The sequence below is a fragment of the Podarcis filfolensis genome (genome assembly GCF_964270895.1).
Source record: "Podarcis filfolensis genome assembly, chromosome: 9".
Taxonomy (NCBI): domain Eukaryota; kingdom Metazoa; phylum Chordata; class Lepidosauria; order Squamata; family Lacertidae; genus Podarcis; species Podarcis filfolensis.
In genome coordinates, this window is record NC_139610.1 from 18,405,804 (window position 1) to 18,477,406 (window position 71,603).

The 71,603-nt window shown below is 41.3% G+C and overlaps 3 protein-coding genes across 7 annotated transcripts in view; 1 reads left to right on the forward strand and 2 right to left on the reverse strand.

Moving 5' to 3' along the window:
- The first annotated feature begins 342 nt into the window (after window positions 1-342).
- SGCB (sarcoglycan beta) lies at window positions 343-13,369 on the forward strand. The gene is made up of 6 exons (XM_083630752.1): window positions 343-1,007; window positions 3,387-3,596; window positions 6,194-6,379; window positions 6,849-7,040; window positions 7,783-7,914; window positions 10,414-13,369. Exons 1-6 carry the CDS (start codon window positions 969-971, stop codon window positions 10,615-10,617), a joined length of 963 nt encoding a protein of 320 aa, XP_083486878.1. The 5' UTR covers window positions 343-968; the 3' UTR covers window positions 10,618-13,369.
- A 3,604-nt stretch (window positions 13,370-16,973) lies between these two features.
- On the reverse strand, window positions 16,974-37,230 carry DCUN1D4 (defective in cullin neddylation 1 domain containing 4). Of its 3 annotated transcripts, XR_014552003.1 has the most exons (12): window positions 36,937-37,230; window positions 29,256-29,326; window positions 28,577-28,616; window positions 26,329-26,443; window positions 25,263-25,354; window positions 24,557-24,627; window positions 23,018-23,109; window positions 22,490-22,598; window positions 21,407-21,511; window positions 20,570-20,672; window positions 19,830-20,439; window positions 16,974-18,184 (listed from the first exon to the last, which is right to left on the reverse strand). XR_014552003.1 is itself a non-coding variant. In XM_083630769.1 (11 exons), the coding sequence occupies exons 1-11, from the start codon at window positions 36,959-36,961 to the stop codon at window positions 20,384-20,386; spliced, it is 879 nt and encodes a 292-aa protein (XP_083486895.1). In that variant the 5' UTR covers window positions 36,962-37,230; the 3' UTR covers window positions 16,974-20,383. The 3 variants fall into 3 exon arrangements, 2 of the variants coding, with proteins under 2 accessions (XP_083486895.1, XP_083486896.1); XM_083630769.1 differs by having other exon boundaries at window positions 16,974-20,439; XM_083630770.1 differs by lacking the exon at window positions 36,937-37,230 and adding an exon at window positions 36,325-36,418 and having other exon boundaries at window positions 16,974-20,439.
- Window positions 37,231-40,254: 3,024 nt separating this feature from the next.
- Window positions 40,255-71,603, reverse strand: part of CWH43 (cell wall biogenesis 43 C-terminal homolog) — a 41,383-nt gene continuing 10,034 nt past the window's right edge. For 2 of the 3 annotated variants that reach the window (XM_083630395.1, XM_083630394.1), the window contains exons 4-18: window positions 63,525-63,716; window positions 60,063-60,183; window positions 59,725-59,879; window positions 58,547-58,748; window positions 56,985-57,073; window positions 54,315-54,569; window positions 53,541-53,666; window positions 51,945-52,024; window positions 49,853-49,958; window positions 49,150-49,285; window positions 48,150-48,299; window positions 45,356-45,500; window positions 43,806-43,867; window positions 41,595-41,750; window positions 40,255-40,461 (exon numbers count right to left, since the gene is read on the reverse strand). In XM_083630395.1, the coding sequence (XP_083486521.1) occupies window positions 40,371-40,461; window positions 41,595-41,750; window positions 43,806-43,867; window positions 45,356-45,500; window positions 48,150-48,299; window positions 49,150-49,285; window positions 49,853-49,958; window positions 51,945-52,024; window positions 53,541-53,666; window positions 54,315-54,569; window positions 56,985-57,073; window positions 58,547-58,748; window positions 59,725-59,879; window positions 60,063-60,183; window positions 63,525-63,678 (2,028 nt within the window). In that variant the 5' untranslated portion in view covers window positions 63,679-63,716 and the 3' untranslated portion in view covers window positions 40,255-40,370. Of the gene's footprint in view, window positions 40,462-41,594; window positions 41,751-43,805; window positions 43,868-45,355; window positions 45,501-48,149; window positions 48,300-49,149; window positions 49,286-49,852; window positions 49,959-51,944; window positions 52,025-53,540; window positions 53,667-54,314; window positions 54,570-56,984; window positions 57,074-58,546; window positions 58,749-59,724; window positions 59,880-60,062; window positions 60,184-63,524; window positions 63,717-71,603 lie in introns of those variants that run through there. The other variant, XR_014551958.1, reaches the window with a different exon arrangement.

A 71,603-nucleotide genomic window follows, 5' to 3' on the forward strand; every position in this document is an offset into this window, starting at 1 on the left:
GTGCTGCAATTGGATGACGAAGGCTTTTGGGCAAAACCGAGATTCAGCGGGTTAGGGCTCAGAGAGCTAATATTGTGGGGCGACATGAAATGTAGAGTTTAAACTGCTAAACCATCCAGGGGCCCTTATCCCAGTGTTCGAGTTAATTGGGTTTTCAGCGAAATCTTGACCCCACAGAGAAGGGCTGCGAGGCTAAAATTGTGAGAAACCGTAAAACGTAGTGTTTTCACCACCAAACATTGCAGGGAGCCTTTTCTGGATGTATGGCGCGGTTTTAAACTGAATCGGACGAAGTCAGATTTTTGGTGAAATCCTGACCCCCGGTGGTTACGGCGCTGAGGCTTCGTTTTCTGGGGTGCTGAGCAATGTAGTGTTTTCGCTGCCAAAAGTTGCAGGGAGACTTTACTGGGTGTTTGGCACAGTTTTGGAGTGAATCGGACGAAATCGGATTATTGGCGAAATCTTGACCAAGGTGGTTAGGGCGCAGAGGACTCAATTTTCTCGGGTGCTGGGAAACGTAGTGTTTTCACCGCCAAACGTTGCAGGGAGTCTTTTCTGGGTGTAAATAATAAAATTATCATTATGGAACTGAACGTCTCTATTTTCATGGGAGAAATGTTGGGAGTTATCCGACCCCCGAGCCCTCTGAAGGCAATCTTGTATAGCAAAGTTTATTTAATTTTTTTTAATGTTTTATGATGTTTTTATACATGTGGGAGGCCGCCCTGAGTGGCTGAGGCAACCCCATAAGATGCGTGGGATAGGATTATCCTTAGGGAGTGGGACGTCCCTCTTTTCCTCAGAGAAATGTCGGAGGCTCTGCCTTTCTCCTGCCCTCCCTCGGCCGCCTCGTCCCTTTTAAGGAGCGGGCATGGCGGGTGCGGCTCCCGCGCCCCTTTCCTCCTCCGCCAAAGGCGCCCCGCCAAGCCTCGCTCTCCCTTCCGCGGAAGGAACGAGAAGAGCCCAAGATGGCGGTCGCCTCAGCGGCAGCGATCACCTCCGAGCAGGTCAGTCCCCGGCGCCGTTGCCTGGCTCCGGCTACGGGCGGGAAAAGGAGGGAAACGCGCGCGCGCTGCTTCATTTTACCGTCCCCAGATGTCAACGGGGCGGGGAAGAAAGAGGCGGCTTCGGCTTGAGGAGGCCGGCGCCGAACCGGCCCCTTCGCCTCAGGGCGCGTCGCGGAATTCGCCTCCGATAATGAACGTCCTCCCGGGATATTTTTGATCGGGAACTGGGCCAATGAAACCGGCGACGGGGGTTAAACCGTGCCTTGTAAAAGCTCCGAAATTATCGGAGCATTTGCTAACCGGGGTATCCTGGTCGCATTATTATTATTCTTTTGAAATATGGCAACCCGAACGCGGCGCCCGGGCTTCTGCCGTAGCCGAGCCGCCTCAGGGAAGCAGCGGAGTCGGGCGCGCCAACCTACGCGGCCCCTTCCCTTTTCCCCTCAGGACATTCGTTGCTCTTTCTTATTTTATTATTTTTATTAATAGCTCATTATTCGTGGCATTTGTCGCCTGGACACGTATCATGTCTGCCTTTCGCCCGGCTTTCTGAAATTAGAACCAGCCCCCTAGTGCGCGTGAGGCGACTCGCGAGGCCCGTTTGACAGGCTCGGGAGGGCGGCGGCGGCGGCGGCCCAAGTGAATGGGCGCCGTAGCAAAAATAGCCGCCTGCGGGCGGAGAAAGAGATAGGGAGCGTCTTGCGCCTGCGCGTAGAGGATCCGACCGAGTGTCGCTTCACCCTCGAGCAAACGCGAAGGAGGCTTGAGGGCGGAGCGACCAATGGCGTGCCGAGAAGCTGTTGGACTACACCTCCCATCTGCCCCAGCCTGCACGGCCATAGGTCAGGGATTATGGGAGTTGTAGTCCACGACAGGACTTTCCTTAGCCTTGGAGGACTAGGAGGGGGGCAAAGCATATATAAGGATTTAAGGGAGACTTCCGGGGAATACGATCAGAGACTTTCAAAGTGGAGTATATAAATTCAATAGATAATAATAAAATAATAATAATAATCTTCTCTGAAAACGTGATGGCACAGAACCAAGTACAGTGGTGCCTTGGATTGTATACGTCTTAGTTTGCATACAAGCACGTCAAACCCGGAAGTGCGTGTCCCGGTTTGCAACCTTTTTTTCGATTACAACCTTTTTTTTTTAAATTACAAACAATTTTTGGGGGGAGGCCCCATTGGCAAAAGCTCGCCTTGGGTTACAACCTGTTTTGGTTTACAAACTGGACCTCCGGAACGGGTTATGGTTGTAAACTAAGGTACCACTGTACAGCAAAGCGCACAACTTTTTGCTTTAAAGACTTTGCTCTCTGGTCCAGGAGCAATTCGGTGTTGTGCAAATCTTGCTTGTGCTTTTAGTATGTGTCTCCCTCTCCCTGCCAAAAAACAAACAAACAAAGGTTTGACCGAGGGCTCCTTCAGATGACCTCTTTATAGAGCACTCATCCAATTTTCTTGCACAAAGCTTGCATGGTATCTGCTCTTTATTGGTCATTCGTCCTGATTTGTTCACAGGGAGGTTATTTGCCTTCCAATCAATCAATCAAATTGTTAACACATTTTTAGTGCATCACTTTCCTAACGGCAAAAAGGCCATTTTTAAAAGAAAGTGGATTTGTTGCAACATAGCCCTTTGGTCCACTTTTATTTCAGAAACCTAAATTTCTGGTGTGCGACTGAATCCCTCTGGCAAAATAGTGACAGCCTGGAGGCTCCTGGCACCATACAATTGGGCTCTCAGCCCCTTCCAGTTCTCAGCTACTATCTCAAACTCCCTCTTACACTTGCTTGAATGTTTGGAACTGAATTGCCTTTATGTATACAGCGGATGTTCGTAGTAGCTAGGAGTTATGCTTAGCTGTTTATGTAGTCATTTTATATGAACAACCTGGCTCTATTACAGAGAAATTACTGGGTGAAGAGCTACACTGCATATACAGGTACATGCAACAAAAAAAGTGTACTCATATTCCTCCCCTGCCCCCATAGGAGTAGCATCCAACATAGGAATGTCACTATAGAATGTTGTATCATTTTAATGTTGTTAGCCGCTCTGAGCCCAGCTTCGGCTGGGGAGGGCGGGATATAAATAAACTATTATTATTATTATTATTATTATTATTGCTGAAGCAGTCCTCTGCTGCAGCTAAATGTAACTGCTTTTGCAGCAAATTCAAACACGGTACTGTATAGCTACATTCTCAAGACTTTGCAAATAATATTTTCTTTACAAGTTGGGCTCTTTTAAACAGTTCCTACTGTGAAAATCCTATCGTGGCAGAAATGAAAATTCATATCATCTTGTTATGAATAGGATATGTTGGACTCAATATATCGTTTGGGGAACTTATTTTTAAATTATTTTTAGCAAAGTTCTAATGGTCCCGTGAAGAAATCGATGCGTGAGAAAGCTGTGGAGCGGAGGAATATTAACAAAGAACACAACAGTAACTTCAAGGCTGGATATATTCCAATTGATGAAGATCGTCTGCACAAAACTGGCTTGCGAGGCAGAAAAGGCAACTTGGCCATTTGTGTGATAGTCCTCCTGTTTATTTTGGCTGTCATCAATTTGATTGTAAGTAGAACAAGCTAATCAAAATACTGTGATCGTGCTTATATTGTTAAGTTAGACCACTAGACGAACACTGTGAATATATTTGCAGAAGTGGAGCTCTATTGACTTAAATAGGGCCTAACCAACTAGATGCAAGGAACCAAAGCTGTTCTTCAATGCTTCTATTTATCTTTGGCATGGCTTGGTCACTGAATTTGAGAACGAGCAAACTAGCAGGTCACTGGTTGTTTGGATGGGCAGCTTACATCCAGCTGCAGGTTAGGAAGAGGCTGCAGAGTGTGGTGTATGGGGGGGTCAAGAGACCTGGAAAGGAAGAAGATAAAGGAGCCCTAGGTTCTGAAAGAGAAATCATGTGATGGATTGCTGCTGATTTGACACTAGTATGGCATGTATACGTGTTAGTTTACTTGCCACTTGCTGTTAAATCTGTTAATTTGCAAGCTTTTTAATGAAATATACCGTATTTTTTGCTCTATAAGATGCACCCGACCATAAGACGCACCTAGTTTTAGAGGAGAACAAGAAAAAAAATGTTCTCTCCCTCTCTGCTCAGCGCCTCTCCAGCAAAGCGGGAGGAGAAATGGAAGCGGCAGGAGAAGTGGAGCCCCTTCCATTTCTCCTCCCGCTTCGCTGGAGAGGCGCTGCGCAGAGAGGGAAAGCCGCGCAGCTGCTCTCCAGCGAAGCGAAGCCAAGAGAGCAGGAGGGATCGATCCCTCTTGCTCTCCTGGCTTCAGCGAAAGCTGCGCAGCCTGCATTCGCTCCATAAGATGCGCACACATTTCCCCTTACTTTTTAGGGGAGGAAAGGGGCGTCTTGCAGAGCGAAAAATACGGTACTATATTACTAAAGGCATAATCACCAATGCTCCCTCATCTGGAAGGAAGCTAACTGAAACCTTCAAAACTTTCTACGACTAAGGGAAATAGGAGCACAAAACTTGTGTGTATTTGGTTTTTGGTGTATACATGGTTAATTATGTCTCAACAGAATTCTAAAGGTGTATTTTTTTCTCCTTTTTAGTGCTAAGACAGCTCTAAATATTGCTGCTTTTCAGTGAAATTATCTTCATTACCTCTATGCAGGATTTCTAACCAAACTTGGAACTGTACATGGAGATTATAAACATTGGGTGCCATTTATACCTATTAAAACCAAGAGGACGAATGGCAACATGGTAATGTGTATCTGTTTGGACCCAGCTGTCCATAGTACGCTTGAAAAAAAGGATTCCTAAAAATAAATACATGGAAAGGTCTTAGTTAATTAGGTCAAAGAAATGCTCCACAACTGGTAATAAATTCTATTTTGCTTCTTAGTAAACATTCTGTATTGCAGCCTAAGATGTACTGTGAATTCAAGATAAAAATGTACTTATCCACTCCACATATATCGCAGAATTTTCTTACGATCTGTAGAGATTAACCAATTTTCTGCTTTTCATCCTTTCAATGGATTGCTAATTATTCAGTGTCAGACTAAGAATTATCAACCCATTTTTATTGTATATAGCCAAAGGCCTTTACAGTGGACACAGAATAAAAGGAAACTTTCGTCTAAAATCATACATGCAACCTGTAGTAGTTTACAACATAAAAAGAAATTTACAACATTCAGACTTAAGATTGGAGTGCATTCCCATAGCTGGAACAGAGCTTCTTGGCTGCCAGCACAAATTTGGCTACCTGGTATGTAATATAGAGATGTTTATCTGCTAGGAATTCAGCTGTCACTTCCTGTGCGATTGACCTGGAAGCCAGTTAAGAATTGGTGATAGAAATTTTCCTCTGGGTGTTATATACAGGGGGCAAATCAGCAGATGGCATGTGACGTCCTCTACCTGATTGCATCCATATATACATTTGTGATCCATATGGAACATTCCCCGATATATCCCCTCTAAATATGCTGAGGGCATCTGTTGGAATCTTAGTTCTACAAAGGCCCTGCATAGTTGTGGGAAGGTCAGAGTCTCAAAGTAGCAGGGCCTTGAGTGATTGGTCTTAATTTCGGGGTACCAAGTGGAGTAGCGGGCAACAATGATGGATGCTCTGTCTTGGTTGGCATCCTGATCAAAAATCCAATTTCTAAGGTCACGCGGGCTAAGAGTTAAGACTGGGCTGCTCTTTTTTTCCTATCCTAAACTAAAGAAGTACAAGTATTGTTTTTAAATAAAAATTATTTACAGCCTGATCATATATACTTATAAAGAGCATTGAGTTCAATTAGGATTGGTGCCTTAATTTTGGTTGCCGAATTTCCTTTCACACACATGCATGAAGATGCCTTCCTTTTAAGTTAGAGCTACGCAGTTTGTGAGCCACCAAATTGAACACAATCCACCAGTTAAATATTGTGGCCTGCCAGGAATCTGACAACCAGAATTTTATTTTGTTTTGTTTTCAGTCCCAGGTAAACCAGAAATTGATTGAGCATCTAGTGGGTTGGCATACATGACTGGTGGGCTGTTTCCAGCTTTGTGAAAGTTTTGTGGGCCTGTTTTCAAGTAACATGTTCTTCTCAAAGGTATCTGATCCAAGCACTGGCATGACAATTTCAGAATTTACTTACATTTTTAAAAATTATATTTACTCTTTTAGATCACGCTTATCATCTGGACTGTAATTCGCATTGGACCCAGCGGCTGTGACAGCATGGAGTTTCATGATAGCGGCTTATTGCGATTTAAACAAGACTCTGACATGGGAATTATACATCCATTGTATAAGAGCACAGTTGGAGGTCGACGTAATGAGGATTTGGTGATTGTTGGAGAGAACCAGCCAGTAAGTATATCTTCTATTGTGTACTGCGTTCAACATCTGAGCTTCTACTTCGGATATCCTTCTCTGATGAAGTATGACGTATACCAGAAGCAGGACTTTCGTAGTAGAATTACATACATACTCTCCCTTCGCCAGGGAGGCCCACCTAGCTCCAACACTGTTATGTTTTCAGACCCTAGGTTAAAAGCCTGGCTTGTTTTATTTGTGATTGGTGGAAAATGTTCTCAGGGTGGTAATTTGTGTTGCTGGCTGCTGTTGCTTTCTCTGTTGTGGTAGTAATTTTTGTATTGCTGAGCCTGTAAATTGTTGCTTTGTTTTTATTTGTTGCAAGCTACTTATTCATTGATTAAAAAAAGATAGTTAGTCTTAAATTGTTTGGTGACAGGAAGCCACAGTGCTACCAAGCACTGTCAAAGTAGCAGATTGCCTTTGTTACATTTAACACAACATATCTCATTTGTTTCTGCAGATTGTGTTTCAGCAAGGGGAAACAAAACTTAGTGTTGCAAAGAATGGAACCTCAATTACAAGTGATATTGGTATGGAATTTGTTGACCCACGGACTCAGAATACTTTGTTTAGCACTGACTATAATACTCACGAGTTTCATTTGCCAACTGGAGTAAAAATTTTGAATGTTCAAAAAGCATCTACGGAGAGGGTATGATCTCTGTTTACTTTTCTCTGCAAGTTACATGATGCATGCTGTAAATCTTAAGCTCAAACCTTTATTTGCATTATAGCTAACATTCCATATAAAAAGATGAAGCATATGACTAAGTTATTTATTTTAAGCATTTTAAAATGGCCTGTGTTTGTACATGTTCAGTAGAGACTATAGAAGCCTAAGGTCTACTAGTATATTATAAACCAGAGATAGGGAACTGGTTCTGGTCAGTGGCCTGATTCAGTAGTGACCAACCCTCTATGGCCACTTTGAAAAGTGGGTGGAGCCACCCACCCATCAATCACCTGCTGTCATATGATGTCAGATCATTGAAAATTCAGTATTCTTCCTTTGCAACAACAGCTTAAAAGTCCAGTGTGTATGTGGTGTTGAGAGGGAAAGTACATATGTGCTTTGCCCGCAACCACTCCTCACACCCCGAGGGAACACAGTCCTCAGAGAAGTGGTGGTAAGAAGATCCCCTACTCCTGCGATACATATAATTGCTGTCTAAATGAGGCCCCAAACACAGATTGCAGTTAACTGTTATCAGTCGATAACATTGAGATGCTGTCAGTCTCTGCAGAATCGCAGTCTCCATCCAACAAATGTTTTAACGGTTGAGTGGCAGTGTTTAAAATGCAAGACCAATTTTGTAGGAAGGTGACTTTTTGTGTATAAAACAAAACTATTTTTTAGAAAATGCTTTGCACGGCTATTCTCTTTTTTTCCTCAGATTACCAGCAATGCTACCAGTGATCTGAATATAAAGGTTGATGGACGTGCCATTGTCCGTGGAAATGAAGGTGTTTTCATCATGGGCAAAACCATCGAGTTTCATATGGGGGGCAATATGGAACTGAAAGCAGTGAGTAATTCCAGGATATTCAGTTTGTATAAATGGATTCAGTGAGCTATATATATGGCTGCAACCAAGTTAAAGAAATCAGATTTGATTTGGTTCATCTACTCATCTATAGATTTAAAATGGCATATTTTTTAAAAGCCTTATATTATAGCTCACTGTTACGGGTCTCAAATTTGACCTATAGGTATACATACACCTTCTAGGTTAAAACACATAACTGCTTTGTCAGCTTAATACAGTTACTTCTGGCAAGTTAAACACGACTATTAGATACAGCTATGTGCACATACTCCATATCCCATGTTTTAAAACAAAAACTTGTATTGGAATATTCCTATTCCAAAACTAAAACAAAACAGCTCTTTCTCTTTCTTTTAGAAATATTTGCCTGGAAAGAAAAAAAGGAGGAAAATGTGTTGTTTTTTAGGCTAACATTTTGTTCCCGGCCGCGGAACAAAATTTAATTTACACATGAGAAACCTCATAAAACAGTCTCTCTAGGTGTTATGCAGAAAAGCAAATGCATAACAACAAACAATGCTACAATAATTACAACTCTCTTCCTTTCCATAAAGGACCTTGTTTGACCAAAACAAGTTATGCAGAGTTGCCCGTTGCCAACAATAGCTGGCAAGACGCAGCACACCCTGAATTGCTGCCCTTTTGCTAAGATACAGAGGAGACAGTGCATGGCAAGCTCAACCTTGCATGGCTCTTCAAAGCTACTCCCAGTCTCCACTAAGCAGATATTGCAGCAACCACCATTCAAGGAAGTGCGGATCTCTTTTAAAGAGAAGAAATGTTCTGTCTCATGTCTGGCAACAGCAGCATAGAGAAAGAGCCTAGTAAAGAGAGAGGCAGGTGCACAGCCTCAGAAAAGAGGTTGGTTGGGTGCGGAAACCTGATGAATAAGGACCGTAAGTTAGATACGGGAACAAAAATTTTAAGGATTCGTTGGATTGGTTATAGTTGCAGCTCTAGTTATTCAAAATATGTCTATCCTACCTGTCCAATATTACAGGTGGCTTAGAATGAAGATTGAATGGTTTTTTAAAAAAACTGACAAAATGAAAATAAAATACAGCAACAGCAACAAATCCTTATTAAAATCCAGTGGCCCAAAGGCCTTTGGAACAGGCACTGAAAGGCTAAAAGATAACAACTCTGAACATCATCCAAGACTTCATTCCAGAGCCTTGGGGAAAATACAGTAAAGGTCCATGTTCCTTGCCACACCGAATATAAATTTAGCCAGAATATTCAAAGCGCAGCACTGTCATATATTTGGGCAGTAGGTGAGTTTACTTTTGGCTTTCTCCCTCTGAGATCCCAGCCACAGAGAATAAGTTTAGGCACACAGCTTACCAAAGCAAGAATCGCTGCTGCAGCAGCTGTACTCTCTCCAGTACGGAAGCACAGTGTGAATAATTGAGAGTGAAGGATATGTGTATATTCTATATTCTAGTTATCCCAAAGGATCTAGAACTGTCCCACCAGGACAAGGCTGCAGGAGTGGGTTTATTAAAGACAGACCAATGGGGAAGAAATGAATGCTGTAGCAGTTGAGTATAAATCAAAGGCCAATCATTCAAAACTGCTGCGATAGAGCATTAGCCTTGACAGGGGATGGATAACTCCGGCTAGTTCTAGTCCTTGCCCCCTTTCACATGTATTCACTAATAAATCATATCATCCTATTCCACATTAATCTATTTTTTGAAATTCACAAGAGAATCCATATTTAAATATGTCTTTTCTCTCAAAATATGCAGCTAACGCACTTGCTGCTTTTTTGAACTGAAAACTATACCAGAACAATTAGAAGAGGTGAGGGCTGGTGGATAACTTAAGTTTTGTGATGCACATTAAACCAGAAGGTGCAACGATCCAGTGTTCGAAACTCCCATTGTTCTAGGTGGTTCGGGTGCAGCCTGAGATTTCAGATTAAAACTGCAGAGTGGAAGGAAAGAAGGCCCCTTTTCTGCCTCCCCACTTCCAGCTACTCTCTGAAGACAGGAGAAGAGACCCTCTTAAGAATACTAGGGGAAGGACTGGGCCATGCAAAAAAATGAACATAATATTTTAACTCCAGTTCGTTCATTTTCAGCTTGTACTCGTTATAAAAAACTGTGCCTAGACATTCCATTGTTGTGCCCATAACCTAGGCTTAAGGTGCCATTTAGCTCCTAGCTTTCATATCTCAGTTTCTAACACAGGAAAGATCCCTTAGCTATCCCACAGCTGAATGGTGCTTTTCACGCAGAAGGGTCCTTGGCTTAATCCTTGGCATCTCCAATTAATGAACAGCAGGACAAGGAATGTCATTTGTCAGACACGAGGGCCACTGCCTGTCAAGAGTAGACCACATTAAGCTGAGTGGTCAAACTCCAAACAAGGAAGCTTCTTATAGTCAGTTTCTTTAACGTTGAGATATTAAAATAGATACATTTATTCAATTGGAAATACTGTTGCTAACTTCTGCAAATGTTTCTTTGGTAGGATAAGAGCATTGTTCTAAATGGAAGTGTGATGGTCAACACAGCTCGACTGCCGAGTCCTTCACATGGGGAGAAATTAAACAATGGCGACTGGGAACGCTACAAGCTTTGCATGTGCTCCGACGGGACTCTATTCCGCATTCCAGTGAAGAGCCGCAACATGGGTTGCCAAACCTCAGTTAATCCCTGCGGTAATACATATTAAAAGCAAAACAGGGCACTATCAAACGAGGAGGAGCTTAGGTTTAAAACAGTTGCATGTTTGCAAGCTTTTTTTGTTGTTTTTACCACGCTTGTAAAAGAACTACATGAAGCACTTTTTTTTTATCCAGGACACTGCATTGAACAGATTCTTTTAAACATCAGTCGTATCATCAAACCATTTGTGCTACATATTACTGTATTTCAGTAAGGTACTTAAGTACATTCATCACTCCAGAAGTACTAGGATAGAGCTGAATTGAAGTCACTGAAATCTTTGTGAAAGGTCTAATGGTGCCAATCTCTGGCTTATCTCACCTTTGCAAGCGTACTTTCTGCAAATGGTGAGAACCTTCGGATATGCACAGATCAGTGTATATGCATGTGAGAATAGGATGGCCTCACCCACTACTGGCATGTGGGCTTCTGAAAATTGGCTGGGTGGTGAGCATAGCCTTGGGCCAAAAATGGATAGCCATGCCTTGGCTAGAGGTTGTGTGCCTACATGGCAGTCTTCATGTGCCCCCTAGTGGTGCATGATCTATTCACATCCCCACCCTTTGTTTTCATATATGCCTCAACAGAATATGCTGAGCAGTACTTGTGGGGAAAAACACGTCTGAACTGTGGTGCTTTGAATCCTTTAGGATTATGCAGAGACTCCTCACCAACAGCGCAAGTTTCCGTATAAATAGGTTGGCATTTCATCTGGGCAAATATCACAAACAAGAGATTAGTCTTTAAAAAGTCTTCGGGTGCTTCAGGGTGTTGAGTACATTCTGTTTGATCTCCCTTTTTAGCCCCTCCTGTGGGTTGTCTCTGTGCAAAATATTTATAAGAAAGGAGAGGCTCTACAGGAACAAAATTCAGGAACAGTTATGAAATATTTTGAAGTACAGGGTGCCATCAATGTATTGGCTTCCCTCTGCTGTCTTCATAGGTTCGTCATTTTATTTGAGTATTATAAATTATTTTTAAAGCCTGCTTTTAGCAATAGTAACAAACAGCTTATTTTCCCACAGAGAAAAATAACATTCTTGAGATAAATAATTTTAGTTTAAACTGCTTTTTAAACGAGAAAAAAATTGGAAGGCAGTTCGGAGACTAATTGGGAGATTTTTTTTTAAAAAAAACCCTCATGTTGGCAGGGTATAAGTGCAAACCTGACTTGCACATTCTGTAGACAAAGAAAATGGTGATACATTTATCTACGTGAACAGCATTCTAAGCTGTACTGAGAAATATGATTTGGGGCTATTCTGTAACTACCCTCTACAACTAATTCCAATGCAAACTTGTTATCCTGTGACCAATCACTTCATAGTGCACACATAGAAAATATAGTTAATTCAGTGTAGCACTTCATTGGTACGGGTTGGATATATTTAAATGTCATTATGAAATGGAGTATTAAAACTACTAATTATCACAGCTCCTGTTAACCCATTAGCTGCTTTGGCAGAAACAACTGTGTTTATATTAGTTACTTTGTTCCTTTAAATTATTATTTTTAATTCTTCTTTTAACTTGCTATTTATGTATTGGCCCTATACAGGGATAACAATACTAATTTACATTATCTCAGGACTCACAGCAGTGACATAAGGCAAGTGAAATGCTTTGAACACATGACATGTGTTATATAAGTGGTAAATATTAGTACAGCTTCAGCCTCTTCGTGCCCTGGAAGAATGGGGTTAAAAGCAAAAACCCTCAGGCAGCTGAATGGTGCCATCAAAATTCGCAGGATAATTTGTATGCTAATCATATGCTAGAGTTTTGATGCATTTTATCAGAGTTGAATGAGTCAAGCAATTGTTCATTTTGATTCTGACTCATGGCAGTAGATAGCCTCCTAACAGCATAGTTTAGGCCACTTTGACTACAAAATAGCAGGAACCGTAACATGAAATGCAAAGGACTTACTTTAAATATTAACAAAAGCAAACATAGTATCAACAGATTAAAGTCAGTGAAATATCTTCCTTTTAGTAGAATTTTAGGACTGACAATATTTGGAAGGCAAGAGTTGTTCTGGCTTGAATCCAAAGAAGTCCATGCATGCATCTGAAGTACTTTTGAACACACAGGGCCTTCGCTAATGTTTATTTCCCATGGCAGCCCTTCAGAGAGCATCAGGTGTTACTCTGGAAGCTGACACAACTTTCAGCATCTGCCATTGGGGGATAAGGGTAGAGCGGAATGAAAGGTCCAACATATATGTAAGAGACATGGGAACAATGAAGAAAGAGAGCATCCCTTCACAGGATACCAGTCTGCTAAAAACTGTTGATCCTATGGTTAAGCCAGTCAACCTGCTACAATGTGCCAAAACTAAATTTAGAGAGCAAGGTCCTAAAGGAAAACCCAAATAGTAGCAATAAACCTTAAGAGAGTTTTTAATTGAACACTCCTAAACCATCTCTGCGAATGTATTTTTTCACTGTGGTGCTGTTGCTATTTATTTGCACATTTTTTTACTAAAAAGTTACTTTATACAAAATGAAAGTGTTACTATTGGTTTTTAACTTGCTGTGCTGCTTTCTGTGTGGGGCTGTTTTTTTTTTTTTAGGACAGGACTTTTCTAATCCTTTTATGCCTTTGATTCTGATGAGCTGTATACAAACTGTACCTCTGCAATGAGGAGCAGTTTGGACATCTAACAATTGCTAAGAGATGTTCTCCTGTACACCTTTGTAAACTTTGTTTCAAAATAAAAACTATATGGGATAGTCCATTTGAAACGGTTTCAAAAATCTAGCCTCATAAATCTTAAGTTGGGTATTATAGCAGCTGTGTATAAGCCACACACACTTTGGGTGGTCTTTGACAAGCCATTCTCGCATATCCTTACCGCCAACTATGCAAAATAATCATAGTGGCCTGCCTAGTTCAGGGATAGGCAACCTAAGGCCCGGGGGCCAGATGTGGCCCAATCGCCTTCTAAATCTGGCCCGTGGATGGTCCAGGAATCAGCGTGTTTTAACATGAGTAGAATGTGTCCTTTTATTTAAAATGCACCTCTGGGTTATTTGTGGGGCATAGGAATTTCCCCCCCCCAAAAAAAAAATATAGTCCGGCCCACCACATGGTCTGAGGGATGGTGGACTGGCCGCTGCTGAAAACAGTTGCTGACCCCTGGCCTAGTTGATAGATTTTAAGGATTGCTGAATGGTTGTGCAAAAGACTGCAAACACTAAACAGACCTGTGCAATTTGCAACCTTACAAAAGTTGAAACATAGCAACATATTGTAGTTTACTTAAATGATCAACTAATTTCCCCAAGGCAAGAACAGACAATAAGTTGTAGTGGGGGACTTCCGGGTTGGTGCCATTGTTTAATGGCGGATTCCCTCCGAGCTCCGGAGGGAATCGGCTCCGTAGCGTCTGGGTCTGGCCGCTGCGGCGAAGCGGGGACCCTTAAAATCACAGGCGCGGATGCCTGTGAACACAGAGACTCGGCGGGCACCATTTGCGCCCCCCCAATCCGCGACGGAGCCTTTTTAAAGGCTTCGGAACGGAGGCAGGGTAAGGCGTGGTGCTGAGAGTACTGCCTCGTCTACGGAGTGAAGCCGCAAGCCATTGACAGAGAGCGCCAACTTCTTCTAAGATTGATTGGATTCTAAAACATCAACCCGTGAGTAATACGGAGATTGGAACTTTAAAAAATTTCTTATCTTGGATTTGGAACGAGCGGGAAGGGGCTAAAAAGGAAGTCCACCCCCCCCTCTTTGTAAACAACTTAAAGCAAAGGACTGGGCAGCTAAGGTCGAGAGAATCTGTTTCTTGCTTTTTTTAACAAAAGATCCTGACCTCACGGTCTGGACATTATAAGAAGATATTCTGGAGGATAAAAAGAATTTTGGGAGCTGAAATTACACCCCCCCCTAGACCCGGGAACGTCCGATGAGAAAGCCTGTTGCATGGAAGATTTTGACAGCTGTCAAGTGAGCTGCTAGTCAGCTAGTTGTCAGCTGGAAAAAGAGAACATTGTTTCTGCTGTTTTTGCTGGTTTATTCGGGATAACTTGTTGAAAATAAGGTTGATACAAAATAACTGGACTTTTGGTTTTTGAGCTGAAAGGAAGATCAAGGAATTAAATCCCCCTAGAGGGGTAACAAGGATACTACATTACAAAAATGGCTGGAGTGTCTAAATTTCAAGCAGAATTGGACAGAGCACTTGTTCTCTTGGGAAACTTACAAGATGAGTACGATGCTTTGTCTACAGAGGTATTGCTATTACACTGGACAGTAAACAACAGCTTGGAGTCTGATAAGGATTTGAAACAGGAAGCCTATTCAACTGAACAAATAAATGAAACCGAAAGCATAGACACGATGGAGCAATATGTTCTTTTTGAAGAAAACGAAGGAGGAGATGGAGGTTTGCAGGAGTCAAAGGAGAGCTACAATATGAGGCCTGACATGATGATAAAAAAGGACAATAAAAACTGGATGCGGAAAGCCTGGTTTGATTGGGAGTTTGGAAAATGGAGAGATCCTCTTTTGAGGAGATCTGAAGACCTGAGGATTATAAATTGGTTGAAGGTGGAAGCTGGAGCTGTGGGGACATTTGGATTTGAAAGAAATTTGAAACAAGAGTTGGAATACCCCATAGGCTTTGCTTTTGCTTTTAAGTATGGAGGACTGGCTAGAAGCAACATCGATTCTGTTGGGTTGGAGCCCCTCCGAGACCTGGGGCTTAACATCAAGGTCTATCAAAGAGACCGGCAGAAAGGAACTGAGAGAGACATAAGGGCCTCGGACCTGAGATCTCCAGGCTAAATAAATAATATAAAGACTGATGGATATTGGTTGGGGACTGGAACCGGGAGAAGGGTGGGTGGAGGTTGGGAATCCAAAGGGTACATAAGGATAATTTGCATTGCTTTGTTTCTTTTATATTTTGTTAGTGGTAAGGAAATTGGGTAAACCGTGGAAGGGAAATTTTGGTCGACTTTAGGAAAAAGGTTTAAGAATAAATTAATGAGGTATAAGTTTTGATGTGTAATTTTAATAAGGTGAAATTGGTTTTTTTTTTCTTTTTTTTTAAATTAAGTGAAAATAAGGCTGTTAAAAATAAATTGAGGAAATGGAAAAAAAGAAGTAAAGTAAAATAACAGTATGTTAGAATAAATGTTTAAGTTAAGGTGAAGAAATAAGTTAAGGACTTGCTGAATTGACAATTTAAATTGGAATACAAGAAGGGGAGGTGTGAGGAGGTCTCAGAAACAAGGTTGAGGAAAACAAGTATCAGAAACTGTATGTGTTTTCTCTATTTTTCTGTTTAGTTTCGAATGTTTTTTTGTGTTGTTTTTATTTTGTTTATTTTTTGTTTTTGTTTGTTGTGTGTTTTTTGAAAATACCAATAAATATTTAATAATAAAAAAAAAAAGACAATAAGTTGTAGTGGGACTGTCGGTCACAAGATTTGTTTGTTCTTATATGCTGTATAGATACTAAATATTGTACACCTGTATAAAATTATACTCTTTTTGCACATACGGTCAAAAGTGCGGATAGCCACAGAAATCAACTTCTGAAACCAAAAGACACAAATACTGTTTTATTTGTGGGATGTTGGTTTTACACAAAAATTGCAGAGTACCAAACTCAGGTTAGGTAGTGTAACAGTACTTCAGTCAATTTGAGCCACAGGACTTTTAAATAAGCACACCTCAAGTTTGCAATATGGAAATGGCTAAGACATAAAAAGCTGTCAGTGTCGTCGGGTAAACTACTGTCTCTGCCAAAACAGTGCGTCACAAAAAGAATTGTAACACCATTTCCCCTCCCCGCCCCCATTCCAGTCGGTGGACTCTATGCATTTACACAACTATATGAAATGACAAAGTCTAAGGCTTTCAAGAGGTATTAGCAGTTGTAATTAGCCCGGGCATAAAGCAGATCCTTACAGAGTATTGAAGCACTGTTTGATTCATGATTCAGGGAAGAGAAATCCTAATAAGTTAATGACATTCTAGTACCTCTAAAGGGGGACAGAGACCCCCCCCACCATTGCTCAGTAAGTAGAATACAGATACTTACAGATTACTTTTTAAAAAATCTGTATATAGATACTTTAAAAAGGTATAAATTAGTTATGCAACACAATGCACCTGCAACTTGAGAGACAGATGTGTACTGATTAAAATTACATATACATCGTATGTTTTTATGATGCATTTATACTATTGTAGATTCTAATAGGCAACACTTTCCAAGTTTAGTTTCCTTTAAGTTACAAAAGAAGAAATGGATTTGCACTACACTAATCAAAATCACTTCAGATTACGAGGACCAAATTCCATATTCAGTATTCAATCTATTTGGCAAAAAAGGAAAATTATACTGGTATGTGGTACAGTATTGCCCAAGAATTTTATTTATTTATTTTAATTCTTAAAGTCAGTCATGTGTGCCAACAAGTTACATCTTTGGTATTACATAAGGATCCTATCTGACAGCATCTGGAGTCCAATTTCACCTTGGACCAGTTTCCCACTCATGTATTAGTTTACATACTAGGTCTTTTAAAAAAAAACTTACATCAATCATTTTTATTTTACATCAGAATAATGCACATACAACATCTTGCCAGAATGATTTTTGTAGAAAAGGCAGGGACATTTTCTGCAGACAATTGAACAGCCACTCTTAAAAAAAGAAAAGCATACCAAACCAAACATACTACTTAGGAATTTCAATGATTTAAGCTTATGAAAAATGAACAGCTTGTTTGAAAGCTGCTGTTTACTTGAAAAATGTTACACAAGCAACATGGAAAAGTTTTAAGCTCCAACAGAGCTCACTTTTCTGTTGGAGAAAGAAGTCAATACTGTCACATGATAGAAGGCTGTGTGCCATTTAAAGCCATCCAAGAAGCAGACATATGAAAATCTGTTAAATGATTATGTCAGTACAATAAATCATAAACTGGACTATGAGCAATGGATCTTGCTTTTCATTTTCCTCTAATTTGGTTACATATATCAATAAGAAAGCTTTTGTTCTAAATTGATGCTTAGCTACATTTAGGGAAACAGGTTAACCTGTGCCACTCCAGAAGTTGCTGGACTTCCCATCAGCTCTAGCATGCAAAGCAAGCAATCGGGATGATGGCAGCTGCATTGCAGCAATATCCGGGAGGGCAAAAGGTTGACCCAACCCTGTTTCAGAGCCTGCCTTTCACTGCAAAATTCAAGGGCAAGTTCTCACTTTTTCTTCTTGGGATATTTTTAGCAGAGTATAAGATACAAAAGCAGCTTGTTGAATTGGGTCTGGCATATAAAATTATATGCACCCCTGCACATCACAGGGCCTCCAAAGCAACATTATGCGAGAAAGGAAGCGCTTGCGATGAAAATTGGGGTGGAACGAAGACTGCAGCCTAGTACTACTTCACACAGAGAGAGAAATGCTTTGCACATGTACCTTGAATCCTGGCATGTGACTTGTAGCAAAACTGATTGTTTGGAGGCAATAAATTTTAATCCACCCAATGCCTGTACATGTTGCACCAGTAACTTCAGAATCCAGAACCCATCTATTCCCATTTGCTGTTTCAGCTGTAAAGGAAAGACAGATTTTACAGCATGGTCTCTTCACAATTTGATGAGGTGCTTTTGTTTTGTACTCTAGTAGTCATATCCAAGCATAAAAATTTAAAGTGAGACTCTGTCCCAAAAGCCCGTTATCTGATACTTTTATGGACCTTATTTATAACACTTTTTATCTTTAAACTAGATTGCACAAATGGCTGGATCACGGCATCTCAGCAAAATGGCTTGCAATAAAGCCTGCATTCCCCCACACCTTCCTTTGAGAGCTTCACAAGCTTTTCTTTATGGCTATGCCAATTGTAATACATGTTAGCACATTTTTTAAAAAAACAACATGATTTAATAAGCAACTTGACTACTGCACGTTGCCTTGTGGAAATATCGCAACCTGTAGATAACATTGCATGTTTTATACAAGCAAACAACTATAGGATCCATTACTTTTTTGTATTTGTTTTCAATAGAACAAGTTAAACAAAAGGGTAAGATTTTACTAACACGGTATTTTATTTATATCCATAATGGCTGATTTTGTGAATAGCTTTCAAACGTCTAAATTCTAATACAACCATCACAGCAGGGATACAGAGAGCTGTACACACTGAGACTTTTCAACCTCACTATTCTGGTGGTAGACCTCCAAACACCTTCTGCCCTCCCAAAAGTTAAGGGTCATAATATTCCATGTTGTGATACCACTGGAAACAGATAAATTTCAGCACCCTCTTCAGTGCAGAATTATACTGGACTGGGATCTATAGAGGCTGAATTCAATGAAACACTGATTTACAAGTACCCAGTCCCAAAAGGTTGCTGCTTACCAATAATTTAAGCAATTTAATGATAAAATAAAGGAATTTGCATTGATTTTACATTTAGGCTGAGCTCTGAGAGTTCAAAACAACACGTTTACTTATGGTTTAACTTCCTCTAACAACAAAAAGAAAGCCTGCTAATGTTTTATTGCAAACTCCATTTTTAGCACTCTGTCCATTAATTTAACATTAACCATTGCATTTTTGGAAGTATTTCCGCAGTCTGCTACCCACTAAGTAACCTTTGTCAAAAATTCAGTATTAAACTTTATAATGAAGGCTGAGGCAGAGATAACATGAAAAGACACTTCTTAGCACATTAATTCGGCTTCCTCAAGCAAGCAATGGCTTGAACTTTCATGTACAGACAGAGAAGAGTGGTCCCAAATGAGTGACAATGCTGGTGATTAGTGAGCCCATTGCCTGCAACAGGCATTCTGCTAGGAAATCCAATCCCTGGAATAAAAGATGTCATTGCCTTCTTTAGATTCCCATGTTTGCAAGGCTTTTCGGTTCAGATTTAACAAGAAATTCAGACCTTGAAACTCACCCGCAAATCTATGTTAAATTTTACAAGAGGCTTCATTTTGCTTTCATCATCAATACAGTCAAAACACTAGAACAGCAAAACTGAAATAAAGAAATATGCCATTTTACAAGTCTAAAACCCTTTTTTTAATCAGATTTAATCTGCTCCTATTTGCGAACTACAGGAGTCTGAATATTAGGACGTCAGCAGTATCACCAAGTGGAAATCCTTGTGGCACGTACGACTCTAGTCAAGCTATTACACTTTTAACAGGTTTTCAATAAAAAGACAGCCAATACTTGCTTACTAAACAAAACTGAAGTTGGGCATCTGCATGTGAAGAAATCATACTGCAGGATATCCTCTCAAAAATTGGCATCTTGTCGCTAACTGGCAATAGTTCCACGTGGTAACAGTCTCAACAATCACTTTTTTCCTGAAATGTTACGTCCGAGACCAAATTAAAATTAAAAATTAAGTTACATGGTTATTTAATGCAACTAGAAATATGCCACAAAATTATTTTTACAATACACTTCTGGAGTAACTCCTAGGTGAAGCTTTTTTTATACACATATACAAAATTTAGACAGCAATATACACATAAATCACAGTGAGGATGCTGGTTAAGTTCACCATCTGTAGTGTAGATACAAAAATGCAAAGCAGCCTTCGAAGAGAACAATGCTACACAGCAAGCAGAGCTGGCCTCTTAAACAGCAAAACACCAAAAGGTCCCCAAAAATGGGATGCAGTGCAGGAAAAGCAGCATGCGCTTTTATACAAATAGCAGTTTATGGCTAATGGTCGACATAACTGTAGTAACAGGGACTCTTGAGCGGCTGTGCATAGTTAAAATTCCTATGTCATTTGTTTCTCTTTATACCACTCCACAAATTCATCCAGCAACACTGGCCCTGCAAGAAATAAAGCCACAAATAAAAAAAAAACCTTTTACACAGAAAAATAAAAGAAAAGTCTGGAATGAACAGCTTCTGGAAAGTAAGATATGGTACAATAGATTGTAGCTTTTCATGAAATACGTACATGCTCCATCTTCATCATAATTGCTGAGGTCAAGATTAATGGTTCGGCTGAACTCCAGAACATTGCACCATTGGTCCTTGTTGATGACCTTGTATTTAGATTGCTGATTAAAAAAAGAGGAGCAGTTACTGAAATCGGAAATGACTGACTTTTCAACTACTGTATATTGTTTGGCTTTGTGATCACTTCAGAGATTCAAAATGACTTTCGGATGAAACGGTTGGCACTCAAGGATGTTACAAAAGCCCATTTTAAGAGTATAACAAGCAAGCTTAAAACACTGGAACCTAAGTACCAGAGCTGTAATGTGGTATCAGGAATAACACTCCTCAAAAATCAGATATCAGAAAACATTATTTGCAAAAAAAAGCTTTGTCACTTTCAAAGACTATGCACGACACACATCTATTTATTTTGTAGACCTAAAAAATGAAATGTGTGCTAGTGAGCTTTTGCTTGATTTCGGAAAAAGACACCTTAATAATTTACATCATAATTCGGAAAAGTCACATACAATACTAGATGTCCAAAGCAGTTTGTGTACACCATCAGTCACCCTTACCCTGCAAGGTCAGTCACTCTTGCCCATATATTAAAGAAGGGCAACAGAGGCTGACTCAAACTCAAAGTTGATTACAACTTCAGTTATATCAAAAATTTTACACACACACACACACACACACACACAAAATTTGCCTGTAAGCTTACTTGCAAAACAATTCAAATATTCAACTCAGGTAGCAAAACTTTTCAACTATCTGCTAATTCCCAGTTTTAACTTGGTACAGCATCTTTTAAAAACAGTATAAAAACATAAAAAGGTGTTTCTACTTGTACCTCTAGGAACTGATGAAATACTGGAAAGAGAGGCCATGTTTTTCCTAAGAGAAGTCCTAACATACACTTGGCAGTGTTTATATCTAGACTTCGCTGGTCCTTTTCCTGTCAAAGAGAGAGAGAAAATTTAGCTAGGTTTATGTATAATGTTCTTCATTTGCACTAGAAACTATGTCAGTTTATGCTTTACAAAATGTAACTATATTTCAGTTATCTTCATTTGGTTCCCTCTTGCTTTTTGCTTGTTTAAAATACACACAGTGAAGCCATACCTCCTGGGGAGCTGCTGTTAGCATTTAATGCATATATCCATTCTGTCTGCAAATCAGAGCATCAACTTCCTAACCTGGGTAGCCAATTAAACAATGTATTCAGCTTTGATGAGTTATTATTTTGGAGTAATGTCCACTGCATAATGGTACATTCCTTTTCCTCTCCTGCAAAGTTCAGCTGGTGATAGCAATTACTCAACCTGTGCTTGGCATTTCTCGGTGTCTGGGAGCTTAAGAAGGGTCAATATGTTGGGACTCCAACCCTGTCAGCCTCAAGACACTTTAGTCAATGGTCCAGATGCCCTCTAGCAGTGGCAAAAGTCTGGAATGTGGAAACAGTTTGAGTCCACTGGGTTCTCATTTTTGGACTGTGAAATGGATTGGGCCAATGTGGTAGTTAAGAGGGAAACAGATTGAGGAACGACTCTTGACCAACTGTATTATTCCTGTAGAGAACCAGGCCAGGGAGATTTGTGATGGGTTTAGGTGGTCTGCTACTCTGAAAAAATGAAGATTTCAGTACTAAGAGCTCTAGAAAGAAAGCAAATATGCTTAGGCATCAAAGTGAGAACCCATAAAAATTAAGACAAGAGCCAAGAGCGGTAACACCGATTTGGAAATGATTCAAATGAGTGACTTGGAAGATTAATATAAAACTGTAAAAATGCAAATGGAATTTTGCACACTGAAGGAAACTTGACTGGCTTAGTGGAAATCATTAACACGGGTGTATAAATGTCTCTTCATGAAAGAAACCATACAAGAATTCATAAAAATGGGGTGATCAGAATGTGAACTCCAAGCTACTCACACGTGCAAAGTCAAATGCATATCTGTAAATAAGTTTAAAATTTGTAGGCTCATTTAATAAAGATCTCAAATAATCCAAAGAATTTCTTAGCTTCTCTGTTGTATCACATCTGTAAAAATAAAAATAAAATACCAATTTAAATTCCGCACTGCTAACCATCAAGCTATTTTCTGGCCCTGAACCCAATAGTACTTTATCTTTGAATTTATAAACTGCCTTTCAAAAAAAAAAAGCAATACTGTTACAGCAAAAATATAGTCTGTATTATAGCAGGTAAATCAGTCTGTAACCGAGAATGATGATGGTTCTTTCACATACAGTTCATAGGCATTCAGTAAAGCAGCTACGAACATTTGAAACCATTTAAGACATATATAAGTATAATTTAAGAGGCCCAAAAGGCATACAGAGAATTGCTGGATTATAAAACAGCACAGTTTCTATTTCTGCGCAGGGTGAAGTTAAAGTTCACAAAATGACAATGCACCACTGCTAAATTTATTTCACATTTGCTGATGAAATACTTACTGCAGGGATGTCATTCCTTTTAACCATTCTTGCAACGTAAAGTAACCCATGTTCTGAGCATCCAGCTTCCAGGCTAAAACAAGCATAACTACCTGGTTGAAAAACAAAACACAAAACTTGTATTACAATTTCCTGAATTGTAATTCACCTTTTTTGCCAACCCCAGCAACTTGTACTAGGCCAAAGATGCCACCTGCTTTATCTATACCAAAGGCGATGCTCTTATAAGCTCTACTCAGCTCCTACCCCCATCCAGCTCTCCCACCCAAGAAAAACAAAAGTGATCCAATATCTAACTCCTTTTAAGATAGCAAATATGTGAACGTGCAAATGAAGAATGACACCTGAAGCAAAGAAAAGCCTCTGCGGTACAACATTTGGCAGCAGCTAGGTAAAGGTAAAGGTACCCTTGCCCGTACGGGCCAGTCGTGTCCGACTCTAGGGTTGTGCGCCCATCTCACTTAAGAGGCCGGGGGCCAGCACTGTCCGGAGACACTTCCGGGTCACGTGGCCAGCGTGACGAAGCTGCTCTGGCGAGTCAGCACCAGTGCAGCACACGGAAACGCCGTTTACCTTCCCACTATAAAGCGGTACCTATTTATCTACTTGCACTTAGGGGTGCTTTCGAACTGCTAGGTGGGCAGGAGCTGGGACCGAAACACGGGAGCTCACCCCGCCACGGGGATTTGAACCGCCGACCATGCGATCGGCAAGTCCTAGGCACTGAGGTTTTACCCACAGCGCCACCCGCGTCCCGGCAGCAGCTAAATGTTGTACAATTGCTGTATTTTCAGTGGAATAAAGGCCAACAAGCAAACAGATCCAGCACTTCCACTTGCAAAATTTAGACAAGTGGGAAGGAGCAGCTAAGATGCAAAGAAGGGGAGAATGATCCAAGCGTCTCAAAGGCTTCACTGCTAAACTTCCCAAAAGAAGGAGTGAAAGAACCCTCCTCCTGTGTTTCAGAATGAGGTATATAATAATAGTTGCTCTGTCCTAGGCCTCTGTTGCTGTTCGGAAGAGGAAGAAGAAGGGGTTGAACACTTAACCTGTCCCACAGTCAAAAGGCTGAGCTGCAAAGTAAGGGCAGGTCTAGGGAATCGAGACTATACTGGGAGCCAGATAGAAAGTTCCTGGGTGCAGAATGTTGTCTAATCCTTATTGTCTAAATTTGTGTCATTTGTTAAGCCATGACTATTTTTGCCATTGGTCTCAACTTTTTGGAGATTTATTTTCAAACAAAACAAGGCAAAAACATTTTATATTCAAAACCAAATAAGAATATAATGCACGGTGAGCTGGCCAAAGAAAGAAAGGCTTTTGGAAAGTTGCCTCTTCCAACAGGAACACAACCCTTCTCCTTACTGTAACATTTGAAATAGTTGCAATGCATAAGTTGCTCACGGTCTGGAAATAACCTGAGTGAGTAAACGAATGAATGAAAAACCTAAATCCTGTATTACAAGGACTATGCTTCCTCCCTTCTCATTATCTGAAAGCAAGCAAGCTCTCTGACATCTGTAATAAATCTGAACGTACATTTTCTGGTTCAACCCCAATGTCCTCACAGAATTTCTCCATTCCTTCAGGACCCACAATATCATCTGTTCCTATAAGCAAATGAGATTGTGTTACTTCCATATGTAATCACAGAACTATATTTTTTTAATAAACCATATATATATATATATATATATATATATATATATATATATAAGGTTGGAGACATTGCAGTGCCACAAGTATGTGACAGTTCAAATACTGCTCTACGTATGCATGCATGTATATGTATGTATGCTTATTTGAAAGGCTGTCTCTTACCAAGTAGTGTCTCAATCAAAATCAAGCCCTATCCTTTCAACTTTGCAGATTTACATTCATTAACAGAGAAGCAGCTAGCCAAAGGTTAACCAGGCAACTTAAATTTGACTTCAAATTTGCAGCCTTGTATATCCTGTGATTAACCTCTTTAATGCAGCGAGCAAATGTATTTTTAAAAACTATATACAATTTAAAGCCAACATTCTAGTTGCATTGGCATTGAAAATATGTGTTCACTAACTTCTTTATTCTTTCAGGAGGCTGAGTGCATCTGAACTATTTTAATGGATGCTTTTCATAATCTACATTTTTTTTTGTTACAAAACATATTTATATTCAAATTGGAGTCGATATTTGAATATTTTTCTTGAAGTTTCAACATTATCTGGGCAACCAGCAATAAGCAATATATATATTCGCTAACCTGCATATTCATAGAACCATTCTAAGCACCTCTTGCTCGAGAACATGTCATCTTCCGTCTTTATTCTAGTAGAATCATATTTTCTGTACATTCTAGTGCAGGGGAAGAGGTAAATAACGTAATATATAAATTCTATAATATATATAGATTTATATAAGAATGTATTACCAAGCTGGCCTCTTCCTCCTATCTAATCCACTAATTTTCAGAACTTTGAGGCAATTAAAAGAATCACAAAATAATCTACAACTAAACAGAACATTCCTACAGAACATATATGGATGCCTATATCAGAACTTAAAGCCCTAACGCTTGACATGTTTATTGAAGGAGGAAGGGCGTAAGTGGAGCTAATTTAACCCCACTCTCACCTCCAAAGATATTCCAAACCCCTCTGAGTTTTCAACTTCCAAGTCTCTCATTGGAGATATAAGGGAACACATGCAGGATTATCCTAGACTGAGAGCTGATATGTACAAGTCACAGCTTTTCACGTTTAGAAACTATCTTGTTCAAAACCGTGACCCAAAGATTCATGTCCTTCCTCCACACAAGCAAGAGAAGCAGTGAAATCTCTTGTGCCACTGTCACCACTGTCCATGTACATAAAGGCAAACTATGGTTTGTTGTTGCATCTAAATGGAGCCTATGTTTTTATTCTGGCCTATATAATTTCAGTGGACTGTAACTTTTCAAGAAACAGGGACAGGGGTGAAGCGGAAAGAAAACAATTGGACTCGTATGCAAATTCAAAATCTAGCCATCATATTTGCATTCCATAGGACACTATCGTTTTCCATAATAATCAAATGTGTGTCAAATCTACAAATTGAATCCTTAAAAATGCTTCATCCTAAATAGTTTCCTTTGAGAGAAAGAACTGTCTCCCCATTGAGTTATTACAAAATCATGCCTCAAAGAAAATAGGCATACTAAAATAAAATAAAACCTACTACCTCCGCTTAGTAAACCAAAGTTGAGTTAAATACGAGTCCACACCTCCTGACCTGCTGTCCATACAAAAGCAATGACTCCTGAATCAAATAATCCAAGTAAGATCACGTACCCATCATGTCTACTTTTTTTAGCTGATAGGTCATCTCCAGCTGCAGGTCGCCTCTTTTTTCTTGGAGGCATCACTTTGCTAAAGCAGTCTGATGAACTGCACGACCTGAGACTTCCTGTGGAATAATTGAGGAAAGCAAGACAAGGGTTCAAACAGATGCAAAGCCTACTGAAAAAGCGTATGAGGCAACAGACACATTGAAAACACAAACTGTAAACCAATCATCACACAATAAGCAGAACAGCAGCAAAGCTCGAAGCACGCTAAATTCTCAACTCTTTCAATATGGCAAGACTGGAAATTTAAAAGCACAGGTAAATAAAATTTTCAAACATATGGGGCAGGCATACAGCAATGATGCAAAAGTTGGGCATCACCACTGAGAAGGCCTGGTTTATAGTCACCATGCATTACAAATCTGCAGGAGGGGAACCAAAGATATCGGAGAACAGGCAGGTTCAATGAGGCCTTGAGGTAACCTATAAAATCCTGCATAGTTTGGGACAGGAGTACCACCAGCACTTTGCACTGGAGTCCGTGAAACTCTTATAACCAGCAAGATATAACTTTTGTAGGTCACAATCCAGCTATTCAGTTTTTAATTACCTTAAGTTTCCAAGGGATCTTCAAAGGTACTTCCACATATACCAAATCACAGTAGCCTGTGCTGGATGTTACTAGGATACACATGCCAAGACCACATCTGCCTACAAGGGTTGCCACTTGGGGATTCAGCATAGGGGCCAGATTCAACAGCACTTCCAAACTGGGCTCCTGGTGTTAGCTGCCAATGTGGGGCAGGTTTAACCACACTTCTTCAGTCACACAGACCACTGATCTAAAGCACCCCTAACTTCTGTATTTCATTCTATTAGCCCTCATCTAGTCGGTTACCAATCCCAGGCACCTATTCTGTACTTCTACCAGAGTCTAATGGAAAAGAGAAATAGACCCGGGAGTATTCCTAGAGCTTACTCTTGTACAGCCACAGGAGGTGTTGTGTGGTAAAAGCGTGTGTGCTATTTAGAATTTAAAATACAAAACACATCTAGTTTTTATAAAACTGGCATATTTGTGCAGCTGCATCTTATCTTCAGGCGCAAAGTCCAAACCAAAAGTAGAATCAGCAAAGCAACCATATTCAGGCATCATCAGAACACCAGGCAGGTGGTGTTCTTATTCATTCCTAATCATTTAATTTAGCCATTTTTAAAAACAAATCCTATGCAAGCCTACCGAAATATGGGAGTTACCTCCTTTCTCTTTCCAACTTGAATGTTGCTTCATGAAGGTAAGACACTTACCAGCTGCCCCCAGCCTTGCATCACCTCTACATCCTGCATCTACCAACTCCTGACTCATTATTAACACGTATCATCCCCTCCAACATAAATAAAAGTATAGAGGGAAAGGGAGGGTCAGCGCACAGTTATGTTGCCCTTGCCCCTGCAATGCCCTCAGCTTGCGTTTCCCTCCCTCTGTTCCAAAACAGTAGAAAATCATGGAAAGGCTTGGGCGCACACAATTTAACCTGTAAGCAAGCACAAAGGTGCAAGAGCACCACAGAACATCTTTATCGCTTACAAGTTAAAATGAGCGCCTTAAAGGTGCAATCGTAATGCTTTTGATGCATGAGTGAATTTGCAAAATCTTAACTGACCTCTTTGGCTGAAAGGCTTTCTGATCCTAACTTTAAAATTATAATAAGCCATCTAAGTGAAGGGGCATAGTTCAGTGACATGCTCTGCATAAAGAAGGTGCAAGATCTCTGCCAGATGACTGGGAGAACCACTGCCAAACACTATCAAGCCAAGGAAACCAATGGACCAGCTTAGTACAATACAGCTTAATATGCTCATAACACTCATTCACAATATCCATTTGTCTACACTGATGCTATAAAATACAGGCATTAAGGCAATTTCCACAATCTTCCACTGTAGTGCAAGCATCTTCCACTATAAAAGGTGCTGTTCTGAGGTGTCACGTTTTCAAATTCAACAACGGTTTTCAAAGTAACTTTCCCCCCAAAGACTGGTTTTTTTGGAAAAGGGGTTGCTAGGAATGGCCAACTCTTAAACCTGAATCCTTACATAGCCTAGCAAATCTTACAAGCTAACTGACTGTCCCTCGTTTTTAATGTTAATGCCCCTTCCTCGTTGGTGTTAATTTCTACATTCAGGAAGGTTTCCCCTATGCCTAAGATTCCTAAAACACACGACAGTATAATTTGTATAAAACTCTCTACCTGTTTGGTGATCGTCTTGACCAACGTCTTCTGTCAAATTCTGTAAAATATTAAATCAATGCAGTTAACTAGGAGTTTAGCTATTTTCAAATAGCACCAGCTATCCAATTTCTTCTTACAATTTCCCATCCCATCCCATCCCATCCATCTTGTCACATGCCACCCCTCGCCTGCACAATTACTCTGGGAAGATAAAACAGACACACCTCATCTTACTCATGAGGAAAGGGGGGGATGTGCATGCCACAGGATTCTGCAGCCATTAGGTAAAGGTCATCTGAAATAAAATCCATGGTGCATCTAGCAATGTGGTCAGGAGGAAATCTGAGTGGGAAGGAGGTTTCATCTTCCCTCCTTGTGGATATGTGCTTTGAATAAAGTCTCCCTTCATTCCTTGTCCTTTGTACAAATTTCAGCAATTTGTCTTTCCATTGTGTTGAAAAAAATTCCTAGGGTTTATAGCAAGAAGCTGTCATGGCTTCATCTCCAAATGCTGAGTATACATAAAGAAAATTAAGAGGCATGGGTGTTTGAAAAATCATTTTCAATAATTTTTTGCATGTCTACTTGATGTACATCTATTTACAAAGGTACAGCCAGCTCTGGAAAATCATGTCAGGACACTTTCTAATCAGACAAAACTATATAAGTAGTAGATTTAAAAAACGCAAGTGATTACCAGCCTATTAAGAGTGTGGTAAATCTTATGAATATTTGCCAGTGTTGATAGATGAGAGTTCAGCTGAAAATCTAGAGAGAGAAATAAAAACATTTTTTCTTATTTTGGTTATGTCACCTTTTAGAATGCTTAATAAACACATTTCAAAAGTACTGCAGATAAAGCTAAAAGTCTTAATTTTGAACTGCCTTTCTCCTGTCATACAATACGGTGTGTGTGTGTGTATGGCTTTTTTGAATTCCATTAAATGACATATCTGAATGTTATTTGAGTCCTCTATCTCCTTCTGCAATAGTAATACTACATCTCAAACCAGTGTTCAAAATTCACCAGGCGCATTTTGCACCTGGCTAGCGGCATTTGCAACCAAGTGAATATGCCTGAGTGCCAGGATGGTGTCTGTCACCTCCACCGTCTGGAGCTGCATGCCTTGGGATCACTGGATCTTGACTGATTTCACACACTAATACCCCATCCTGTAGAATTCTATCAGTTATTTTTTATCTGCACAATCAGAATGAATTTCAGGAACCAAAATGTCGTATTGATCCAATCAAGGCAAGCGAAACGACTATGAGGATTGCCTGCAATACCACTGTAACCATTCACAACACAGATTTGCCTCAGTGTAATTGACGTTGTGGTGACAAATGTCTCTAGGTATGTGTAGAGCATGGGTAGGCAAACTAAGGCCCAGGGGCCGGATCTGGTCCAATCGCCTTCTTAATCCGGCCCGCGGACGGTCTGGGAATCAGCATGTTTCTACATGAGTAGAATGTGCCCTTTTATTTAAAATGCATCTCTGGGTTATTTGTGGGGCCTGCCTAGTGTTTTTACATGAGCAGAATGTGTGCTTTTATTTAAAATGCATCTGTGGGTTATTTGTGGGGCATAGGAATTCGTTCATCTTTTGCCCCAAAATATAGTCCGCCGCCCCACCCCAAGGTCTGAGGGACAGGGGATCAGCCCCCTGCTGAAAAGGTCTGTTGACCCCTGGTGTAGAGGCAAGTCATCAGAAGGTATCACCTTAAAAGTTTTATAGTAATGTGATGCATCTGGCAATGATAGTCCTTTCTGGAAGAGCAGCACTACAGAATGTCTTACAGCAGAAAAAATTCTGACTTGCTTAAGAGCAGCCACACTGCCTTCCAAATTAAATTATTTGCAGGTAGGTTCTTCATAGGATTGTATACCTAATTTATTTTAATATTAGCTTTTGGTCAGATCATTATTATTACTTTTTACATTAGAACATAATGTCACACACCCCACAGCCCCCGAAAAAGCTATTACATTACCCTATACAGTTGTACCTTGGTTCTTGAACACCTTGGTACTCATACGTTTTGGCTTCCAAATGCCGCAAACCCGGGAGTGTTCCAGTTTGCGAGCGTTTTTTTGGAAGCCGAACGTCTGACACGGGTTCCAACTGAGTGCAGGAAGCTCCTGCAGCCAATCGAAAGCCGCACCTTGGTTTTTGAAAGTCGAATGGACTTCTGGAATGGATTACATTTGAGAACCAAGGTATGAATATTTCACTTGGCTTGCTTCAACTCTCAAAACATACAAAATGTAGAACGTGATGGGAAAAAGTTTTCCATCTTCAAGAGCATAAAGTTATTCTTAGCTCTGCAAAACATATCTGGAATAAAAGGTTTGCTATGTATCCATATGAATTTGAACACCCATCTAGCCCATATATGCACTTACGTTAGAACTGAATTAGAATGGTCAATCAAATTATTGCTGATGTCACAAAAGACATGCTATAAGGTTCTAACCTGATGTACAGAAACAGTGTTGTCTTTCATCATGAACAACTTGAGCCTAGTATGGCTCTATGAGTAAAAAGCAACAGTTTATACAAGTCATAGCCATAGATACCAGAAGTTGTGGATTGTTAGGCACTGGGTAATTCTTTGAACCAAAGAAACATCATAATCAGAGGGAAGGTGTCCTGTATCTAGCAGCTGCTTTGATATCCCAATCTTTGTGTCTTGTGAATTGCTTTGTTCCAGCTGGGAAGAGATTTCTGCAACCCTCCCATTATTTTATTAAAGGCAGACCAACAAAACATAGCAACACATTACTCCTAATTTTATACCATATTGTTTCTCAAATAATATTGTTCCTCAAATATTGTTCCTCGCAGCCCCTTGATGTGCTCATTCTTGAAGACGATGGGCTGTATCCAACTAAGTTTTACTCAGAGTAGACACAATGAAATTAATGGACCCAAGTTAGTTATGAATTCTACGATTCTATGATTTCATGGTGACGTATTTTAGTTCAAAATCAACACTGCCTAATTTAAGAACTGGAGTAAGCACAACAGATATTTTCAAGATGAGAGAATCTGAAACTTCACAAGGAAGTTGTAGAATGCAACTATAAAATAAGCTCAAGTCATTCATGCAACAAAGCATCTATGCTACATTTCAATTGAGTCCCCACAAGGGGCTGCCTTTAAAGACTTTTCAGAAACATTAACTGATTAAAAATATAACCATCAAATGATTACCTGGGAGGATCAGGTTAGACTGTAGCATTTTTGTATTAAGCCATCTTCATTGTCTGAGGTGTGAAAGGGGGAAACGGGAGTTTTCTATGTGCCACCAAAGCTTATGAATGCTCTCTGAAGGGGAGATCTGCCTAGCCCTATTCGTGTTCCAGTGGATGGTGAGAACCCTTTTATTCAAATAAACCTTTGGCTCTTTTTTATTGAAGTATTTTAAAGGCTGAGTTGTATGGAAGCTTTCATTTTACAGAATTTTTAGATGTAAAAGCAACAATTTTATTACAGTTAAAAGCCATCAGTACATCTCTAGAGGTTTTGAGGTTTTTATTTATTGTGTTTATTGTAATTGGTTTAATACTTCTATTATCTGTAAATGGCTTTAAGTTATTTCTATGAGTAAAGCTACTAATACAAATAATAAAAGCAGCAACAACATGATGTGACAGAGTTTACCATGTCAGGCCTACTATTTATATCACAAAACAGTGGAAGAAAAAAACATGAACTTAAAACACTTCTTCTGCTTTCCTATTCTCTTCCTGATGCTCATAATGTTCCTCCCGTGTTCCACAGTTGGGGATTCAACACATGAAGTGACTGACATTTTAAATATGAAACCTGAAGTAATTTTTCAAAACCATTGCGTTGCACTAATACAAATTATTTTCATCATGTTATTCCCAATGAGGCTTGCTATATCTACTTAACAGCTCACTTGTGCAAAGTCTTCCAGTTTGGCCTCATATCAAATCATAACAAACTCCAGCAAATATTAGGTAACTGGATCAACTCTATGGTGGCCTCTATTCCTATAAGGGCAGGAACATAACCTTCCAGAATTGAAGAATGTAAGTCAGAGGCCAACAAATTTACCGGGGGCGGGGATTTACATGTACAGTTATTTCAAAAATTATTAAATCAAATTAGATAACATGCATTTTAAGTTTGTTAAAGTTAAAAACCTGTATGTTACATACTGCAATATTTAAAACTCGCATGAGTGTTTCCAGAAGTTACATAAGTGGATGACTACTCAGGGCATTGCCTCCCCTTTGCTCCCCACTGCAGACCCCTACCCCCCCCCCCAAAGTATCTCAGAATGTTAGGATACCTTTAGAAAAGGTCTGGAATATGGAGTGAAGGGGGCCTCTTGCACAAGCTGTCTCTTCCTGATTTTCAGAGAGCTGTCCTGCAGGCCTCCTAACTGCTGCACAGTGGCGTACCATGGGTTGCTAGTGCCCAGGGCCACGCCAAGGGGACGTGGGAGGGAAACGGGCGGAGTACGCTTGCACATTCAACTGCCTAATAGCATCTGTGCCAACCAGGAGATTGCAGTTGCAGATATAAGAAGAGAAGAGCCAGTCCGTTGTCTGGAGAGGCCACTTCCTGGTTCGCATCAAGAAGCATGCAGCTGCATTGAAGAAGCACCAGGTGTTGCAATATTGTGCCCCTAACAATTTTGCGCCTGGGGAAACTGCCCCTGTGCCCTGCATGCTACACTACTAATCCTGCAAGAAACCTTTTATGGTACAGGGGGCTTACATGGGGAGAAAGGGGGCAAGAAACTTCACTAGTGCCCTCCTGAGCATAGAATTTTTGGACACAACTTGCAGTATTTCAAAATTCTAATTTAAAAGAATATAATACAATAGAAAACAAGGATACGTGTGAGGCTTTCTTTTTTAACAAAAGTTTACTTGAATGTGACAGAAACTGATTCAATAGCTGCTATTTTCTTAAAGTTCTCTTTACTAACTTTCCAAATATATGGGGTTCTAAATTTGTATTACAGTGGGACCTTAGGGATCAAACCCCTAAAACAAAATATGATTACTTAAAATCAATTTCCTCCAGGTTCAATGGGAATTACTTCCTGTCATGTACGCTTGAGAGAATATACATGTTTACTTGAAACTAAGCGCCTCTAACTTCAATAGAACTTACTCTCCAATAAGTGCTTATAAGATGACAAGCCCAAGAAGCCTTTGGCAGTATCTTCAAAGAACATGCTGGGAATTTAAGAGAGCCAATTCCAGCCAAACATGTTTCGACTACTTTGTTTTAGACTACAGTACAACATTGCTCCCCTTCTTCCAGATAAAGTTTGTGATACAATCAAACCTCGGTTCCCGAACGCCTCCGTTATCGTACGTTTCGGCTCCCGAATGCCAAAAACCGGAGTAAATGCTCCGGTTTTTGAACATCTGCAGAACCGGAACGTCTGACATGGCTTCCCCTTGAGTGCAAGAAGCTCTTGCAACCAATCGGAAGCCGCGTCTCTGTTGTCAAATGTTTCGGAAGTTGAATGGTCTTCCGGAACAAAATATGTTCGACAACCAAGGTTTGACTGTACTTGTTTCAAGACTGACTTGGTCAGAGCCATGGTGCTTCATGTATAAAATTTCCCTTAAAACCATTTCCACATATCCAAATAATCCCCTTATTGTTGAGCAGGGGTTTTGAGGACAAGGGATTTAGTTCAACATAAAGACAAGGGATCTAGTTTTACATAAAACAGTGAAATTATACAAATACATATCTGAGTATTCACAGAAAGAATGAGGAATGATTAACACTATCACATGAACTTCAGAATCAGCTGTCTGTACTAGAAATTGGAATATTTCAAAGTCCTTCAACCTCTCCTACCTTAGACACAATCAGGCACGTATTTCAACAGTTTGAAAAAAAGGGGTGAAAGAGAATTTTATTTCTGAGAAATTCAGCAATTTAGACTTCATGGGCCAAAGAATATCTAATACAAATGAAAAGTGTGAATAAGATACTTCCGAACCTGAACGCTGCATGTGCAACACTAGAACAGAAAATTTTAGTATCTCCATCTGAAAAAATCACTGAGTGATAAGTCTGAAAGTATAGTTTAAGAGTTACTTTACAAAAAACATTTTTGTTCATATTTCAAGTAAAACTGAATTAAAGGCTTTTAAAATATTAGAAGAGGGAGATGCTTTAGAGAAAACACTGACACCAAATCCTCTTGCTAGGCCAGCAATTACAGTTCTTTGGTTTATAATATTCCTAAGCATGTTTACTCAGAAGCAACTTCTAGTGAATTCAACTAGGCTTACATATACTTCCATGTACACAGGACTGGGCCCCAATTTATATGTGGGATGATCCTCACCAAACTCAATGAGATTTGCCTCTTAGTAGATATGTACAGGTCTGTAGTGTAAAACTGTTAAGCTTTTAAAATGACTGAGTTAGCAAAAAGGGCACTGAAGAATTATGGTTTTCTTGCCCATGGACAGTGTCCAGTCTAAAAATATTTTGCTTGTTCTGCTAAATATGTAGCTTCAGTAGCTGTTAAAACAAAAACCTGAGGTGGCTTCTTCCACTTCTGCCAGAAGGCATAGGAGATTGACTATGACTATGCTTCTATGTTATTTATACTTTTGGCTTAACTGCTGTACAGTTCTGAAAAGCATGTGGGAATACTGAAAATGTATAACCCTTTAAAATGTATAAAAATAATGGAGGGCATCACAAAAGCTTTTTACAAAGCTATTCCTCAGCAACCGGAACAGATCTTGGAAATGCATTTTGAAAAGCTTGCTTTATTTTTGCTTTTAAGTACCCTAATCTAAGCTTTCATCATACAGCAGATTTTAAAGGAAATTTAGTTTCAATTTCATATAAGCAGCGAGATGCATTATGGACTGGAGTATTTATTACCTGCCTTACTACCAAAGAGTAGGAAAAAAACTGCAGGAAGACAACAAACCTCTCCAGCAAGACTGTTATGTTCCACATTACCTTTGGAAATAAAGAGTTTAGGTTCCAAAAATCATTCATATAATTTAACCTTTACACAAAATTCAACTGTGCCTGAACATTATGCAAGCTAAATCTGCTTTGACTGGCTGCCTTTGTTTGCCTTAGTGATTTTGTGGATGGGTGTTCTCCTGAAGACCTGTGAGCAATATTTTAAGACTGGGGTATTACTGTGTTGGATCATGTAGGGGATACAGCGATGGGAGACTTGAAAGAAAAACTCAAAAAAATAAGGAAAAACAGAAAGAAGGAAAGAAAAACTGGTCTATAACAGTCTATAGAAGCAATCAATTGTTAAAGAGACAGATAAATTATTTGTCTCCGGGAAACAATACTTTGCAGCAATGTAAATTGTGCAGATCAACTGCAAGAACAAATTTACTTGAAGGGAGTTAGTGGCTTTAACAGAACCGCCTTCCAAAGCAACATGTCTAGGAAGAGGGCCAAGGGCTGCTTCACGGCCACCCCCACGACTTCTCCAGAATGCAGACAATGACAATCTGTCAAGAGGGAACTTTGCCCAGCGCAAGCAAAACACTGGAGAAATAGAGAGGTTTGGACAACTTAAAGAGCAAAATGTCATCGGGATGCAAGGGACTGGCCCTTCTGCTCCTCCAACGCCGCTTATTTCTTCCCCAAGGGAGCAGGTAGACACACACACACACACACACACACATCCCTCCAAGCCCCAGCCCCCGATTCCCGAAGCATGCACGACCCACCAAGACAGAATCCACGCCCCCCTGGCCAACCTACCTACTCTTTCCCCCAGGGCAGAGAGTTCTGAGTCGCTCTCAGGCTGCAACCCACTGACCCAAAAAGAGGGGTGAGCGGAGGAGGAAAGAAGGGGGTGGACAAGGAGAGAGAGGAGAAAGGCCGTTGGCAGCGCGCTTGGCTCTGGGAGTTGTAGTGCGCAGCTCGCGCCGTGCAGCGCAGAGGCCGGGAGGCGAGGACTCCAACTCCCACAATGCAACGCGGGATAAAGAGAAGGGGCGAGGAGGGGTGGGGGAGGGGGCGCTTGCTCCTTCTGCCCCCTTTCACGACGGGGCCCCCCAAGAAGCAGGCCCCTCCGCTCCTCCTCCTCCTCTCTTTCGGTCGGAGCGGCTGAGGGGAGACCACCGGGCGCGGAGAACAATCGCCGTCCGGAAGAACGAACTGCGTCACAGCCATTTCCTCCCCCCTCCCCGTATTTCCCCCCCACCCGCCGCCGCCCGTTAAGATTCCCTTCCCTTTTCCCCTCAGCCTTTAAACGCGCCCGCCCCACCCCCCGTGAGAACATTCCCCTCACGCAACCGTCGCTCAGCGGTCGCCTAGCAACCCAGCCCCCCCCTCGGCCCCCTCACCGAGGGAAACCTCCCCGCTACTTACTGACAGCGGCGGCATCCGAGTGCATTTTTGTGCAGCGCCGGCACACGCGCTGCCCCGAGCGGGCGGTCCGACCAGCCTCCTCCTCACTCGCTACTCCGTGCGGCTCTCCCCGAAGGCAAGAGGCCCCGCCCTCTCGCCCCGCCCACGCCCACACCCCATTGGCTCGCGGTCTCCTCGCTCGCGGCCGCCGACGCCGTGCCGATGGGCCGACCCGCTTGCCACTCCGGCCCGGCCCGGCGTTGCGCCCCCCGACGGCTCCGCCCAACCCCGGCCGCCGCGCCTCCCCATTGGCCGGCGTGTTTGCGAAAGAGCCGTGCCCGTCCCTCTGCTGCTTATTGGCCCGCCGCCCCTGAAGAAGTGCGGAGGGCGAGCCTCCGGTTCTGATTGGGCGGGACGGCCCCACAGGCCGCGCCTACCTCGCGAATTGATTGGCTGAGCGGAGTGGAACGCGAGCCATTGATGGCATGGGGAGTTTGGGGAGCAGCTTCTAGCTGTCATGGTTGAGGATGGTTTGGGCGCTTCGGAATAATAAGAGGCACTGCATCAGAATGTGGATATGGGGCTTGAAGCCTTATAAAGCCTTTTTTTTTAAAGACGCATTTGTGGAAACTCATTTTTGTGCAATCATTTTGGATTGCATTCTTTTTCCAATAATAATAATAATCAGTGCTTTTTTTCTAAAAAAGTCTTTTTCCAATAATAATAATAATCAGTGCTTTTTTTCTTTAAAAAAATGTTTAGGGGTACTCTCATTTTCCCACTCACATTGCCCCTCAGTGAGGCCAAACTTAGATTCACAAAATGTTTAGGGTTATGTGTACCCCTGTGTCCCCCCAGAAAAAAGCACTGTTGTTGATAATAATAATAATAATAATAATAATAATAATAGGCTTAATAAAGGAAAGGAAAATAGACACTAACAATCCCAAGTGTCATGTGTGAATGTCAAGGGCCAGTGCTACATGACCTGCAGATGGCACTCATGGCGTTTGCCATTGAAACAGAGATGAAAGGAATTGAACACTGCGCCACACACACACAGAGAGTGCCTTTCAGTGGCGTAGCGTGGGTTGTCAGCACCCGGGGCAAGGCAAGTAATTTGCGCCCCCTAACCCGTGGATTTGCGCCCCCTAACCCATGGATTTGCCCTAAACCCAGATGTTGCGCCCGGTGCGGCCGGGCCCCCCTGCACCCCCCACGCTACGCCACTGGTGCCTTTGTTAGACCAACTTCACTCTGAGTATGATTAAACAAGCTTTCAAAATTCACAGATCCTTTCGCCAGGGATGAAAGCAAGCCATCTGCAGTCTATGCACAAAGAAACGTCACACCTGCAGTTGCTTAGCTTCTTCAACTCAACCCGTCTGAGTGATTTCTAGTACGTCAAACTCTGTTATTGCATGTGTGTTTGCAGTATTTAAAAAAGTGACGTGAACCGTCTATCAGCTATATTGAACAGCTAAATAAATTTGCAGTGACTGCATGTGCTTTATCCTAAGAGGAAGACATATCTGTTTCAGCATAAGGAATAAAAGGCCTGACAAAAGACATAAGAAGATATTTGGTTTCATGAGTGTGGCCTTTTACAGGCAAAAAAAACTCCAGATATGCGGTCCTTTCCAACTCTACAATTCTATGATTCTATGATATTTCATTTCTTCTCACTCTTCACTGCTGCTACACACTAATTTTTTTTAATGGACTTGCAAATAGGAACTAATTATAAGTAGCACAGCAGTTAAGGACTAATGTTTCTGGTCTTGGGCCTTAGTGCCAATATATATTTGATTTATAAGTTCCATAATAAAACTAGCTTTTGATAAAACACAGCATAAAATATTATGCCTCAGTCCTTTGTTTTAATTTTTTTCCTCATTATTCATTCTCTCTCTGAAATAACTCTCTCTCTGGTTGTGTTTATGTTTTATGTCTGAAAGCATGCAAATAAAGTGTAAAAAATAATTGCAGCTTTACCTTCTGACTCTCACAAGGGTAAAAGATGCTGGCAATTTCAAAACAAAACAAGGATTTCTCTCTAATCTTTGTAACAACTTCTGCTGTGAACTAAAAGCATCCTATTATTTTTAAAAAATTAGATTTTGTGTCAGTTGGTTTCAACATATTCCTTAGCACAATAGCAGCAAAATGCAATACCTGCAACAGATATGTGCAGGACACCTCTACTATTCAGTATATGTTTTCAGAGTCCCAAAGTTGTAAAAAGTCCAACCAACTCCATTTAGGATACTTGCAGGGACAATAGGATAAGAACTAATGACTCCTGTGGGTAGGGCAATGTCATACAAGGTGCACCAATACTGCAAATGGATAAAGCAAGGGTTTAGAATGTATAACAGAGAACAGAGCCAGAACAAAAAAGACCTTCACTAGCTACAGTGGCTGTACTGGGACAGAAAATGCCATTTTAGGAAAATGCCATTTCAGTCACTGAATAGTTGAGTTTGGGAAGCAATTTCCAGATGACCATTGCCAGCTGGAGAAGCTTCAGAAGATGTTTTGAAGTTGCATGCCATAGCACCAATTCCATGCTTTAACTAGCATAAACAGAGTAAAATAGGCAACACAGTGTATATACTGTCCAACTTAAAGTAGGGAGTTATGAAGAGAGCCAGCCCCACTTGTACCCACTTCTAGGAAATGAGAGGCTTACTATGACCTAGCTTTCAAAGTATGCAGCAAGTTTCTAAGCAGCACAGAGATGCACTGTTCATTAAAGGACCATACTTCTGATATATACTTGGCCCCTAGAGGACAAACAGATGCATTGCACTGAAGCCCAGCCTGGCAACAAATTGAATACAGTGGTACCTCAGTTTAAGAACAGTTCGGTTTAAGAACAATTCGGTTTACAAACTCTGCAAAACTGGAAATAGTGTCCCAGTTTGAGAACTTTACCTCATCTAAGAACAGAATCCGAATGGTGGACGGGCACCGGTGGCAGGAATGCCTCATTAGGGAAAGCACGCCTCGGTTTAAGAACAGTTTTGGTTTAAGAACGGACTTCCGAAACGGATTAAGTTAGTAAACCGAGGTACCACTGTACAGTATAGGAAATTCTCTTCTACAAATATAATCACCATTTTCATGAGCAAACTCTACTTTTGTGAATGCATTAAGTAGTTAGCAGTGGCATTGAACACAAACAGACAGACACACAAAGCAACACACATTTGCTGCCCCATCAAACCAAATGGTATAGTGTGAAAAGCTGGATGCTGTGGCCTGAATTACACACATTTACACATGTTGCTTATTTCACATGGTTTATTTTGTTTCTCTTGTGCAAGGCAAGGGTGATCCATTTGGTTTAAGTCCATGAGACATGAAAGTGGACGTGGCTCAGTCCTAAGTCATTGGTTTTCACAGTGCAGTGGGTGTCCTCCTTTTTGCTAACCTGGTGGCATGTCATTCTTCTAGCAGCTAGCTTGCTTAAAGTACTTTGGTGTGCTCATGTGAAAACGATGGTTCATCTCATAATTGTGCCCATCTTGATAGCATCCAAACCTGTACAAAAATAATGCGTGAGACGTTCATGGTATAAGCATCTTTCTCCTTCCCTAATTGTGCAGCTTTATAGCAAAAAAAAAAAATGTAATTAGTAATATCAGGGTAGAAAATAAATTGAAATTAGGTTATTTAATTTTACTGCCCCAGTACACAGCGTTCCTTCTGCCTTTGGACACATATCTGGTGGACCTAAGCCCCACTGACTTCACTGAGACTTACTTCTGAGTAAACATGCATATACTGTAGTTGTGCTACATGATTCTTTGATTTCATTGAGACTTGGTACATAATGAACTATCCACAATGATAGAACAACTATCATTCAAATGGGACTTGCAGCAAAATGCTGCAGTGTTGAGTACTTTTGTTGGCGCTGTGGTCTAAACCACTGAGCCTAGGGCTTGCCAAGCAGAAGCTCGGCGGTTTGAATCCCTGCAACGGGGTGAGCTCCTGTTGCATGGTCCCTGCTCCTGCCAACCTAGCAGTTCGAAAGCACGTCAAAGTGCAAGTAGATAAATAGGTACCACTCCAGCGGGAAAGTAAATGGCGTTTCCGTGCGCTGCTCTGGTTTGCCAGAAGCGGCTTAGTCAAGCTGGCCACATGACCGAGAAGCTGTACGCTGGCTCCCTCGGCCAATAAAGTGAGATGAGCGCCGCAACCCCAGAGTCGGTCACGACTGGACCTAATGGTCAGGGGTCCCTTTACCTTTTACTCGCCAGCCATTTTCTCTTCCAGGATACTCAATTTCAGTTTCTTCACATGCACAAGTCACTTTTCTGTATTTGATGCCCAGCATAAACTCTGAGTATGCACTATTCTCTTTGGGAGTGAGGTGCTCCCTTAGGCATCTTTTGTCTCATATATATATATCTCAAACTAAATATGCTGACTCAGTTTCTCAGTGGCCCCATGTTGGCTACAATCCTGCCCATACTCACCAGCTGAATTCATTCCCTGAGAGAGCGATTCTCAAAAAAAGTATTACAAAAAAGGAATCTCTTTACTGCAAGTCATAGGTACAGGCTGCTAAACTTACGGATTTCAATATTTCATGTTCACAAAACTGATGGCAATTTCAAAGCCACTCACTTGAAAACATTGTGGCACATTTTAATTGTAAATGCACTAACCTTGTGGCAAAATGTGTTTCCTTCGATACTTCACTGGGGTCAATGGTGAGTTTGTCATTATCAATATAATTATCTGGGTCATCTGGGATTCTAAATTTTGCCATTTGAAGTTCAGAATCACTCAGATGAGCATGAGAAATTCGAGCATAGCCCAATCTGCCATAAATGCAAATAATTTTTTTTCAATGAAGTAAAACATCTCATTCATTTTAATTTTTTACTCATTCAAGATTTCCAAATACAGTGGTACCTCAGGTTACATACGCTTCAGGTTACATACGCTTCAGGTTACATACTCCGCTAACCCAGAAATAGTGCTTCAGGTTAAGAACTTTGCTTCCGGATAAGAACAGAAATCGGGCTCCAGCAGCGCAGCAACAGGAGGCCCCATTAGCTAAAGTGGTGCTTCAGGCTAAGAACAGTTTCAGGTTAAGAACGGACCTCCGGAACGAATTAAGTACTTAACCTAAGGTACCACTTTAGTTTCTAACCTTTGTGACTGTTTGCCATCCGATAATATAAATGGCAGGTTTCAGTGTCTAATTAACTGCTTCTCAAGCTATTAATAGAATAAAATAATGGAATTGTGGAGTTGGAAGAGACCCCAAGGGTCATCTAGTCCAACCCCCTGCAATGCAGGAATCTTGCCCATAGCAGTCCTTGGGTGAGCTTGAACCACAATACAAATCGTCTGGTTAACAGCCGGACACACTGACCCATTGCACCACTAGCTGCTCTAAAAGCACAACTCAGGCCCCATCCATATCACACCACTTTAAACAGCCATGGTTCCCTCCCCACCAAATAATAATGGGAATAGTAGCTTTTTGAGGGTGCTGACTCCCATTCCTTTCACAGAGCTACAATTCCCAGAGTTCCCTGGGAAGAGGGACTGATGGTTAACCACTCTGGCAATTGTAGCTCAAAGGGGGGAATAGGAGTCTCCTGACAAGTTTCAGCACTCTTAACAAACTAACATTCCCAGGATTCTTTGGGGGAAGCCATGACTGTTTAAAATGGTATGATACTGCTTTAAATTTATAGTGCAGATGAGGGCTCAGTTTGCACCAGTAAGGAATAATTTGACCTGCAGACAAAATTAAAACCATTTTAAGAAAGTTGCATCCACTTTGAACAAATACAAATGAATGGTAATCATTCATTTCTATAGGAAAAGGTTAAAGAGATGGAGACATTCCCATTTGCTGTGTACTCACTGCGTTTCCAGTACAGTCATACCTTGGTTTTCAGACAGAATCCATTCCAGAAGTCCATTCGACTTCTGAAAACCAAGGCGTGGCTTCTGATTGGCTGCAGAAGCTTCCTGCACTCAACTGGAAGCCACGGAAGCGACGTCAGACATTCGGCTTCCAAAGAACATTTGCGAACCAGAACACTCATTTCTGGGTTTGCGGCGTTCAGGAAGAAGAAGAGTTTGGATTTGATATCCCGCTTTATCACTACCCGAAGGAGTCTCAAAGTGGCTAACATTCTCCTTTCCCTTCCTCCCCCACAACAAACACTCTGTGAGGTGAGTGGGGCTGAGAGACTTCAGAGAAATGTGACTAGCCCAAGGTCACCCAGCAGCTGCATGTGGAGGAGCGGAGACATGAACCCGGTTCACCAGATTACGAGTCTACCGCTCTTAACCACTACACCATGCTGGCTCTCAAAGGAGCCAAAATGTTCGAGTCGCAAGTTGTTCGACAACCAAGGTACGACTGTACTGTGTTCTTAATGCATGTTCACACAATGCTATCCAAAAGACATGTGTATCCTGTACCTTATTATGAGATAAAGCTTCACACCTTCCGAATTCATCTCTAGTCAAGGTTTGAACACCCTTGCATAGAGTAAATCTATCCCCACCCAATAAACGCCCCCACCCCAGTGTGTACACAAACAGAAATGAATTAAAGCTGTACTGATGTTGAACAGCTGGAAGGTGAGAACAACTTCCATTTTCTGCAAGGTGTTACGTGAGATAAGAGTTGCACCCCATAGACATCCTTGAATGGACTTAACCGTCAAGGGGTCCTTTACCTTTTAATGTAAACACACCCTGTGTCACAGTCTGATGATACAATACCTGCCCCTCAAACTGGTCACTCAAAAATACAGAGCATGATACATGAAATGGCAGCTGAGTGTATGAGACAAGAAGAGAGCGAGGGTCCGTAGGCAAATAACCAAGGTATCTATTTAACGTACCTTATTAATCCACGATACATTATATAACTGCACCATCTATCTTGATCTGTGTTGTCGATATCCTAAGCAGCAGTAAAACAAATGCAAGGGGAAATGGTTCGTGAAAAAAGTTTCAGCAGATGCAAACAAAGTCACTGTGTTTATATGTTTCAGATGATCAAGCTATGAATTTGCAAAACCAGACAAACTACTGCTATTGAACTATTTTATTTTAAAATATTAGCCTGTGGGGATTGTGCAAATCATTCTAAGATTGATGCAAATCTTCCTGTGATCATGCTTTCCTGGCTATAATCACAGAATCCACATACTAGAGAGTGATATCAGCAGACTCTTAGTAACCCCAGTGTTTGCAGATGCTTAAATAAAAAAAATAGCCCCATAGGAACTCAGGGGCATGGAATACTGAGAGATCGAGGGTGCAGTGGGGGGAACTTAGACAGTGAACATTGGGCCCCTGGAGAAATTGGTTGACAGAGCATTGCGTAAGTGGTCAGAACAGAAGTTGATCTATGATATGGCTCTAGTATCAGATGATATTTCAAGAAGGCTAAATGACAGAAGCAAGAATTGATGAGTGATTAGTTGCAACCTCGTCACATGAGAGGAGAGGTGGTTGTAAACAGTAGTTAAGGATGCTCTAAGCCTGAATGCTTCTTTGCCGATACCTCAGCTTGTTAACCTGGAAGGAAATCTGGATGTGGTTGTTTGTAGCTGTAAGCAAGTGGTGAGGGGGCCCTTTTATAGACTTCTGACACACCTATGGAAAAACCAAAAATGTGAACCACATTTTTGTGGTGCCTTGGGCTGCTTAAGAATATGCGGAAGGGGTGAGGAAGAAAAACAATATAGACCAATCCTACTTATAAAGGCTTGGTCTTTAAATATGTTTGTGTTTGGAGGGAAGAGGAGAGTGTTTGGAGTACAGTGGTACCTCGGGTTACAGACACTTCAGGTTACAGACGCTTCAGGTCACAGACTCCGCTAACCCAGAAATAGTACCTCGGGTTAAGAACTTTGCTTCAGGATGAGAACAGAAACCGCGCAGCGGCAGCGGGAGGCCCCATTAGCTAAAGTGGTGCTTCAGGTTAAGAACAGTTTCAGGTTAAGAACGGACCTCCGGAACGAATTAAGTTCTTAACCCGAGGTACCACTGTATTGAATGTTAAATAAGTGGGAGAGCTGAAGGGAGCATGGAACAGCAGCTATGGAGGGTAGGGATTTTGTTTGTGGTTAGGTGACAAAGGAGATGACGTGGGTGAAATTGGGTTTAGGAGATGATTTGTTCTAATCACTTTCATTTCAGTCTTCCATTGACTATGCATTTCTTTTCATTGTTCTTTAGATAAGCACTCTGATATCCAGCCTGGGTAATGGTCCACACAGTGCTTTTTGCACATTAAGATTCTGACCATCTTTTTTAAAACCAATGCATGCATAGTTTCATTTTAATTTACTATTATGCAGTAAATATGTACCCAGGCCACCAAATTGTATTGTTACCGATCTTGTACTTTTACAAAAATGATTTCGGATCATAACTGTAATACCTTAACGTTGCCATTTTCAATGATTTGCAAGTAATCTCTGGAACCAGGAGCTGAAGTGATGTATCCTAGAAACACAACCTGGTTAGAGCTCATCTTCAATAAATTAGAAACAGCTATTGCTTGAAGCTCTCTATCTGAGTCTTCTCTGGGGGTGGGAAACAAGATACAATTCTTATTTGAAGGAAATGGCAATGGCAAGAATTGCAGTCATAAGATACGATTCATCTTTCTAGGGAAATTGCAATTTCTAGGGAGAGTGGGGGAATCACAAATAGTTCTGCTAACAACTGCAATCCATTATATTTGTTGCTGATCACATTTGTGTCCTACCCATTCTCAAAAATGTTCAAGTGGGCATACATGTAGTTACCCCATTTTATCTTCACAGCAGCCACGTGAGGTTGGTTAGGCTGAGAACTAGCAACATGCCCAAGACATGGTCTATATGGCTGAGCACAGATTAGAGTCCATCCAGCATCCCACCATTTTAATCATGAGCAAGCACCATTAAAGACTGAAACTAAATGCAAACAACTCCAGGGCTGCAATATCAGCCAAGTTCTTTTCCCGTTCCCACCCTTGGTTTGCGTACCATCTAGCTTGATTAAACATTCCGGAGAACTCAAAGTTTGTACACTATTTTGTAACATTTTGCCTAGCCTAATAATAATAATAATTTATTTATTTATACCCCGCCCATCTGGCTGGGTTTCCCCAGCCACTCTGGGCGGCTTCCAACAAAATATTAAAATACAATAGTCTATTAAACATTAAAAGCTTCCCTAAACAGGGCTGCCTTCAGATGTCTTCTAAAAGTCTGGTAGTTTATTTCCTTGACATCTGGTGGGAGGGTGTTCCACAGGGAGGGTGCCACTACCGAGAAGGCCCTCTGCCTGGTTCTCTGTAACTTGGCTTCCCGCAGCGAGGGAACTGCCAGAAGGCCTTCGGCACTGGACCTCAGCTGAACAATGGGGGTGGAAATTCTCCTTCATTGTCCTGATGTGGATTTTGGATTCTTCCTTACTGGCCAATAAGATTACTTTTGCCTTTTTTTGTCTCTAGCACAGTCATAAACACTGTCAGGCTATGTTTTTCATAAGATGCTAAATTGGACATATAAAGTATTTTTTTAAAAAGAATATTAATCTTCTTGGTCTAGTCAGTGAGCAAAGTGAAAGGAAAGGAATTTCTATTCCATACCACTCCATCTAAAAGTGATGGGTTTGCACATGTGCCGGAGCCACCACACTTATATTTAATATTTAATACCACCAAATAGCACTTCTCAATGAACTCAGTTCACAAACCCAACTGCTCCTCATCTTGTTCTGATGAGATATTAACTGATGTATGTGCTTGTATCGACCAGTCCCATGGCTCTGCAAAACACAGAGCCAACCGAGTTCCACAACATCTTCTGTTTTTAGTCTGCCCTCCGTACTTTCACTATCATTTTTTAATCAACTACAGTACTCAAAATAACATGCAGTGACAGCCGCCAGAATGCTGGTAGCTCAGAGCTGGAAGGACAACAAGGTCCCTACCAGAGCGGAATGGCAGATGAAACTCTTAGACTATGAGGAAATGGCGGAAATGACTGGGAAAATCAGAAATCAGGAAGATCAAAATTTCAACAGAGAATGGGGAAAATTTATATTATATTTGGAAGACCACTGTAAACATGTGAACTCTTTAGCAGGTTTAAAACAACTCTTGTAATGTAACAAAGACTTGGATACAATGGACAACTGAAAAATTGGGGTGACGATGATTTGCAGTAGAAAAGGTTAAGTAAAAAACCCAAGGAGGGGTGGAGGGAAGTGGGTGGAGGTAAACGGCCTCAGTCCTGTATACCTAAAGGAGCGTCTCCATCGTTCAGCCTGGACACCAAGATCCAGCGCTGAGGGCCTTCTGGAGGTTCCCTCCCTGCGAGAAGTGAGGTTACAGGGAGCCAGGCAGAGGGCCTTCTCGGTAGTGGCGCCTGCCCTGTGGAACGCCCTCCCATGAGATGTCAAGGAAATAAGCAACTATCATACTTTTAAAAGACATCTGAAGGCAGTCCTGTTTAGGGAACATTTTAATGTTTAATGTTGTATTGTGTTTTTAATATTTGGTTGGAAGCCACCCAGAAAGAATCTTATTTATTAGTTTTTTATACATGACTTTGAATGTAAACACTAATTTGTAAAGCCAAATAAATTTTCTTTTTAAAAAAACTACTCAAAAGAACTTGACCCGGTTGATTCTAATCTTCAGTACTGGATGACATCCATCCATTACCGATATCAGTACCGTATTTTCCACTCTATAAGACGCACTTTTCCCCTCCTAAAAAGTAAGGGGAAATGTGTGTGCGTCTTATGGAGCGAATGCAGGCTCCATGGCTTCACGTTGCTTTCGCTGAAGCCAGGAGAGCAAGAGGGATCAGTGCGCACCGATCCCTCTTGTTCTCCTGGCTTTGCTTCGCTGGAGAGGTGCCGCGCAGCTTTCCCTCTCTGCGCAGCGCCCCTTCAGCGAAGCGGGAGGAGAAATGGAAGGGGCTCCGTTTCTCCTGCTGCTTCACTGAAGGGGCACTGCACAGAGAGGGAGAGAATTTTTTTTTCTTGTTCTCCTCCTCTAAAACTAGAAAATATGGTTGGGTGCGTCTTATAGAGTGAAAAATACGGTATTTTTCTCAGATGTGGATGGAATAATAATAATAGTAGCAGTAGTAGTAGTAGTAGTAGTAGTAGTAGTAGTAGTATCTTAAATAGTTGGCTTATTTTCTATTCACACAAGCAATTTCCATACATACTCTTCATTTCCAAAATGAGCAACCACAAAATCCACCAGTTTCCCTGTGAAGTTCACAGTCATGGAGATGGCTGGTGCTATCTCTCCCTCGGGAGAAGGGAGAAGGTGGTGCCTGGACTTCACGACTGGGTATCTTGACAGAACCATCATCCTGCGTTACATTAAAGTAAAATTATTGAACACAGCTAGTTCCAAAGCTCAATGCAAACTAAAACCAGCACCTGCAGTTCAGTGACCCAAGGCAGTCGTCCAAGGTATCACTACTGGGTAGGAGACTTAATGAGCTGGGATGGGAGAACAGGGCAAAAGAGGCTGACTCAGGAAACTGGGTAATCATCTCATAGCTAAATAGGGTTGAAAGCCTGTGCAGGATTCAATAAAACATAAGGGTGAAAATTATGGGATGGTGTGGCTTTGGGTCCAGGAACAGATAATGTTCTATGGCATGGCGGGGAAATCATGTAAGCCAACAAGTTCCTCTTTCACTTCCATATCATCATACTAAGAAGTTATAAATGAGAATTCAAGGTACATCTCCACATCTCACCCAATTTAATACCAAGACTGCAGCTTGGATAAAATGAGAAGCTGTGGTTAAGCAAAATATGAAGCAAAATCTCCTCATAGCCACACTGGAGGAAGAGACGGGCAGGGGGGGTGGGATCTTGCAAGCCTGGAATTAACAGAGACTGCTTCGTGTCATGTAAAATTATGGTTTAGCGAAATCCAAACTAGACCTGTAGAGGACTGAAAGTTGGCTAAAGGCATGTTCAGGATGCAGGACATGCCCTATGGGATATGGGATAATGAAGGCATATTATGAAATGCCATAATTCACAAGTATCTGCATCCAAGAAAGAAAGAAAGAAAGAAACCCAGGAAAATGATATAACTTGATATCACACTTGATACAAACACAATAGCATCCTCATTACAATCCATCAAATAGCTATGTCTTTAATCACCTATTGCACCTCTGTAATCAAATACAGTTCACTCACCCCCAAGTATGATCTCGAGTACTTGGGCCAAAATCTGTGTAAAAACCAAGTTTCTCTCCCAACCACATGGTTGGATCATTGTTCCCAATGAATGGCTTAGAAGCGTCACTCTCCACAATAGTAATAAAATCTGCCCCTGGGAAACAAAACAATGGGTTGAGAAGTGTAGCTATATTAATATACCTTCAGTATTTATTTATTTATTGTTTGAAAAGAGAGGCAAGCAAACAGCGGGAAACTGGGTAGTAATCTCATAACATCAACTGTTTCAATTTTTTCTGTCAAAATGCAAAGAACAAAGCATATTATTGATTCTGCCATCTCTGCATTGTCTCATTGACTCTTTTGGTGAAAGGTTTTAGTATGCAAAGGGGAAAAATAATATGATCTCATATTCTCACTCCACAGGAGCAATACTGCTTTTTGTGAAAGACAATATCTAATACAAATATCTAATAGAAAAAATTATGTCTCCTTGTGTTGCTTACCTGAATGACATTTCTGCTTTCCTCCCACAACATTGGTATGACATAATAGCAATCATAATTAACAACAAAAATAATTATAGCAACTGAAGGTTGTTTCCATTCTAGCCCAGAGCTCTGATTTCTTGGTTCTATATCCCTCTGCCGCAGGTGGAAGAGTCTATCACAGAAGACAAGAGAGGCATAATGCACAAGCTATATGATTTTATTGAAAGTACCTGTTTGATTCAGAAGGACGACCGATCGCTCTAAGTTGGACCAACCTTCATTATCATAGCCGAATCTGAATGGCCAAATCAGGGCTGAAAAGTTTTTCTTTGGAGGCTACAGATAAATCAGAAGAGAAAACAAAAAGTTCAATCTCACTACATTTACAATCACGTTCTTTGACTAGTGTGCGAGCAATACAAAAGTGGCTGATAGGATTACAGAGGTTGGTATAATATATGCATAATAAAAAGGTAAAGGTAAAGGGACCCCTGACCATTAGGTCCAGTCGTGGCTGACTGGGGTTGCAGCACTCATCTTGCTTTATTGGCCAAGGGAGCCGGCGTACAGCTTCCGGGTCATGTGGCCAGCATGACTAAGCCGCTTCTGGTGAACCAGAGCTGCGCACGGAAACGCCGTTTAGCTTCCCGCTGGAGCTGTACCTATTTATCTGCTTGCACTTTGACGTCCTTTCGAACTGCTAGGTTGGCAAGAGTAGGGACCGAGCAATGGGAGCTCACCCCATCGCGGGGATTCGAACCGCTGACCTTCTAGAGTCCTAGGCTCTGTGGTTTAACCCACAGCGCCACCCGCATCCCTTATACACATAATATTTGCCCCAAAATAGAGAAAATAAAGGAACACATGACAAAACGAAATAATGAAACCCAGTTCTCTTCCCTAGATGTATCCAAGTCAAAGTACATGTAACTGCAGTAGTATACCTTTCTCCTGTATCTCCTTCCCCTATTGCCTTCCTCACTGCAAGCTCTTTGAAACAGAAACCTGTCTTGTTTGCTAGTGAAAACTGGTAAGGTGCCGTATATAATGATATATACATCATACATAAGGACAAAATATGGGGGTTATTCCAAAATTATGACCTAGTATAGGCTAGGGGAATGATCTGATTTAAAATTATTTTCAGTTACTCTTATTTAGGTCCAGTCTAGGATTTGTCGTGGGTGCTGTGGCTTTTGCATGTACATCTATCATTTTGTAGCTGAATGGTGACCATGCTCCGTCGAAAAGCGCTGTGAGTGCTGGAGCCTTACAGAAACTTTGAATTGTCCTCATTTTGTATAATAATCAAGGCACAGCACACGCTGAGTACTGTGAATTCGTCCTTAAAGATTAGGGGTCAGCAAACTTTTTCAGCAGGAGGTCTGGTCCACTGTCCCTCAGACCTTGTGGGGGGCTGGACTATATTTGGGGGGGAGGAATGGACAAATTCCTAGGCCCCACAAATAACCCGGTAAAGGTAAAAGTACCCCTGAGCATTAGGTCCAGTCGCAGACAACTCTGGGGTTACGCACTCATCTTGCTCTATAGGCCGAAGGAGCCGGCATTTGTCCGCAGACAGCTTCCAGGTCATGTGGCCAGCATGACTAAGCTGCTTCTGGCGAACCAGAGCAGTGCACGGAAACGCTGTTTACCTTCTCGTCAGAGTAGTACCTATTTATCTACTTGCACTTTGACATGCTTTCAAACTGCTAGGTGGGCAGGAGCTGGGACCAAACAATGGGAGCTCACCCCGTCGCGGGGATTCGAACCACTGACCTTCTGATTGGCAAGCCCTAGGCTCTGTGGTTTAGACCACAGTGCCACCCGCATCCCTCACAAATAACCCAGAGCTGCATTTTAAATAAAAAGACACATTCTACTCATGTAAAAGCACGCTGAATCCTGGACCGTCCATGGGCCAGATTTAGAAAGTGATTGGGCTAGATCCGGCCCCAAGGCCTTAGTTTGCCTACCCATGTTAAAGATTGTTTCTGCACTAGTTTTTGCATGTAAAGATGTAAGTATTATAAATGATACAGTCATACCTCCATTTACGTAACCCTCTGGTTACGTAAACTTTGGGATGCGCGTGCGGCAAACCCAGAAGCAGGTTGTGGAAACCGCGGGATCCTACCGGACATACAGAACGGATCCTGTCCGCAACTGGAGGTACCACTGTATTTCATTCTGATTTTGCAGTTTGAACTGAGTTGTGTATGTACCATTTAGAGATTATTGCAATTAAGCAGTATATCTGTCAAAATAAAATAAACAGATAAAATCAAATTTAAATGGATTAAAAGTAAGCAAATGACTCACCCCATGTCCTAATTTTTTCTCATAAGCTTTATATCGCAATCCTAATCCCAGCAGGCCTATCCCAACGAACAGCCACAGAGCTAGAAAAAAATCAACAGCATGTATATTAGTATAAGGGAGCAATAATAAAAATTGATTTGGGGGAATCTACAAATATCAACTATTAATAGCATGTCAGGAATAGTGCCCAACTTATACTGAGCTGGCAAATTCTTACAAAGGCAGTTTTCACAGTCTTTCACTTTATCCTTTGTGAAATATGCTGGCAACATTTGCTCTTGCCCACTTCCCAGGGATCTTTTTTTTTAGAGTGTGCGCATTGGTTATGTATGTCTAGTTTGGGGAAAACATTAAATGGGGACATGCACACACCAGGTGAAAACATCCCATCCTGGACTGCCAACTAGTGTGGATGGGAAACAATGGTTTAGGAATCAGAGATAGAATATTTAAATCCCTCATCTGTGGACACCCTTGTACCAACGCACACACACTTAAAAATTTCATCTGAGCTTCCTGTTGTGCAAGATAACATCCTTGGATGGACATAGGCTGGTTCTCCTTTGGACCAACTTAGGAGCTTTAGTCCTCCTGATAAGGGATACATTTTAATGGTGAAAATATGTTTCCTCTCACAGATAAGTGGTATGTCAGAACTGTGGATGGATCATAACCATAACTCTTGCTGTTGTTGTTGTTTAGTCGTTTAGTCGTGTCCGACTCTTCGTGACCCCATGGACCAGAGCACGCCAGGCACTTCTGTCTTCCACTGCCTCCCACAGTTTGGTCAAACTCATGCTGGTAGCTTCGAGAACACTATCCAACCATCTTGTCCTCTGTCGTCCCCTTCTCCTTGTGCCCTCCATCTTTCCCAACATCAGGGTCTTTTCCAGGGAGTCTTCTCTTCTCATGAGATGGCCAAAGTACTGGAGCCTCAGCTTCAGGATCTGTTCTTCCAGTGAGCACTCAGGGCTGATTTCCTTTAACTCTTGCTACCAGCTGCCAAATCAATGCATTCCAGGACGGCGACCAGGAACAGAACTAGCTGACTAGTAACTTGATTTTTGTTTAGTTTTATTATATACAGCAGAATAAAGCACAGCTTTGTAGAAGTTACTATATATACACGGACGAGATTCAACCTCCTATTCCAAACTCAACACTCCAACAACCAAACTGCTGTGTCATAAGGGAGAACTTAGCCAATCACCACCTGTTGCTAGGCTTTCCTGTCTCAAAGCAGAAGTTCTCATGTACTCTGTTTAACTTGGCTTGTAGCCAACACACTAATTGTCTCCTCAAAAGCTGCACATACTCAATGTCTCAACAAGAACTTGCAAACATATCCACTGAACTCTTGGACTGATGAACAATGTTCAGCAATACAGTGATATTGCAAAGACACTAATTTGGCAATAATTCAGCTGTTACAGATGACTTTTTAGGCAGGATTCTTGAGTGCATCATCTAAACTTGGATGTGGTCTAACTGTTTATGCCTGAAGCACCCAAACAAACCCTCTAGCCTGGTGCATTTAATGACCTGTAAGTTTATCTGGCAATTTGTTTTTGAGAATTGAAGCAAAGTTATACTTACATAATTTGATGTATTTTTCACTTTCATGGAAGAATGGTTTATCACTACTTTTTACCCTGAACAGAGAGTGAAGATCCTTCCTGCATTCAACTAGTGTGCCTATGACAATAAACAGCATGGTGAACCCTGTAATCAAAATATAACAGATTGGGGGGGTGGGGTTATGACCAGCGGGAAGGGAAACTTGCACAAGAATATTCCAATATTATATTGTCAGTCAGCCAACTTGTAAGTACATAGAAGGTGAAGAGTTTAGCAATTTGCAAAGCTGATCCCTAATTCATCACTTATGCATTAAGCCCACACAATAAACAGGACAAGGTGGGCATTTGGAACAGCCAGCATCAAATCAAATCTCTCCATTGGCCGATCCCAACTTTACTTTTGTAGCCAAAATGACACTACTACACACAGAGAGAGGCAGGAAGGGGAGGGAAGATATCAGCAGGCTTTGGAGGAACTTCAACATTTGCAGAAGTAAAAAAAAAAAGTGGGAGGGGGACTTATGGGGTGGAATCAGGAAACAGTCCAATGAGGAACGAGCATGCTCAGTGGTCATGGAATGTTGAATATTTTTTGCTTGGGGGGGCAGAAAAAAAGGGAGGGAGGGAGAATGGAATGCAATGGAGTATACTGAACAGGGACACTCCACGCTGCAACTTTGTCAAAGTACAGAAAGAACTGTGAAACCATTCTCAATTGTATTTTACAGTCTTTAGATACCCAAACCAAGTAAATTTGATGACTTTTCTTGGCTAAGAAGGGCAAACATACCCAAAAGAATATGAGAGCTTTCTCTAGCATAGATTCCACCGGGCACAAATTTATAAGCTGTGCACCACACACAGAAGAATGTGTCTAGCACAAGTATGAGCATGGCTGTACTCATGACTTTCCCAGGATGTAAACAGCTAACGAAGCATCCGGTTATGCGAGGCCACACGCACATTGTAAAGACAGCTAGGAGGTCGCCAGCAAGGGCTGCATACCACGTTCGTAAGCCAAGCAGACCAGCTGCTCCTGCTGCACCTATTAAAAAACAGACAAAAAAATGATGCCAAAGTCACGAAACATTGCTATGTATTATCATTCTGATCAATATGGCACCACTGTCATTTGGTTGTCGGTTCTACTCAGAGTAGGTCTAGTATTCTAGAACATAAGCTAGTCATGTCTATTAATTTTGATGGTTCTGCTCTGACTAGAACTAATGTTGGCTACAACACACAGTGATAAATATGGCACCATAAAATCTCACGGAAACAACCCCTTTATAAATATAACGCAGTATCAATATCCCCTTTATTATAATAAAACACCCCCATGAAAAAAACCAATCACAGACCTTATTATAACTGGGATCGGAGTAAACAATAAAGGGTTCCCAAGACTAATAATGTCCTCAAACCAGTCTGATAGTTCTCCAGTTATTTAAATACTTTCTGTTGGGTTGCCATCTCTTGGAACTCAAAGAGATTCTGAAGCAGTTGACCCAGCATTTGGTAATACACTGTACTGAAAAACTGCTAAGGAGCTAGGAAGGTGGAATTGTCCAAGATGAATGGTAACCACTGTGATGACTAAGATGATCTCAGTATAGAAACTACTACTAGGGCAGAAACTGCATTGATGAGGATCAAGGTTTCACCCAGGAATGCCTGGACACTATCAGCTTACCCAAGTATGGTAAACTAATTATGGATTAGAGTTTCCAAGCAAGCTTGAGTTCTAACACCTAACATGATAAATGTTGTTTCTGTTCCTCCAACCATGAGCTAAAAACATATACATACTTCTGGCCGCCTGCTGTATAAGACAGTATACGAAAGCTCCCTGGATGGAGAAGTAATTGCGTAGATTCTTAAACCACTTACTGTGGAGTATCAACATCAAAATGAAAGAACTATTCCATGACTAATTCATCCATATATATCACCTAAAAATGACTCTCAGATGAAGTCAATATGAGGGGGAACTGGATTACATATAAAGAATTGTTAGTAAAAGAAGGAGGAAAATGGAAAATGAAACCTTATGAAGAAGTGAAGGAGCATGTATATGATTGGTTGCATTATTATCAGGTTAATGAAATGTTTAAAAAGGATTTTAAAGTAAGAGGCTTTGATGAAAAAGAATCAAAATTTCAAATGGAAATAATAAATAATGAGTATAAAATTTTATCTAAAATGTATAAAATGTTGCAGGAATGGTACACAAAAAACGAGGAAGTTAAATCGGTTATGATACACTGGGACAGAGATTTGGGTCATAATATACAGTTCAATGATTGGATAAAATTATGGAATGAAAATATAAAATTTACGGCATGCACTGCGTTAAAGGAAAATGTTATGAAAATGGTTTATAGATGGTATATTACACCCGTAAGATTGGCAAAAATGTATAAAACATGTAATAAGTGTTGGAAATGTAAAGAAAAAGAGGGAACATTTTACCATATGTGGTGGGATTGCAAGAAGGTGAAGGGTTTCTGGGAATTGATATATAACGAATTGAAAAAGATGTTGAAATATACATTTGTTAAAAAACCAGAGGCTTTTCTTTTAGGAATAGTAGGAAATGAGATAAATAGAAAGGACTGTAAACTTTTCCAATATGCAGTAACTGCAGCGAGAATATTACTGGCCCAAAAATGGAAACAGGAACAACTACCGATGTTAGAAGAATGGAGAATGAAACTGATGGACTATGCAGAACTAGATAAACTAATGGGGAAGATCAGATAACTACGAGACCAAAAGTTCATCGAAGATTGGGGAAAATTTTCAGATTATTTGAAATGTATATGTGATGAGCAAACAACGCTAGTGGGATTTCAAGAAGCTCTGTGAATGATTGAGGAATATTGTGTTGAAGAAAAATAAGAGGGTGAAGGTATGTAAACTGCAATATAAAAATTAGGAAATGTGTAACTGAAAAATTGAATAATGGATGATTGTTAGAGAGGCTGAAGGAAGTTCAAAAGAGAAAATATGTGATAAATTTAGATTGATATTATAAATGTATGTTGGAAAATTAATAAAAAATATTTATTAAAAAAAATGACTCTCAGATGAACTCATGCTGTGAATTTCACCATGGGCGAGATCCCCAAGTCTATACAGATAGGTAGCCATGTTGGTCTGCCATAGTCAAAACAAAAAAATTTTTTTTCCTTCCAGTAGCACCTTAAAGACCAACTAAGTTAGTTCTTGGTATGAGCTTTCGTGTGCATGCACACTTCTTCAGAAGTGTATCTGAAGAAGTGTGCATGCACACGAAAGCTCATACCAAGAACTAACTTAGTTGGTCTTTAAGGTGCTACTGAAAGGAAAAAAATTTTTTTTGTCAAGTCTATACAGTTCAGCAAATGAAGAACGTATGTCTCCTTTCCCCGTTCCTACTAATGAAATGTCTTAGGGACTGCAGAACATTTATTCTTACCTATAAGGCACCAACCACACAGGGCGCAGGTAGACCAAGGCCAGAAAGACAGCATTAGTCCATGAGCCAGTCCTAAGAGAACGGCGCCTCTGTAAAAATGAGAGAACAGGGAATTATTGCATTTTTCGAAAGAAACAACTCAAAGAGAAGGCACAAGCTAAACTTAATTCCTTTCTTTTCCTCTGGCCTGAATCTGAAGAGGATTTGGACAAGCAAGTTGTTATGGATAGACTAGCTAAATATTTCCCAGCCAGTTACAGTCAGTTTTATTGTAACAAGCAGTGCCCGACTTTATAGCAAGGGTGGAGCAGGAAGGAGGTGCAATTTGACAGCCGTGTCTGAGATTTTGCACCCTCTTTCAACTGTATGCTAGACTGCAGACCATTTATGTTACCAGTGGTCCACAAGCTTTACCCAGGTGGTCCATGGCATGTCTGTGGATTTGTGGTTGAGGATGGGAAATGGCAGATCCATTGCATTCAATATTCACATTGATTTTTAACTGCAACCAGTGGAGTGGACATAATCCTGTTTTCTAAATATGCATGTCCAGCCTGCACAGTATTCTGTTGTCTGAATAGGGCTCCTGAGTCACACAGATGCTCTTACGAAGGCTGTGTTAGTAATAGCAGCAGCAGCAGCAACAACAACAACAATTTATTATTTATACCCCGCCCATCTAGCTGGGTTTCCAGAGCCACTCTGGGTGGATCCCAACAGAATATTAGAAGCACAATAAAACATCAGACATTAAAAACTTCCCTAAATAGGGCTGCCTTCAGATGTCTTCTAAAGGTCAGGTAGTAGTTTATTTCCTTCACATCTGAGGGGAGGGTGTTCCACAGGGCAGGCGCCACTACCGAGAAGGCCCTTGCCTGGTTCCCTGTAACCTCACTTCTCACAGTGAGGGAACCACCAGAAGGCCCTCGGAGCTGGACCTCAGTGTCCGGGCAGAATGATGGGGGTGGAGATGCTCCTTCAGGTATACTGGACCGAGGCCATTTAGGGCTTTAAAGGTCAGCACCAACACTTTGAATTGTGCTCGGAAACGTCCTGGGAGCCAATGTAGGTCTTTCAGGACCGGTGTTGTATAGTCTCATTGAATTTGTAGGGACTTGCATCTAATTAACATGCTTTGAATTGTGCTACACACTACCTAAAAACCCCAATAGCTTCGCTATCAAGGAACGTGAGCTGATAACCATTCCAAATATGAAAGACAAAACATGGAAATGGTTTTATCAACCTTGTAACCTGATACCCTCAGGCAGTAAAAAATTAAATAACACAATGATGGTAATAATTCACTTGCCACCCTACACCCCAAATGAGAACTTAGCCCCACCCCTCCCAATTGTATCATGCATCTCTTTAGTCCCAAGGGGATGAGGCACATGTGTGTCATTAAAGCCAATACCAGTTTATATGTAGGGATTACTGTCCAGGGTTGCTTTGGAACTTGTTGTGTTGTTACCAGAATTTCATGACCTCCAAGCTCCACCTGTTCGGGATTTGATATTTTTAACTTGCTTAATAAAATACTAGGAGAGCACACACTTTACCCATGTGGATTAGGATCTGGCCCAGGTTGCGGGTGTCCACTCACTGCCCATCTGGAAACTAGAGAGACCTCTCCAAAAATCCAGAAGGTGAGGAACATTAGGCTGCCAAAAGCTGTCCCTGACAAAAACCAGTTGGAACCATGAATGGTTTCCTTTGCTGCGTTTCCAATCTTGTTTGCTTCTTGTTTTTGGCTTTTAGTACCTTAAAAAAGTGGAAAACATTGATTCAGCAAATCAAGGACTCAGCTACACAGCTGCAAATAAAATGTTTTAAAAGTGTTGTAAAGTGCAATATACAAATGCAACACTAGATGGCGACAGCAAGCTATGCAAAATTCAATCTATTTTTCAAAACTTTTTTTAACAAGCATTTCACAGCGTTTTTTTATATGTGTGTAGATTACACCCAAGAGTATGAAGTCATAAGTGTTCAGAAATTTCTAAGAAGATTTTTACATAACACAAAAGACACGGTTAAGAGGGTCTCTAATGGCAATTCTAATAGTATAAACACTGACAACTGGGAAACACTGGCCTGCAAGCGCTCCAATTGGAGAACAGCCTTTACCAAAGGTGTCATGGACTTTGAAGACACTCCAATTCAGGACGAAAGGGAGAAATGTGCTAAGAGGAAGGCACACTTGGCAAACCCTCACCATGATCAACTCCCACCCAGAAACCTATGTCCCCACGGTGGAAGGATGTGCAAATCCAGAATTGGCCTCCACAGTCACTTACAGACTCACTCTTAAGATCGTGTTCATGGAAGACAATTTTACTTGGCTACGAGGAATCGCCAAAGAATAAAGAAGAAGGAGTGATGGTGATGGGAGGAATGGAGGCAGGTATCAGGGGTGATCCCTTCGGAGGCACAGAGTCCCCAGCAATTGCTTGAGGATGCTTCCTCCTGATGCCAGGCCTGATAATAGAGGAAGTTGGAGGTTAGGGTGCCCGTGAGACAGCGGAGGAAGGCAAAAGTCCTGAGGAACAGAGAGGAAGATGAAACAGAGGCAAGGGGAATTAAAGATGGGGTTGGACAGGGAGATAAATTAGGATTACCATTCGCCCATTCACTCAGTCGTAGCTCATATTTATGGTCATGTTTTTCCACACATACCACCCCCAAAATTCTGCTGAGGATATACAAAGAAAGGAATGGCTTCATTTTGAATTGTCACCTGTATATGTTCGCTCAAGTGCTGCTACGAAGCCTAGGACAGTTATAGTAACATTGGCAGTTGTACAGTTCCATACTGGGTTTAACGATGTATAGCAAATCCGAAGAACAAGAAGAAGAATTTTTCCTAGTATAAATCCCCAGATTCTGCAGTATCTGTAAAAGCAGAACATTTAAACATATATATTTTTAAGGAATGCGCAAACAAATAAGCTAAAATAGCTGTAGTATTAAGCAGAAATCTGCTTTAAGATTAAAGCTTTTTCACGGTTTTCGATTACTGTCAAAGAAGACAGCTTGCTACTTATAATGCAAGATTTGCGCCCTCTTTTACAATACCTTTGTAAAGAATTGCCAGACCACCATGTTACTGTCTGAACTACCAACGATGAAGAAACACCCATGGCCAAGATGAAGAGTCGAAGGTAAGCATTTGGAGCGTGGTATGAAAGAATGCTCCCTGTAATGAGAAACACATTAAAAAAATAAAAATAAAAATTGTATAATATAGCTACAGTTGAGCACTATTAACACCCATTTGTTCCAACGGGAGAATAAAGCATGCAACTGTCTCCCCCTTTGAAATCAGTGAACGTAGAGGTTCTTAGATGATGCCCTAAACAAATAAATGTAATTCTCCCCCCGCTCTTAATAATTTCATTGCCTGATCTTTTGCATGCTTTCTCAAAAGCAGTAAACCCCCACAAAATCCTGTTGTTACAGTGTTGTTGGTTGATAATGCCATTGGCTGCTCTACCTCAGCTTGAATAAAGACTGTTCATTGTCCTATTCTCTAAGAGCTGAGAGCCATGTTCAGCAAACTCATGCAGTAGAGTCCCTATATTATTAATAATAATAATAATAATAATAATAATAATAATAATAATAATAATATCATTGCATGTAGAAAACTAGTGAATCTGGGAGAGGGTAAATTCCTAAATGAGTGGTTAGCAAATTTCTCTTGACTCAATTCAGAACTAACCCGGTAAGAACAAAGTTTCTCAGTGTGCAGTCGGGGAAAAGTTTCTCTGTTATCTGAGAGAGCTCCCCTGGCAGGTATATGTGAATATTCCTATTAAAGAAGATAAGAGAATTTTAGATACAGGTGTCTCCCCACTTATGCGCGGTGCCGGGAAATAATTAAATAAAACAATTTAAATTGCAAAAAGGAGTGAAAGGGGGAAAAACAAAAAACGTCCTGAAAAGAGCAGGAATACTGCAAAAATGGCACGAGCACCATCAGCAAGTGAAATCTGACCCACAGCCAAGCACTTCAGGGCAGGAGCGGATCTACTATGAAACCGATGAAGTTTAAACTTCAGGACTCCTAATCCTGGAGGGACCCCAGAAGCGACTTTAGTTCACATTGCTTAAAAATGTTGGGTCTACTCTAGGAGATCCCTTATGAGCATAGCTGTCAACTTTTCCCTTTTCTTGCGAGGAATCGTATTCGGAATAAGGGAATTTCCCTTTTAAAAAAGGGAAACGTTGACAGCTATGCTTATGAGTCACCCAACACAAATTTATTAATGTTTCGTTGTATATATTTCAACCATCCCGAAGTTTGAGAGACAGTAGCAATGGAGTTGTAAAGGTGTGCTGATCTGTCGTGGAACAATCCCATTGCAGAAGATAACAGTGGTTACCCAGACCTCATTGCTGGTTGTGAAGGGGGGGCCATGACAATTTGAGCTTCAGAGCCCCTGAAATGTAGGTCTGCCACTCCTTCATGGTCCTGTCTACCTCTGAATCACAGCCAGGCACTTTGGGGTACCGGTCTACTCTCCTTTTCGTCGTTTCCACATTGTCCTCCAGCAATGAGGAAAACTGAGAGCCACCATTGTGACCATTCATGCCAGTCTGGTAGGCACTGCTGGCTTTTTTAAAGGGTTTCCAGAGGTTTAGAGAGTGTTTACAGGCTTTTTAGATGGTGTTCCCCACTATACGTGATTTCACATATACACACAGTAGCCGGGAATGTAACCCCTGTGTAAGTTGGGAGACACTTGCTTAGAAGAAGAACAATGGCGTATTTTTATTTTTTGCTAGAAAGAGTAATGTGAGTTGGCCCAACTGGTCAGGTGATCTGAACACAGAAAAGAATTAGTGTTTCACTGGGATATTAAAAGTTAATACGAAATGACTTTTGTTCAGAGGCCTAAAAGCAACTAATTATATGAACAGTGATACATTTGCATAATCTAATATTACGTTCCAAGTTTAAGGAGACTCTTTAGAAGAAATGGCACTCCATTATTAACATAGCTGAGAATTATTTGTATTCCAAACAAGGCAATTACAGCTTTATGATGGGGAGACAGAATAGAAAGGTGTTAAATCAATAGATACACTGGCCTGGTCCCATGTTTGTCAGTAAGATTTATTCCGCAGGCCCACACCCTGAAACTTGAAAGTAGGATAAACCCTGATACTTGAAAGTAGTCCCACCGGTAGCTGTGGAATGCCTTAGTGAATGTGCTGAATTTTAACTGTCTCTATTCTCTTTCCTAGAAGGCTGATCGCCGAAGAATTGATGCTTTTGAATTATGGTGTTGGAGGAGGCTCTTGAGAGTCCCATGGACTGCAAGAAGATCAAACCGATCCATTCTTAAGGAAATCAGCCCTGAGTGCTCACTGGAAAGACAGATCCTGAAGCTGAGGCTCCAATACTTTGGCCACCTCATGAGAAGAGAAGACTCCCTGGAAAAGACCCTGATGTTGGGAAAGATGGAGGGCACAAGGAGAAGGGGACGACAGAGGACGAGATGGTTGGACAGTGTTCTCGAAGCTACCAGCATGAGTTTGACCAAACTGCGGGAGGCAGTGGAAGTCAGGAGTGCCTGGCGTGCTCTGGTCCATGGGGTCACAAAGAGTCAGAAACGACTAAATGACTAAACAACAACAACAACATTCTCTTTCCTGTAGTTTTTACTGTTCTTTCCTTGGCATAATGCTAGCAACTGCTCAGATCTCAGTTGTGTTTTAGTGGTGGCAATAGTGACTGATGAAGAACCTAAGGAGAGCCTGCAGAATGAGGCCAGTGGCTCATCTAGTCCAGCAACCAGCCAGCAGCAATGGACCTTGGGTCTCAAATTTCAGTGGTGCCCTGTGTGACACCAAAATTTGGAGGGCTTCCATTCTACATCATAGTTGCAGCACCCGCACCCCTGGGCTGCTCCCAATGCTCCATGCCCAGTGTGACTGAACCGGTTACACTTCCCTGAATCTGCCTGTGCAGCCAGAAACCTTTGGGAAGCTTCTTAGCAAGATGTGGGTACAACTCTCCCCTCTTGCAGTATCCATGGTTAGCACTAACCATGGTTTATTGCCTTAACCCTGGTTAAGACTGCAAATGTACAGTACAGTGGTACCTCGGGTTAAGTACTTAATTCGTTCCGGAGGTCTGTACTTAACCTGAAACTGTTCTTAACCTGAAGCACCACTTCAGCTAATGGGGTCTCCTGCTGCTGCTGCGCCGCCGGAGCATGATTTCTGTTCTCATCCTGAAGCAAAGTTCTTAACCTGAAGCACTATTTCTGGGTTAGCAGAGTCTGTAACCTGAAGCGTCTGTAACCTGAAGCGTATGTAACCCAAGGTACCACTGTAGTCATTGATAGCTTTACTTCCAGGAATTCAGCTAATCCTCCTTGAAAGACATAAACCGCGAATTTGGATGTCTATGTGAAATAATTGCCCATCTTGCCATTTAAATGCTAATATGGTTTGAAAAGTTCGGCCTGACACCTTGTTGTTGCCAAGCTTTTTGAAGAAACTTTAGAATTACAAAAGTGGACTTACCAATCATGCTTAGCCTTAGCAAGGCTAGAATGTGCTTCTTGTTGGCCAACCTCCAGAGTGGACCAATCATCAGAAACATCGGAGAGAATAGAGCAAGAGCAAAAACCTCTAAGCCAGTAAGTTCCAATGTTTGTAAAGGGAAAAAATAGATCATTGGTGGAAGGGCATGATAAAGAGACCAGGAAGCATAACCTGAAAGAAAGGAGAAAATTGCAGAGTGAAATTTATCTGATTTTCTAAATACTGTTATGAGTTTGTGCAGAAGCCTTCTAACCCTGGTTCCAGCAAATGTTAAAATATAAGCCAGGTTAGCTTCCTGTGTTGAGGTGATAGCCTGGGTAATGAGCCATTAAGGGAAACAAAGGAAAGGGGTTCTTTGCGAGAGGGGAAATGGGTCAGCCCCCCTCCACCAGCTCACAGTAAATTAGAAAGATGAAGCAGGGTTAAGATTAGAGTTTTGCAATGATGTGATTTAGAAAAAAGCAGCAAGCTAGAGAGAGTCATGGCTGATTTCTGCCTAAATCCAAGGTTGTCGCTAGGGGAGAAACAAGACCCTTTTAGGATGTTAATGCTGTGAACCCCTCCATCGTAGGTTCGGGTTGTAAAGGTAAAGGGACCCCTGACCATCAGGTCCAGTCGTGGCCAATTGCGGTGCTCATCTCGCTTTGTTGGCTGAGGGAGCCGGCGTACAGCTTTCGGGTCATGTGGCCAGCATGACTAAGCCGCTTCTGGCGAACCAGAGCAGCGCACGGAAACACCATTTACCTTCCCACCGGAGCGGTACCTATTTATCTATTTGCATTTTGACGTGCTTTCGAACTGCCAGGTTGGCAGGAGCAAGGACCGAGCAACGGGAGCTCACCCAGTCGCGGGGATTCAAACTGCCGACCTTCTGATCGGCAAGTCCTAGGCTCTGTGGTTTAACCCACAGCGCCACCTGCGTCCCAACGGGTTTGGGTTGTATATATGTGTAAATAAACCATATATCATACAGACACCACAGTCTCATTCCAAAAGGAAACACAGACCCTGGGTAAGTGCCTGGAACTCCTGGAATCTTCCACCCCTTGGATATTGGGGTGGCATGCAACAATATTATTTGGGTACCAAACCTGAAAGCTACATTAAATTACAAACCTATTGTTTCTTTCTGCTGGTGGTGTATTGGCCTTTCATAGCAGTGGGAGAGTTTCTCCAGTCTCTATTCTACATGAGTTAATCAGTCACAGAAATAATAAATCCATCACTTTTCTTTGCGTTAAAAGTTTATTGTGATACCGTTTGTTGAAATAAGGGTGAGTGGGCACATGAATGACAGAAGCAGTCTGCTGATAGACAACCCTTGGCTATTTCAAAAGGACCATGGTAGACATTCATTGCGGGGGAAAGATTCACCATCATGATATCACCCTCCTAAACTATGTTCTTCAGCTCATATCTACCACCTTCCCAGTTGGGGCCTAGCAGCATTTCCTACATTAAATGCAGCCATGAGCTATTGTGCTTTGCTGATACTGAGTTGTCGACTCATTGCTCAAAAGAGGGTGAATATTCATTTTTAAAACTGAAGCTCTGAACTTAAGAAGTAATTTTAAAATCTGTCTGGGTGTCTCTGAAATCTTACACACAGGTGTAACTTGAGCAGCTGTCCCGCGAGGGTCCTTGAAGGAGATGATTTTGACATGGGGCCAAAGCAGGAAGTCTCCGTTGGCTTCAGAAGCTGCATTGTCCTGGCACCTGACTCAGAAAATGACACTAAGCCTGGCAGAAAGTTTTGGTAGTCCAAGTGCTTAACTACTTCACAGAAGAGAGGGAATGAAAGACTTCTTTGACTCTCCGTCTTCCGCTGGACATGCAAGGAGCTGACATTCATTGGCATTCAAGGATCACGGCATCCATTGACAGACATTTTAAACCATGCCCACCCAAGACTGAGGAAAAACGAGCCTTCACTCAATAGATCATGTCCCTGTATTGGAACCCAAAATCATTAGAACACATTCTCCATAAGAAATGTGATTATATGTCATAGAATCCTGGAATTGTAGAGTTGGAAGAGGACCCCAAGGATCATCTATTCTAACCCTCTGTAATGCAGGGGTCGAACCAGCCACCAAGGCATTATATCAGCACCATGCTCTAACCAACTGAGCTATCCAAAACCTGCGTTTGAAGCTTTAGGCTAAAATCCTAATCCCATTTACCTGAATTCAATAGGATTTACTCCTCAGAGCATCTAAGGTAACAAGCATTCAACACAAATGCACTGTATAATGGGAAAATTATTTGCAAAAATGTCTGTACAGTGATACCTTGGTTCTCGAACTTAATCCATTCTGGGAGTCCATTCAACTCCCAAAACTGTTTGAAAACCAAGGCGCTGCTTCCGATTGGCTGCAGGAGCTTCCTGCAGTCAAGCGGAAACCACGTCAGACGTTTGGCTTCCAAAAAACATTTGCAAACTGGAACCCTTACTTACAGGTTTGCAGCATTCAGGAGCCAATTTGTTCGGGAGCCAAGCCATTTGAGAACCAAGGTACCACTGTATTAGGAGAAATTTGCACAAGGATGCAGATGAATTTTCGTTAGGACTAAAAAAATCTCAAACAGACATGGAGAGCTGCGATTAATATTGGAAAAATAAGATACTGTGAAAAACTGAAATTAACAGATACACCTATCCTGATCCCATTGAGTTCACTGGGACCTACACTCAGGTAATTGTGTATAGGATTGCAGTATAATTCACCATTACAGTTCACAACACTCAATATGAAAAAAAAATCTTCGGTTGTGCCTAGGCAAACAAAGCCGCTCCATACTGATAGGAAGACAATCTAACCTTGATCATTCTCAAGAGCAAATCATGCTATGAACTGAGAAATAAATGTATCCCTGGGAGTTACATGATAGGAAAAGAAAAAAATATAGTGCTACCACATTTCCTGAGAAGTACAACATTATAGGTTTTGCTTTATTTTGTATGACGAGCACTGGAGATGTATGTTTGGTGTATGTGTGTGCTTTGCAATAGCTATTTCATTTGCAAGTATTCAGGCAGAGCATACTGGAAGCAAACAGACCCTGAAAGCAGGTAGCACAATCACAAATCCTGCATTCAATCCCAAAGAACAATTGTGGCTCATGGATGCTTCCTGTTTAGGTACCGTAACTCAGCTGAAAATTCTCAGCTGTTTGTCAGAGGCATAGAGAACACAGGATGGTGGTACACTCCTCTTTTAAACCTAGGTGTTCCCAGGTAATATAGAAAATTAGGGCCCTTCCAGACTTTATTTCTGTAGGTGTATGCTGCAACATGTTGCTAAGGCAATAAAAGACCTCATATGGTCTCCAGTAATATAATGTGAGCCTACTGGAGGGAGAGTTATCCAGGAATATAAGCCACAAAGTCAATTTATCCCTCACCCACATACACTTTTTGCTTTTAAAATTGTGCTCACTTATTATGTGATTGGATCAGATCTGGGTTTAAACAGCTGAGTCTAAGGGCTAATCACGCTTATCCTTTTCCTGCTCTTTCCAGGCAGAGGTCTGTATTTGAATGCTCCATATCTGAGTGGGTTTTGTCTTTTTGGTTTCTTTGCCCTGAGCTTTTGCCATGAATACCTGCTCTTTAAAGCTGAATCAGAGCAAATGTCAAATCAACGTTTTCCACATGTGTTCCGATTGAGCTTTAAAGAGTGGGATTTCATGGGGCAAGTTCTGAAGCAAAAAAAGGGGGGTATTCTGAAACACGGGATGCGGGTGGCGCTGTGGGTTAAACCACAGAGCCTAGGACTTGCTGATCAGAAGGGCGGCAGTTCGAATCCCCACGACGGGGTGAGCTCCCTTTGCTCAGTCCCTGCTCCTGCCAACCTAGCAGTTCGAAAGGACGTCAAAGTGCAAGTAGATAAATAGGTACCGCTCCGGCAGAAAGGTAAACGGCGTTTCCGTGCGCTGCTCTGGTTCGCCAGAAGTGGCTTAGTCATGCTGGCCACATGACCCGGAAGCTGTACGCTGGCTCCCTCGGCCAGTAAAGCGAGATGAGCGCAGCAAGCCCAGAGTCGGCCACGACTGGACCTAATGGTCAGTGGTCCCATTACCTTTACCTTACTCTGAAACACAGAGATTTAAATACAATGCTTAGAAAGACCTTCACCCCCTGCAACAAGTGTGGATAAGCCCTGAGCCATTATGTGTAGTTGTGAGCCTGACTTTGTCTCCAAATTTACATTGCTATTCTTTTATAACCTTCACCCCCTGCAACACACAAACACTAGTTAGAGATCCCAGTCTTACAGGTAAATTTTCAATTACACAAAACAAGAAATCATTCATCCAGCAGCAACTATACTACTACTTTTTTTGAGAGCCAATTCTCAAATTCTTATTCATTAGCAATTTAGATTGAAAATATTAATCGAAGCACATGTGTTTTTCCCTAACCTGGAACATAGGATATTTGCTCTAGAAATATTCCCTTTAAAAACAAAAACAAAAAACAGCAGAGCAATTTGTCAACATAGCAACACTTTTAAACTCTATAATCAATCAGGAGGAGTGTCAAATCGAACTAAGAGATGCTTTTAAAACAGTGAATTAAAAAGCTGCTTACAATTATTATCTTGGAGCTTTTAAGTATTCAACATAGGCTGGAAATATTACGTACCCAAGAATGTTTCCACCAGGATTTCTTTCCAAAGAAAAGCCATTCCTTCACGATATATTTCTCTTCCTTTGCTGTCTACAACTTGTTATACTAATCCCAGACAACTGAGAAAAGACTTTCCTCAAGATGGATTTAAGTTTTTATGGAGGCTAATGTCAGAGCTAGAGTGTTAGACCTGCCCTGGCCAATCCACACCTGTCATAAAACTGCTTCTTGTGGGATGGACCCAAAAGCACCTGAGCCCAACAGCAACATCTAGTGTCAAAAGAAGGAGATGCTCCTGACGATTCCCTGTGAATGCCAAGCAGCTGCCACATTTGGCACACTTTAGAACTCGGAACATGAATGGAGCTACACACCTTCTGCGTTTTTACTGCCGATTCCTTTGAGACGAACTGCCAATTTACTTTATTCTCATGCAGGCCACACCCATGTATAACCTCAGTCATGTTATTTTATTGCATTGCAGAGGTGAGAGTTTGGGGTTTTGGGGTTTTTTTTGTTTCTCAGCTTGTCAGGCAATGGAATCTTCCCTCTTTTCCTACAACAAGCCGACTTGGCATTGTCTCTATGAGAAACGGAAAGCTCAGAGCCTCCAAGTGTCCTTATTTTCCAGGGACAGTCCTGGATTTGCAGAAGCCGTCCCAGTTTCTGATTTGATCCCAGAATGTCCTGCTTTTCCTTAAAGGTAAAGGGACCCCTGACCAATGAAGACATACCCTCCAACATTTCTCCGATGAAAATAGGGACGGCCCATTCCATATGGATAATTTTACTATTTATACCCCACACATCTTACTGGGTTGGCCTAGCCACTCTGGGCAGCTTCCAACATATACTGTATAGAAACAGAATAAAACATTAAACATTTTTTAAAAACCCTCCCTATGCAGGATTGCCTTCAGATGGCTCGGAGGTCGGATAACTCCAACCGTCCAACATTTCTCCAATGAAAATAGGGACATCCTAAGGAAAAGTGGGACATTCTGGGATCAAATCAGAAACTGGGACAGCTTCTCTAAATCAGGAACATCCCTGGAAAATAGGGACACTTGGAGGGTCTGTGAGGAGGATAGATACCATCTAACAGTATCACCCAGGCACCTCCACCGGCTTCAGCATAAAACATCTGGAGGGCACCAGGTTGAAAAAGGCTGCCCTGTCCAGGATGAAATACAACATGTCTTGCTCCCAGAAAAATGTGCCTAGGATTGCTAACTACAAGTTCATTTAATTACCTTGTTTGCTTACTTTGCCACAGTCTCTGGGTGCAAATCACCCATCAATCCTGGATTTAGTAAAAGTTTGCTTAAACTGTACCAAACATGGAAATCCATGGTCTCGGCTTAGGCTAACAAGCCAGGCCAGCCGGGCAGATTGTGGGCTGTGTGCAAAAGACCACTTTAAAACATTGCAAGGTCACTTTTTCTCATTGTGTTTCAAAACAGATTTGCAGTCCACTGTACACATCCACACAGTTTGCTGTGTACTGAAGCTGTCGACCCTGTCTCTGCCCCTGGAAATAAACTTCACATCCTTTGTATATGCACGCAGGTGTTTATTTAGTGTTTCAACTATACACACTTTGGATTTACTGCACGTAGAGTAAGCTCATGAAGTTATGAAGTCTGTTTGAAGCTGTTTGAAGCTGGCCTGGGGGAAAGCACATTAAAACGCAGTATTTCTGGAGAAACTGCAAGATGCCTGTGCACTGAGGGCACTGCTGCGTGTACATGGATTGAAAATACAGGGATGGGAGCACACCAGAGGCAGGGTAAAGGGTAATGTGTACACAGACTCAGTGTCAATGTGAACGCATGAAATATGTATAAGTCATTGTTTTGGCAGATACCTATCTGAGCAAGGAAAAAAACACTTGTTGTAGCATGTTTGAGTAAAGCTGGCAATACGTACTACATCCCCTCGGGATCAGATTTTATAAGTTGATTTATAATCAGATTAAGTCACGTGGCAGTCACAAATGAGGAAAACACAGTGGCAAGCTTTGAGGCGCACCCTGTATCTATCTAGCTGTTCAGGCTGTTATAACAGGCACATTCAGAGCTGATCACAGTGTTTGACATAGTCTGCTTCTGGTAGCCTTCGAGTACTTATAGCTTGTAAATGTAGCTAAAACAGAAATTAAAGCATTTTGTAAGATAAAGGAAGTCAAAGTCCACTCTCAGTGTCAATAGGTTTGCATTACTTCCTCATTTCTGGCCCATCACTTATTGCCAGAAGAATTAAGTAACTAGCAAAATGGACTGTGGGGACGTTTTCCCTTGCCCTAGTCTGCAATCATTTTGCCCCAGAAGCCAGAAGGTTTTGTGTTTGTTTTTGTTGTTGTTGTTGTTTTGCAGTTTTACCGCTTGCCTGCTTGCTCCTTATTTTTTCTCCCTTTTATCCTGCAGTGACATCGACACTTCACATAATAACCCCTTAAATATGCCACGTCATAACAATCTAAGGATTGCTTCGTGATTTTAAGAGCATACAGCTCACTCAGCTACAAACCTATGTAAACACATTACAGTGGTACCTCGGGTTAAGAACTTAATTTGTTCTGGAGGTCCGTTCTTAACCTGAAACTCTTCTTAACCTGAAGCACCACTTTAGCTAATGGGGCCTCCTGCTGCCACCGCGCCACCAGAGCATGATTTCTGTTCTCATCCTGAAGCAAAGTTCTTAACCCAAGGTAATATTTCTGGGTTAGCAGAGTCTGTAACCTGAAGCGTCTGTAACATGAAGCATATGTAACCCAAGGTACCACTGTACTGTTATTCAGGAGACAAGGAATTAAAATGTGTTTTCGTTTTAACAAACGTACTGTCATGAAAATACTCTGTACAGCTACAACCCATTTCTATATAGGACCTACATTCCCAAACTGTGTTCAGATTTCTTACAAATCATGTAAAGACACCCAGTCCATCCAAGAGCCTGTGCAAACATTCCAGACCCTCCAAGTGTCCCTATTTTCGGGGGGACAGTCCCAGATTTACAGATGCCATCCCAGTTTCTGATCTGATCCCAGAATGTCCCACTTTTCATGTTGGAGGGTGTATGTGACCCCTGAACCAACGAGATAAGTAACTAAACAACCTTTAGAAGACATCTGTTGTTGTTTTTTTCAATAATGTTTATTAAAATTTTCCAAAAATCCAGAAAAAAAGAAAGAAAAGAAAGAACAAAAAAGATTTTAAAAAAACCATTCACCGTTTACAACCTTATTTTCAATAACATATTTCCATGACTTCCCCACACCTCCCTCTCTTGTATTCCATTTCCAATTATTAGTTCAACAAGTTCTTATCCCCAATTTTTAACCTTATTATATTTAATTCATTGTTATATTTAGCTCATTTTATATAACCAATTTTAACTTATAAACATCCATCTTTGTACCTCAG

Coding starts and splice junctions, on each gene's coding strand:
- SGCB (XM_083630752.1), top strand. CDS start 969: ATGGCGGTCGCCTCAGCGGCAGCGATCACCTCCGAGCAG. Junction 3,597..6,193: donor TGGCTGTCATCAATTTGATT/GTAAGTAGAACA, acceptor TTACTCTTTTAG/ATCACGCTTATCATCTGGAC. Junction 6,380..6,848: donor TTGTTGGAGAGAACCAGCCA/GTAAGTATATCT, acceptor TTGTTTCTGCAG/ATTGTGTTTCAGCAAGGGGA.
- DCUN1D4 (XM_083630769.1), bottom strand. CDS start 36,961: ATGCACTCGGATGCCGCCGCTGTCA. Junction 26,444..28,576: donor TCAAGACGATCACCAAACAG/GTAGAGAGTTTT, acceptor ATTATTCCACAG/GAAGTCTCAGGTCGTGCAGT. Junction 24,628..25,262: donor ATGGTTCTATGAATATGCAG/GTTAGCGAATAT, acceptor ATTTGCTTATAG/GAACAGATGATATTGTGGGT.